The sequence below is a fragment of the Thermobia domestica genome, chromosome 5, assembly GCF_964235325.1.
Source record: "Thermobia domestica chromosome 5, izTheDome1.hap1.1, whole genome shotgun sequence".
In the NCBI taxonomy this organism is placed as follows: Eukaryota; Metazoa; Arthropoda; class Insecta; order Zygentoma; family Lepismatidae; genus Thermobia; species Thermobia domestica.
The window spans coordinates 148340339-148412427 of NC_137458.1; the positions used below are offsets into that span (position 1 = coordinate 148340339).

A 72089-nucleotide genomic window follows, 5' to 3' on the forward strand; every position below is an offset into this window, starting at 1 on the left:
GGCCTATGTTTTATTTACCTAGCAGAAGTGACGAAAATTACTTAGCTCATACATTATATCATCACTTTTCGATCTCACTGATCTTACGTTATTCGTTGATTCAAATTTTTCACTTTTGGTTTCCTGCTGTGAAACTTCACGCATTGCGTTACAAGCACCGTATAACGTGATATATCTGCCGCCAATTAAAGTAAATATGAACATTTTAGTTCATATAATAAACAATGTCCTTGTGGTTTTCAGTCATATACGTCTACACTGATCTCTACAATAAGAATGAATTAAACCACCAAGAGAACATCGCTGTGTTGTATTAGCAAATACAAACCTATGATCTTCTGACGTTTTAAATATCACACTGTAAGACTATGAAAACATCTTTTTCACCGTTCTGTTAAACGTGAGTCACTTTATCTGTTGTGAGTAAAATACTTGAGCTCCAGTACTAATTCGTACACATTTCCGTAACGGGCAAAGGGTGAAGCGTGAATACCTAACCAATACACAACCCAACAGCACAGACAGTATTTTAGTTTTCATGGTTGAATCCGAAATTTGAAAATGCAGTTGTTCAAAATAAAACAGATAAAATACTGTCATGGGATAACAATGCGGTATTATTTTTCAATACTAACTAATTTATAGTAATTGTATTAGATCACTTCATTTCAAACTATCTGAAGTTTGTATGTACTTTATACTCAATACTATATGTATTGAGCGGGAGCTCAAGTGGTTCGGAATCCACGTTAATCAGTAGGTCCACGTCTCATATAGCCTCGCTGCTGAACGGGACGTTAAACTCAAAATCAATCAATATTGCAATATTATATTCAATATTGCACAAGTGTAGTGTATAATTTTATACATTTAGGTAAACTTTATGAAATTCCTATGTTATACTTTTTTCACGAATATTCAAATGGCACTCAGGAAATTATTATTATTATTTTTTTTTTAATTAAGAGTTACTATAACATTTAGCTACGTGTTAGCCCTAAAAAGTGTAACTCATCTCGTATTTCCATCCAGCAAGATCTTGTTGCAAATCAAGTATGAAATAAAAACAGCAATTATCTGTTAAGAACCATTTACAGAATATTTTCGAAGTGTTTTGATATGTCAAACGAATCCCTATTTCCCATCACTGATACATACTACATATATTGGTTAGGCTTCTCACACTTGATCTCGGTATGCTGTGCACTTCACATATTATGAACTGGAAGACCTGGTTTTTACTTACAGAACATAAGTGACTGACGAAATTCAGCCACATCCCACTTTTCACTTTATTCCATTTACGAAATCATCGTGTCTTGGTTATGCGAAATGAAATCAAATGAAAAGTGTGACAAACTTTTCTTAGTTCTCCTTTTAAAAATATCGACCTTGCACTAGAAAAATGAAATGGACAAGTCCTCCAGAATCTGTAACACCTATCGTCGTGTTACCCAGATTGCGGTAGAGCTATTCTGTAACACCTTTCTCAAGAGACTGATGAAATTGGATTGTGTGGTGATCCCATCTGGGTAAGAACCTTGTCTAGCCATTGTAAGGGACCATGCAGGTGAATCTCTATCCAACATGGCGTACTCGTCACATCTTGTCGGTGATACTCTGCTCCCCAGCCTTTTACAAATGACATCCTGAAATAAACAAAAATATACTTCAGGTCAGATATAAAACGAATTACGAAGCACGACACTGAGAGAACAAAAAGTTATATTATGTCAGTTGGTTCAGGAATATACATTCTACAGTATCTCTGAGTACAAACTGTAGATTAATAGTTTAGGTGCGTGAAAATTCCTTCCTACATTTTACAATCAGCTTTGATAATAATAATTTATTATTATTATTTACTTATTTTCCCAGAGATTTCGGCTTGTCTGCAAATTACCTCCACGTTAGCGACACCTCTTGGTGTCAGGTAGGAGGCAACGCAGCTAGCAACGAGTATTAGCCTGATTGACTAAACTATTGGGAACATGACTGTGGCATGTTTCTTGTATTATTTAGTTTTACGACATACGATTCGGAGACGTAAAACTCAAATAAATAGATAAATAAATAAAGGAGACTAATGTAGCTGAGCGGATTAGAAAAACAAAATTATCCCCAGCCATTTAATGAGAATTCCAATTATAACAGCTTTGGCAATAAATAAATAAATATACCAATTCGATTATAGAGTAATTTTTGTACTTACTAGACGTGCTTCTGAAATTACATAATGCGCCAGTTGGCTATGAGGTAAACAAGATATTGTCTTACAATCAATCCTTTCTTATGGAAAACACGCAATTGTCTTTAATAAGCAATATGATTTACTTTGTACCTCTGTTTTGGTCTATTAATTGAATATTTCAGTCTACAGGAAAAAAGTTCCCCCCTTTCTCTTACTCATCTTCAAATGTGGTTTTGAACTTTTCTATACAACACAATTTTACACAGAGTATTCAGTAAATTTCATGCCAGTTTTAATTATCACCTATTAACTGTAATATTAACAGTCCACTCCCTATTTTATTAACATTATTTACGGAATTTCAGTTGTTCCTTATCTGGTGATTTATATATATATATTATTACTATTATTGATATATATTACTATAATTCACTTTTGTAACTGCTGAAAACACTACATCCCACTATCAGATATTATTGAGTGATTCCATTTCAAATCGTCCAGGGTGGTCCACACGACCGTCTCAGAGTTAGCTTATATTTTAAAATAAGAAACTACATACAAAATTATTAGACCCATATTTTTTCTTTTTGCTGAAAAAAATTTTTTCTTCGATATACAGCCTTCCAAAATGGCCGTCCTCCTCTCGGATTGCCCGAAAAACTGAAAAACATGTCAAATTAAAACTTTTATTGTAGAGAAACGAGTGTACTTAGTAACGTAATCGCAATAGCAGGAAGAGTATAAAGTTGTATGTTTCGTTGGAGGGCCAAAATTCGTCTATTGGTCCAACAGGAATCGCAATTCACTCGCAATGTTGCCAACTTTGATGAAATTTTTGCTAACTTCAAACATTTTTTTTTCTGTCCTCACGAGCAATATCAACCATCTGCTTCTAGCATCGAAATCTACTCCATAAGGTCTCTTGAAAATATAAAGGACTTACGTTTCTGATTACTACATCCCACGTTATACCATGATGAAAAGCTGAAAATTTCATTAAGACGCCATGTTTGGACGCCATTTTCTCAAAAACCCCACCTTTTAAAAATCTGAATTTTTTATATGTATTGGAGAAGTACCTAAGTATTTAATATCCGGTAACCGTTCATGCGGCTGCAGCCCCTAAATTTCGCAATTAATTATTGAAATTTCGATTTTTGTACTTACAATGTAAATATTTCCTATGGGCACTTTAGGTCCTATACACAAGGCGATTTGAAAGGGAGTATGAAAATTTTGAGAGATGACTCCTGACATCAAATCCAGTAGAAAAGTTCCTATAAACATTAGTAGAATTCAGCTTCGTTTTCGAGTTACAGGGTTTCCAACTCGGGAACAAAATCGGCTCGCGACAATGGAAAATAAAATATAAATTTCGTGTTAAATCAGAAACTATGTGCTAAAGTTATGATGAAGTTGAGAGAGTTGATTTGTATCAATATGATAATTTTTACGTGCGTTGCAATTCGGTTGTCAGTGTTGCCATCTTGCTAGAACTTTTATGTTTCCAAATGAAACTACGTGGTTTTTATTTGATATTTGGTATTTATTATTGATTGTAAACATCACATGAAGCACAATTTTCCCTCACATCATCACAGTTTTCGAAAACTTACATGTATTTCATTAAAAGGTTTTATCTCGTGCGTTATTGATAGTTTGTGTGATTCGGTGTCGTGAACATCGTCCTAGTGTTCTCTGATGCCGTAAGATGATTGTGCACAGAAAGAATTCTAGACAAAAAAAATTTATTATATATATATATATATATATATATATATATCTTGCGGTAAAATATATGGATTGCGTACAGCGTGTCTGCCCAAACGTACTATTAGGGGAGGATGATTATTTGTGTCCTGTACACAAGGCGATTTGAAAGGCAGTATGAAAAATTTTGAGACGTGAATCCTTCACCGTAGTCTAGGTTTCACCGATAACGGCCGTTTTAATGGAAGCACATTGATGTTTAGCATGTTAAATGTCTGGTTAATTGTTTCCAAATCTACTTTCAGGGGAACAAATTCTTTATCTTCCATGGTGCATAATTTCATCTTTACATCTTTCGTGATCACCAATATCACACACATTCACGTTATTCACAGTAAATATTCAAACCACCCTCTACACGAATAATCATCCTCTTCTAATACTATGTTTGGCAGACGCGCTGTACGCAATACATATATTTTACCGCAAGATAAAATGTTTGTCAAGAATTCTTTCTGTACACAATTATCTTATGCCTTTTAGAGTCATCAATACATTTAATACGGTCCTTACTGTGATACACTGAGAAAAAAATTGTAGGTGGCGCACTTAAAAAGATAGGTTATATGCGTAATTCCTGTAATTTTTGGACAACGTACAGCAGACGTATAACTGAAAATGCATGTTTTATAATACTTTCTGTATAAGTGTTCCATCTATACGTACTTTCTGTATGAAACAATGTAGGCGGTCAGGATCTCACATACAAATGGACGTATATAACATATAGCTGACGAAGGTAACATAAGTATATGCATGTGATATACGGAAAACTGTTAGATGTCAGACATCCTGCAACAGCATGATGTAACACCTAAGGGCAGTGCCTATGTAAATCCGGATAACGTATGTTCCGTACTGATTTCTATAGTAAGCAAGAGGATACCGTATATTTGTACAATATATCGCTGTACGGAGAACGGGTTTTTCTCTGTGTAGGACTTCCCCATTGTTATTCACACAAACACTGTAACTAGTGCACTACAATGTCATGTTATCAGTGAAAACGATTTCCATGGTTCCAGAGAACACTAGGACGATGCTCACGACACCGAATCTTGTAATAAACTGCTTCATGGTTGCAGCAGAACTTCTTGATTAAGTTCGAACTTCATGTGTGGAATTACGAGAGGTTTTGCAATAATAAAAAACATTTCTTCTTCTTCTTCTTATTATTATTATTACAACTTACACACACGTAGTTTTTATTCGACATTTTGGTTTTACTAATGATGGCAAACATCAAGTGAAATTCACTCGTAATGTTGCAAACTATCAATAACGCACGAGTTAAACCTTATAATGAAATACATGTAAGTTTTCGAAAACTGTGATGATGTGAGGGAAAATTGTGCTTCATGTGATGTTTACAATCATTAATAAATACCAAATATCAAATAAAAACCACGTAGTGTCATTTGGAAACAAAAGTTCTAGCAAGATGGCAACACTGACAACCGAATTGCAACGCACGTAAAAATTATCATATTGATACAAATCAACTTTCTCAACTTCATCATAACTTTAGCACATAGTTTCTGATTTAACACGAAATTTATATTTTATTTTCCATTGTCGCGAGCCGATTTTGTTCCCGAGTTGGAAACCCTGTAACTCGAAAACGAAGCTGAATTCTACTAATGTTTATAGGAACTTTTCTACTGGATTTGATGTCAGGAGTCATCTCTCAAAATTTTCATACTCCCTTTCAAATTGCCTTGTGTATAGGACCTAAGTGCCCATAGGAAATATTTACATTGCAAGTACAAAAATCGAAATTTCAATAATTAATTGCGAATGTTAGGGGCTGCAGCCGCATGAACGGTTAACGGATATTAAATACTTAGGTACTTCTCCAATACATATAAAAAATTCAGATTTTTAAAAGGTGGGGTTTTTGAGAAAATGGCGTCCAAACACGGCGTCTTAATGAAATTTTCAGCTTTTGATCATGGTATAACGTGGGATGTAGCAATCAGAAACGTAAGTCCTTTATATTTTTAAGAGACCTTATGGAGTAGATTTCGATGCTAGAAGCAGATGGTTGATATTGCTCGTGAGGACAGAAAAAAAAATGTTTGAAGTTAGCAAAAATTTCATCAAAGTTGGCAACATTGCGAGTGAATTGCGCGATTCCTGTTGGACCAATAGACGAATTTTGGCCCTCCAACGAAACATACAACTTTATACTCTTCCTGCTATTGCGATTACGTTACTAAGTACACTCGTTTCTCTACAACAAAACTTTTAATTTGACATGTTTTTCAGTTTTTCGAGCAATCCGAGAGGAGGGCAGCCATTTTGAAAGGCTGTATATCGAAGGAAAAATTTTTTTCAGCAAAAAGAAAAAATATGGGTCTAATAATATTGCATGTAAATCCCATATAAAAAAAAATTAATGAAATCTGAGACTATGATGGGGACCAATTGTGGTTTGCCTGGACGATTTGAAATGGAACTGGTCTATTGTGAATATATACAACTTGTGTGGATGAATACTTTAAACTACTAATTGTTTTTGTACATGTTAGATGTCCTTAAATCATCTTTAGTTTCAGATACGATTTATTTCAAAGTTACATAACATTCATCACCGAGTGGCCAGGTCCAGCTTCTTACAAGTGTTGTGAATAATCTTCTGAAAGTTTTTGATGTGATCGTATGTTGGTTCCTGAATTCCTAACGGTGAAAGCTACTGATGGCTCAAGCTGATTGTCTTTCTTCCGAACTTTTGTAATAACACCACTTAAACGATCTTTTATCTTTTTATGTTATTGTTAAGTGAACTGAATATTCACTTTGCTTTAGAATAAAGATACACTAGAAGACGACAATAAAAAAAAAAAGCTTAAATAAAACTTCACTAGTAGCATCAAATAACGACGAAGTCAAGAAATTCCATAAATAACCGTTAATAGCAATAACACGTTCTTCACACAATAGCGAGTCAATTTAAACTGGAACAAAGTTTACGGAATACTTTGTGTAAAAACCATATTTCAAGATATGAAAGAAAGGCCCCGGTGGAGGGGAAAAAAGTCCGTGAAGACAAATATTCAACTAACTGAGGTACAAGGTAATTCACATGTGTACCTGTCTTTAATGGTTATTTATTATGTTACTTTCTTTTCTTAAACTAATTTACTGCATGATAGACTTTACGAGACTTTTACATTTAACATATTGAAAAATTTAAAAAGTGTTATCTAGCTGACAAATCGCAGCGCAACATTTTGTCAAATATAAAAGTCTGAATGTTACTTATAGACGTATAGAACAAGCATGGCAACGTCATTAATCTCAGACAGCCTTACGAGACAAATCACTGAAAAGAGAAGGCTCCCTACGCTGCATACAACACACACACATACATACATCGTCGTTGGGATAACCAACAGGTATATTTCAAAAACTGATTCTGAGTTAACACCGGTACCTTATATAACTTCACATCTATCGACTGTTCCGCCTTTTCGTTAACTCGGTATCTTATTAATAAAGCCTCCGTCGCCTATGATTCTTACAGTGACTGGCAAATTTGTAAAATCATATAAGATTCCGGTGTTAACTCAAAATCGCGATTGTTAATAAACACCTACTGGTTATTCCAACGAGTATCTGAATTCTCTAAAGAAAACTAGAGCAAGCAGGAAGATCTCACCGAGGTATCAGAACATTTGATAAGGATCAGTACATATCTACGTATGTTAATGTAACACTATGTAACACTAGTTGCTGCGCCTGAGATTTCGGCCGGCAGTACACTACAAGTTAAAACTGTGCCTGATTAAAAGCTCAAACTCTTTACTTTTATTTTTCTGCACTTTTGCCCACTAACTACACAAAACTCCGTACCATAATTATGAAATTATTCAAGGACTTCGTGATAGACGCAAATGATAGCGAAAATATCGACAGGCAGGAAAGCCACAGAAGTCGAGACATCTATTAGCGTGATTGTTTTTTTATTATTAGCGCGTACTTTATACCTATTATAGCCAACGTTACAAAAACACTGATATTAATAAAAATAAACTGAGGAAGAATCTAATCAATGGTGATGAGATCCCTTAAGTCCGAAAGCAAGAAAAATGTGTAACAACAAAATAATCCTACGGAATATACTCAACTAAGTAAAAAACCAGTCACCAAGGAACAGGTCGTATGGGAGTGGATAAATACTTGGTACATCTAATCATTCTTTATCTTTCACCCCAGGTATTTATCAGGGTTGTTTTGATTAAAACAAATTTTATATAAGTTTTAAAAATTTTTTTTAAAACACGTAAGGCTTGTTTTAAACATGTTTATTTCTATTTTATTTTTGTATAAAAAAAAAAAATCTGCCACAAAAAGAAAATTACCAAAAAGTGATTCCGTTTAGAAGGCTATTTTCTTCCCGTACAGTGTTGCCACACTTCGTACAATTATCAAATTCAGCCCTTTTTGTCATTCATCGGTCCATTGGTACCACGCTGGCATTTTCAGCCCCTTTTATGAAAAAAGTTGGTACAATTCTATCCAATTCAGTACCATTTAACAGATACTTGGCACATTTTCAAAAGTGTCAGTAAGACTTTTCCTGCATCTCATAATTGATTGATTGATTTGTTCCTAGTTTTATATATTTTCTCATATATGGCCATAATATCGTTTTGGTCTATTGGTCACTGAAATAGAGGCGCATTTGATTTCCTTACAATACATATCGAAGATGATAACTGTTTTCCCTTTTAATTTGTGGCTTCTGTTATACTTCCTACGTGCGAGAAAAGCTTCATCTACTTCCACAATTGTTCGGGGTCTTCCTATTAGGATGTTTTTAAAAAGTAATTTTTAAAAAGAGCAATTTCTTGATTTGGACTCTTGGAAAAAGGGGACGGAGTGTTCTAGAACTTCACTTCTTTTAGTTTCGCATTATAGAGCCATGTATTACACTATGATAAAATAATGAATTCAGCCCTTTTTGTTTTAATTTGGTACTATTTTTCAGCCCATTCCAAAGCTAGGACTGTGACAACACTGTTCCCGTGTGAATGTTTTGATTTCTCGTGGCTACTGCAGGTCGATGTAGTGATCCACGATTTATTTCGTCTCTTTCTTTCTTGTTTTTCTTTATCGTCTATTGTATTGCTTAAATGCTTATCAGTTAATTGGCGAGAAGTTTTTGTGTTGTATTCAGAAAACAAAGGGCTCTTTACTGAACTGCGGTTCTGAAATTAAAATATCCCAGGCATTCGTTAATACATACAGTACATGTTGGTTCTCAGTCTTCGTACAACTTGGAATCGTTTAACATGAGTTTTACGGGAAGAAAAAAGGACACCATTTCGAGTAAACCGAAGAAACTAATTTTATACGTTTCGAACAAACTTGGGTTGCAGGATAAATTTGGCTCCAACTTAGTTTTTTTAAAAATATTTTTAGATATGGGTCGTTCAGGGCACAAGGATCCAAGTCCATTTCCAAAAAGGTTCAGCAAACGTAAGATCTTCGTAGCGAAATGTCCGAAATAGATGAACAAAAACCACGTGAAAAGGTGGTGTGGGCTAGTTTCATAGGACACAGCTAGACAAGGGCTTTCTAGAACGGGGGAACAGGAGGGCTAATTTCCCCCTCCCTGCTCAAATTTAAGATATTGTGTACGCTGCAACGTGAAAAAGATTAACAAGTCACGCTCCAAATGTCATTGTCAATGATGCATAATTACAAAAAATGCAGGGGTGTCAAAAAGAATACACCGACAGAAAACGTCATATATTCGCAACCACGAATCCGAAAAGAAAGGAAGAAAACTACGTGACAAGGTGCAATCTAGAGTTACATATTACCGCTAGAGAGGGGTTTCCGTTTAGAGGTCATCTGCCTTCCTACCGCCTACCCTGAATTTCAAATTTTGAGACAGTTTGTAATGCAGATTTAGAAACCTTTTGCTGAGCAAAGTCCAACAGAAAAAAAAAAAAAAAATGAAGTCCTTACACCGAATAAATACGGAGTTTGATCAGTTAAAATCCATTTCCACTGGCCGCAAGGAGCTATAGGCTTATATTGCTCTTTTTTTCTTCTTCTTCTTCTTTTTGACCCAAGGATTCCAAAGGTGGCTCTACTTTATTTCCTCCGTATTTATTCGGTGTAAGGACTTCAAACTTGTTCTGTTGGACTTTGCTTATCAAAAAGTTTCTAAATCTGCCTTACTGCTCCCAAAATCTGAAATTCAGAGTGAGAGTGGGCGCCGCTGCCCTCCTGCTTCCACTGACGCCCCGGTCTAGCGGCTGTCATATGAAACTAGCCCACGCCCTTTCACGTGGTTTTAGTTTCAGTTTTCGTACTCTTGACTGCGATGATATTACGTTTTGAAATAACATTCATTTGCTGAGCAAAACTGAACATTATTGAAAATGTACTTGGATCCATTGTGCTCTGAATGTTCCAGATATTGTTTTTCTTCAACATATTTACTGAGTTAAATAACAACCAATACACAGGCTTGCAGAAAATATTCTAAAGTTAGCACAACATGAAATGTGCTTGAAACATCACTTTTGGAAAATTTATTATTTTAAAATAATTTTATTAGCATCGGTATTTCGAAATAGCAATCAAATGTTTGCAACTAAAATTTCACCCACCTCCAGGCGATCAATTGAGTAAAAATTATGTACATGTGTGTACAATTCCAATAACAATACAATTATTTGAGCCAAATACCGTAAAAAATGTAATATTAAATCCAATGGTCATTCGAAGTCATTTTGCAAACCACTGGTGTTACACAAATTAAATTAAAAAAAAAAAAGTGCGTTATCAGTGGCACTCAAAAGTCATTTCCAAAACCGCTGGTGCTACAAAAATGAAATTTGATATATTAAGGTGCATTATCACCAGTGTACTACGAAAATACTTAATCTTTTTTTCGAAAATAATCATGAACAACAAGTAGCCAATAAAAATTCATTAAACTATATAAAAGCCATTTTTAGTAAACCGATTTTATTTCTGTTATTAATGTTGCACTAATCAGTATATACAGGATGAATCTGTAATACTGGTTGCAAGTAAAGAGTAAAAAGTCTTAACAAATAAGTTATTACACGATTTTGAAATATGTTTTAAACTGTTCAAATGTTTAAAAGATGTATTTTTTTTTCCGTTAGTGTTTTATTGCAAAGATACTAGACATATGTCTTTTAATTGTGATTATGCTAGCTTCAACTCCAGGATAAGGCAATCAGCGGCAAGGGTTTTCTTCAGTGCCAAGAAGCAAATGATGGTATGGTACCTATACATAGGACTTTGGACAATATTACGAAAGGTAAAGACTAATAATTAGTGTTCTTGCTTGGCAATCTGGAGGAACCGACTACGAATCCGTGACCAGGTATCCTGACTAAGTTTCACCACGCGAATACCGAAATCGTACCCTTAAATATAGGCTTGGGTAATTTCCTTCCACTTCCTTTCTTACTGTTATTACTGTTAGTTCCAGTTGATAATTATTCCTTTACAAATTGGCCTTGTAAACTGTACCTGAAGTTCGTTAGATTCAGACAGGTCTTCATTACCATTAGGGTCCTAATCCTAAAGTAAGTGCTTGTCATACAGCATTCGCGTAGCCATCTCTTTTGAACCATGATTTTTTCTTTCTCTCTTTTTTAAATCTGGTTTAAACCACCCAACCCTACATGCAGTTCAAGAAGCGGAGGAAGCACCCTTAGTAACTCTTTTAAGTCGGAACTACTGGCCGCATGATTGCAACTCCAATTTCCCAGTTACGAAGATAAAATATGGATCACCATTTCTAACAAAACACAATTCAGGTTCTCTATTTATTAAAATAAAAACTTATACTAACCTTATAGTACACATTTTCGTCAATTCATACACAGCTTCAAATCCGTGATTTACGCTTTGAGAGAGCAACTGCGCAAATTCTTGGTTATTGAATATTTTAAGTGAGCATCCTGGAGGAATTTTACATACTGTACTCGGATGAAAACCATGATGATGATTGCAGTTCCGTGACTGGACAAAGATGGCACTATCTGATAAACATTCAGCATATACCTCTCCTCCAACATAATAAAGATGAACGCCTGAAATCAAAAATTCAAAACAAGGTATCAAAAATCTGGTTTTGAATATTCACGTCGCAGCATCGGTTATAGAAATTCTGCATTATTTGAAAGTTTCCTTGGGAGCAATTTTCGATACTCCCGATGGTCCTGAAATCTTACCTATATATAGCAATATTCTAGCACTGCATTCTCCCTTTATATGTATATATAATTAAGGGGTTCCATATCACATAATTATCACAGCACAATGATGGGGCATCAAAAAACAATATTCACATTACTATGGAGCTGACTCATTACGAATTCCTACATACCTACATTATTTCCTTTCTTCTGACCATATGTACATGTATATGAACTGAACTATTCGATCATTATTATTGTGCTGCCAAAATATCTTGAGCCGTGGCAAAAAATGTGAACTAAAGCTCACACCCTCACACACCCACGCGTTGAGCCATTAAGGGTTCAGCTGTTGCTAAGCGAGAGAAAGCGAGTGGAATTCCTTCAGCCGATAGCAGCGCTTGCAACGGAAGACTAGGGATCTAGTCAATGTGGCATTAGATAATATACATGGTATATGTGTACCTGAACAAGTTATTTGTTTCAAGTGAATCATTTCTTCTGAAAAGACGATTACATGAGAAGTAAACTCAGGAAAAGCTTAAGAAGGCAGCAACACTGTTCGAAAGCAAAGTATTAAATATAGATCCTAAACAAGATACTGTTCCTTTCTCCTTTGACAGTAACATTACCAACCAATTAAAGAAAAATGTAATACTACAGATAAGAGAATCAAGATGCAAATATTGGTAAAGCCCCCTAAGAGCTGGGCTCTAAAAGTAATATAAGACAAATTTGGAATATCAGACAACACTGCAAACAAAACTAAAACTGTGGTTAAAGAAAAAGACATCATGTCATATCCATATCCTAACCTGGTATAAATATTCTTAACTAGTCTATGAGTATTTATAAATATATATATATTGTAATAAAATCTACTACTTTTCTCCTTTTCTTTTAATTATATCTATTATAAAATAAGGCCTGACATGTACCAAAATTGTTAAGTTCTCCTTTTCTCTTTATTTGAAATTTGTTAGGTTACCCAAGCGACCACGAATCAAGGATCTTTGCTTCTACGTTACGTTTCCTCTTTAGCTTACAATACCGAAGAAGTACCTCACTACTCCAGCCAATGCACGCAATCGGACGAGAATAGCTACATTCAAACTTTGGTGAATCCCATCTCACTCAAACGGATCACTAGGAACAGTACGCTTTATCGGCCTTCACAGAAGAGGCCCTTCTGACTCTCAGCCGAGTGCTTTTATACTCTCGGGAACCAAAAAATCACTTCGCTTGGAAGAAGAAAAAATATTGCTTGCTTTCTACAGACAAAAATAGCAGACTGGACTCACACGGCAACGCATGCCAGAGGAGATTATACAGAAATGTACAAGAAGCTGTTTTCAATACTGTAACGATTAGTTGTTACAAACAGCAGAAAAAGTAACTGATCTGTATGAGAGTGAGGAAATAAATCGAATGATGCTTGGAATAAAGATTGCATTTCTCTTAAGATGAATGGAAGACGAGACCATGTTCAGAAGAAGAAAAAACTGTACTTCGTGAAGCTTCTGCAATGTTTAAACAGATACTCACTGCTTAAAATAGGATTTTCCAAGTTCTCTGAACTCAGATCAAAGTACTGTGTTCTTACGGGCAAGTGGATACACCTATAGTGTTTGTGTATGTGTAACACACCAAAGCGCAACATTTATGGTTATTCGTTGGAAAATAAAAGAACAGATGGAAAGTGATAGATCGATTAGGTTTTACGAAGATGATACGATGTATGTAGTGTGTGCTAACCCAACTGAAGCTTACAGCTATAACTCGACAAGTTTCAAACCAAGATGCGCAGATCGCTACTGAGCACTTCGTATTCCGCCATCCTCCCCACTACTCTTCCATCCACTGGTCTGGCTTTGAAAGTTCCAGTGATACTAACTCAGCAAACTTATGTTACAACAAATAACACCTGCTAAAATGTTTAAAGTCCGAATCTTACTTTTTTTAGTAGGTAAGCAACCTCATGGTAGAGGTCTGCACGAGCTCGGGCCGGGCCCGGGCCGTAAATTTTAAAATAAAAACAATCATATTTCTCGGGACCTTTTCGGGCATAATGCAACGATATTTTCTGGAGAACTTTTAACGCTCATCTAAATTTGTAACTTAAGACGCCCACACTTAAAATCACTGTGCAATTGAGAGAAAAGCTGTGTAATAGAGAAAAAAACTAAAAGTAACAGAAATAAATATGCTTAGCTTGTCTGAGAGAAAATACTATTTCTTACACTGAATTAAAGGAACAAGAGCATTGGGAACAACGTGTCTTGGTTTTTTCTTCAAGACAATGTCAGTTTATATTATATGAGAATTTATATAATGACTTTTTAAAAAGAGAATTCATAGTTAACTAAATGTAAAGGATAACCTTTATTTCCTTGTTGTTTCTGAATCATGAAAGCTTTTAAACTGCAAAATTAAACTTCTAATTGTTGCAAATAAAAAATACAATTTTGCCTTAATTGTTAAGTTTTTGTAATTCGGGCTTATTTCGGGCTCATTTGATTATCACATGGGGTCGGGCCTAAATGCTAAAATATATTTCTAACTCGGGTCGGGCCTCATTAATTCACGGGCCGGGCCCGTGCAGACAACCTCATGAATACACTGTAAGCAGTGACGCTTTCCGACGGGGCGATCACGCCTTCTGAAAGGAAAATTTCTCTTTTTGTTATTATTTTTTCATTGGTACGAACTGACACAGCCAATATACAGTATTTACATTCAAATGTCGTAGAAAATCCTCAGACCATTCCGCTCCCTGCAGATTGCAACACTGCAAAACATCATCGTCGCGGAGAAGGGAGTGGGGAAATGTAGGAGTAGGTGCGCTACAGCTAGGCTGCAGCGTTCTGTTTACAAACTTTTTTACTTATATGGACACTGCAAAAGTTGTTCTCAGTTTGAAGAAGTCAAGGGAAGAATTGAAGAAGCTTTCGAGTTCAACTGTATTGAAAACATAACTTACAAACAATCGATACAAGTTAAATAAAGAACATCCCTCGAGACATCAGTCAAACGTACCGAAAATTTCCGAAACTTCTTAAATATCCATTTCTTGTTAGCTAACAGTTCAGTTACCTTACTCATCTAAAGTAATCTCTAAAAGAATGTGAATATCTTGTAATCTGCCACTTCGCTGAGAACCATTCACTCTCCAGGGTGTACACCAAGGATTCTTTTGGAACAACTCAAAGGCAACGAATCATCCTTTCACAATCTATTTCAATAAAAAGACTCATGCATACACCGCTTGTCATAATTTCTGATTGCCTCATACATGATACAACAGCAAGTGCACCTTTTCCAAAAAATATTTAATTGGTTTCATCAACCTCATTTTGCCACAAAACCAAGTCTGATCTATTACTATAGTGCTTGCCTCAGTGTAAAAACACGCTCAATTTTTTCAATCTTTGATAAAAGGGCATGTGATGATGTGGGTGAGACTTAAACACACTTCCAACCAGAGCCAATCTTCAAATGATCAACGATGACCAAATCATGACTTCATGATAGTTGTATGACTTGGTAAATGGACACATTTAGTCTACAAATTTCCAGTACAATACAACTGAACAGCATAAAGGGGAAGAAGCTTTGAAACTCAGGACAATGATACCAAGAATATCAGGCACTCAGACTTCAGGCTTTTGTTTCACTGAACAAGAATACGGTGTAAGTGAGGGCATTTTCATTTTCTAACAGTTTAAGACTAGAAAGCAATTTTTTTTTTTTTTTTTTTTTTTTAAGGATTATCTGAATTCACAGAAATTGTTGGGTTCTTTATCTGTACACACACAAGGGTCAGGGTGTGTTTTAGATTCGAGAAATCAAACAGTTCTTACATTCACAGGGACCTTTATCTTCCTTCCGCTACTAAGACTCGGAGGTTATTATTAATGGACAAAATAATATGAACACCTAGTTGTGAAGAGGCCTGTAGCCACACTTGTGGCAGATCTTGGCGTGTGGTTGCACTCGTCTGACACCTAGTGGCAAGAAAGTCGAAGATATCAGTCTATCATCAACTGATGTATGGGTTGCATTCTGCTATCCGTCAAATTTGGTTATGTCAGACCTTTCGGACTTCGACAAAGGCATATCATAGGAGCTCGCCTGGCTGGAGCCTGTGTAGCAAAAACAGCCATACTTGTTGGTATAGCACGGAGCATTGAGTCAACTAATACGACAGCCTGCAGACAACATAGGAAGTCATCATCGGCGAAGCAAAACAGTGGGTGAAAACCTAAGTTAACCAACCGGGATAGATGTGTGTTAATATTGGCTCGAAAGCACAAGACAACAATGTCCTAGATAACAGATGAGATTAACAGCCAGTTCTAGGACTCTGTATTAATCAAAACTATTCGAAGGGAACTGCATGCTGCGAACATTCACGGTAGGATTGCCATCCCCAAACCGTTGGTGACTCCATGTAATGAAGTAAAGCGAAGAGAGTAGTGCCAAGGGCATAAAAATTGGACACAACAACAGTGACATGGTGTTATATGGTCAAATGAATCTCCCTGCACGTTATTTCAGACCCCAGGACGTATGTGTGTTGAGAACCGCTGCAGAAGCATTTCATATTGATTACCTAGCGCCTACTGTGAAACATATTGTGGCACGGCGTTGGGTTACGAGTCGTCCTGCGTTGGAGGATCAACGCATAGCATTACTGCAGCATCCTGGGTGATTATCTCCATCCCATGGTCCAAACTGTGTTTCCTAATCAGCGTCCCCTATTCCAAGATGACAACGTCCCTATACACACTGCTGGATGCGTCAATGCATGGTTTAATGAGCACAAGGATGAGATAGGTGTTCAGTTCCCAAATCTTATTATTGAACCTTTGTTAGGTATTTTGGAGAGAAAGTGCGTGATCGGTTTTCCATGTGCAGTGACACTTTCGGAACCTGAGACTGTTTTGCACGAAGAATGGCTGCGTATTCCTGTGCAAACTGTACACGGCCTGTACTTGTCCATCCCACGTACGATACACGTTGTAATTCGGGTCAGGAGTGCTTAATCCTTTACTAATGAAAGTTTAAATTGCACAAGTGCTCATATTTTTTTTGACCAATGCCTGTATCTATGGATGGTGTTATTTCAGAAGTAAACAGCAGGGTAAATCCAACAGGAAGTGTTTCTAATATCTCAAAGCAAGAAATGGACAATGCAAACAGACAGACAGAGAGAGAGAGAGAGAGAGAGAGAGAGAGAGAGAAGAGAGAGAGAGAGAGAGAGAGTTAGTTAGTTATCTATCTATCTATCTATCTATCTATCTATCTATCTATATATATATATATATATATATATATATATATATATATATATATATATATACACAATGCAACTTTTGTAAATATCTTCGGAAGTAATACAAATTGTAGCACATGATGAATAGGTAGAACTTCGTAATTTTGTTTCACCATGATTCCACTGCAATCCAAATATGTACAAAACACAGTAATAAATATATATAAAAGATCAACTTAAAAAAATACCCTTTTGAATATATTCGTCAAATAAACTTTAGATGATTTGAGCTATTACTATCATAAAAACTTGCCAAGTGACGTATCGTATGGCTCAAGACCTTTAAAAAAAAAAAAAAAAAAATGAACACTGGATCATAGAGGGACAGAGAAAAAGAAAATTAATTACTCGAACCTAAATCTGTAGATTTTAAATTGATGATGGTCAAGTTGTGAGGCTTGTTGATTTGACATGGAATGACTACTTATTTCCGAGTATGAGTATGGAATCGCTTTGGAGTATATGCTATGAATTCGTTCTTGATTTTCGAAGTTTAGCATTCCTTTCACCACCAAGACTATATGAGGCGTCGACCTATAGCTTAACGTGGGATCCGAACCACATGAGCTCCGCCGTCAATCGAATGTGAGCCTCCCGCGCCTAAGACGCGCACGCGAACCATAAGTTCTGTATTCTTTCTTGGTAAGATTCTAGTTCAACTGATCTGCTGAAATAAGAATGGACATGAAATTAGCTATATAGATATATAATCACCTTAAGAAGTTTAAATAAAGGACGAAATTATCTCATTATGTATACATACCTTTACCTATATGCCTCCTGGTATTTTCTATTGTTGAATTACGATTAACATTTGAAAGTTGACCAAGGCAAAATCTATCCGAATTGTTGCTTGGGTTGGTAAATCCATCGACGATAATGGAGTGTGACTGACAATGAAACACTTCACCGACCCGACAATTTAATTCATAATATGCAATACTTGCCCAATAGGGTGGTTCCTGAAAATTAAAACTAGTATGAATACGGTATAAATTATGCATGCAAATTAGAGAACATTGGTATTGGTACTCTGTAAATCTACAGCACTTAATAGTACATTTAATTGCACAGTCCACAAGAAATTTTGGAAATAGACGCAGATTATTATATCCAGTTATTTAAAGACAGAAATAGACGCATTTTTAATCAAATTGTTAAATAAATAAATAAATAAATGATAATAATAAAAAAAATAGTGAAGCATTTATGCCGTTGATTGCTCTAAGATTTCCTGAACTGTACTGATCCAGTTCACTAGGTTTTCGCTTACACTGAAGACGGAATAATCACTTTACAAATGCATTTTACACTTTTGATGTAAAGAGGGTTATAAAACAAAAGAAAACTTACGGCAATTTATTTATGAAAGAATGGTATATTTAACAATTCTTGTGTATATATTGTATTAATAATATGAGTTAGTCTCAGTCTCTCTCTCTCTTTTAGGTGCTGCTGCTTCTTTTTCTTGTTTTAATTTATACAGAAAGTTCCCCACAATTAAAATCATCGAATTTCATTAACCCCCTCCCATGAATGACGCATTTAACCGTGTTATTTCGATACATTGTTGACTACACTGGGATCTGTACTTCATAACGGTATCAGTGGAGCATGATCCATGGAATGATGAAGGTAAAAGCTACAGTTTTCTGGGAGGGATTCATTTGTATCTTCCGCCGCTCATTACAGCCACTCAGCAATAATGAAACTGTGCAAAGCATGGGGTTTAATCGTTAGTACGCTAGTGTGCGTCCCATCATCCGACGATGTGCCCAACAAGCCCCTGCGGTATGTGGTTGGCCAGAAATTGTGAGAACATAACCCCAGTCCGCTCGAACCTTGTTTAGGCAGGAGACGGAAATTCGAGGATTTTATTTTCGCCCATTCTTGTGAAACCCTCGGATGCCTCACCAATGGATTACTGTGGTTTGGACTTGCAATTATTAACCTTCTATACCTCCGTGGGCAAAAAAGTAGATCGAAAGAAGGTGATTGTAGGGGAAGCTGAGATTCACTGGCCTACCATTTAGTGAACAATTGTCTATAATGAATTTCAGAAGGACATACAATTTTTAAAATATGGACGAAAACATAACTAAGGTTTAGAAGTTAAAATACAATATTGAAGATATTTCTGTTGATATGCTGGCAGGAAATTCTTTCCATTAAATAATAATAAATAGAAGAATAAAAAATGCAATCTTGCAAAAACTTGCATCGTTCAACAAACGTTGAATCATCATTCCGCAAGAAAACATTTTATCGTGTGTTTGTATACTTACATAAAACAGTAATAAACGAGTGTGAGTGTGTGTTGATGTAGTTCATATACAAATAACCAATAGTGCATACTACCCTTTTATACACATAACCCTTTTGTTTCATCAGGAAAATTTTGGCAGAAAAATAGTATATATAAATCCGCAGGGGTTGCATATCAGAAAGGGATGCAGTTACCGTATACGGAAACATGAAACCACTAAATTAAGATAATTTTCGCTTTTCCTTGGAAGGTTTCACCCCCACCCCGGACGGTTTTTAACTGTAAAGAACAACCATGGATCGTGCCTTAGAAGAGAGATCAAATTATTCAGGAAATTATTATAGGGAAATGCTTGATATAGCTGAGCAAGAATTACAAGAACTGCCGCGCAGAGGGGACAAAGTCAGAACTAACTCTCAAAAAAGAAAAATTGCTGAGAGGCTGCCAGGCGAAACACACACACAAAAAACAGTAGGAAAGACTTGGAACCCGGAAAAATATGGACAGAACACTTAGGAAGAAGGTGATCAAGAAGAGACTAAAAGTACAGAATAGGAAGATGAAATGAACAAGAAAACTTATGAAACTATTGAAAAGTACGAAAAGAAGCCTTGGAATTTGTTGAGACAGCGGTTAAGAAAAGTAAGGTTAACATAACTACAGCAAAAAGTATAAAAACTCACTTAACAGGATGGATTATTAAAAACACCATACGGAGGGAATAAACCAGCACTTATAAGTAATCAATAGGAAATTAAAGGCAGAAAATGACAAGCTAAAATAAGTAGCCAAATTACAACCAAGTGAGGCAAAAGTAAAATAAAACAACACTATATTCAGCAGTTGTTAGTACAATTCAAATGGAGCAACAAACGAACAAGAAGAGTCAAAAGATAGAGCAGACAAGAATAAAACAAAGACCGGCAATATTTATCAAAGCGAAGAATAACGAAGATGTGGCTGCTTTGAGAAACATTTTGTGAAGTCAATAAATCCAGCTAAAGATGGGATTAAGACAACTTAAGCGAAGAACGTTCTTGTTGTCGAAACGGAAACAAGATATGATTAAATCATAAAGAACATAAGATTACCAGAAAATGTCAAGAAAGAAGAACCAGAAAAGAAACTTTGTAAGAGGTACACGGAATTAAGGACTTCATTACAATCTCTAGATGCTTGACGTGCTTAGATTACAGTCGCGTCAACAAGTACTGTAAGAAGGAAAAGTTTGCAGCCAGTATACCAACAAAGAACATGAGACAGCAAATTGCAAAGACACCCATCCCCCGCACAAGAAAGAAGGAAAAAAAAATCAATGCAAAGAACGAACAAGATTGTGCAACATATAAACTGCTATACGAACGAATTACGCAAAAACAGACTTTTAAAGAAACCAAGACAAAGCTGTTTCTAACGAAATTGACGAATCTGTATTATTATTATGGAAAATTTATTACTAGAAAATAGACTGATTATAATTCAGTTGAATGCATCAGGTTCAATAACTTTAACGGATGAAATTAAGGATTTGATAAAAAAAAAAAAAAAGCGTAGAGTTAATAGTAATTCAAGATCCGTACACAAATATGGGGACAAATGAAGTCACTACAAAAGAATATATGAAGGGGAACATAAGCACACAAAATATTAGTGAAAAGCCAAAACCGGTAATAGTCAACAGCAACAAAAACCTACAGCGCAATTTGGTAATATCTGAACTATCTGTGTTGAAATAAGAACCAAATCGAAGCATAAAACTAATACACTGCTACTGTCAGTATAGTAGACATTAACGATTTCTGGAAAATATTGAAAACATCTGTCAGACATACAAAGAAGACAATATAATTATATGCATGGACTCAAATACAAAATTACGCTATGGCATAGTACAATTAATGAGAGCAGGAGAAATCTAAAAATCTTAATAATGCACAACAATTTATTAATAACAAATTAACAGGGTGTCTACCAAAATTCCAAAATGAAATTTTGTGACTTTTCGTTACCTTTTCTTTATCAAACCATAAAATTTCGTTAACATTCCCAAGAGCAAATTTGGGTGCGAATTAGGCCGAATTTTCATGCATGCGACAGAAATGTGCTTTGCTTGCGACTTGGTAGCGTCTAAAGCCGACCACATACATTTTTGGTGGTGACGTTTGACGCTTTTTAAAACAAAATTTTCCAGTGTGTACTTATATTTGTACAATTTTAAAAAAATCGTGACCCAAAAGCTAAATTTCGCGACTTTTTCTTGACTTTCATGACCACTTTTTCATGACTTTCGTGACCGATAGACGTCCTGATTAAGAAGTAAACTTCCAACTTTTAGAAACAGTCAAGGTGGTGGATCATTTATTGATCGAACTCTTTAACACCGAATAAAATGAGTAATATTAAAAAGTGGAAAGTAACGGACGCTGCTACAGCCAGCGAACGCAATGCAATAATTTTCGACATCATGTTAACTAATAACACGAAAACAGCAGAAAATCAAGGAAGTGAAAAGGAACTTTTAATTTATAATCCAGAAAAAATAAAATTGGGAACAATTCTGGCAAGTAATCAAACTTCTACAGATTGAAGAAAATAAAGACTTAAATGACATGCAGCCCCCGACAACGTGGTCCGCAAAAAGCAAAACTAAAAGCACCAAAAAGTCAACAGAAACAAGAACCACATGAGAACTAGGATCAAAAATAAATAATTTCTGGCCTAGTGAGCTTCAGGATTTAAAGCGACGTACTGGAAAAGCAAGAATGAACAAATACAGGAATTTAAAAACAAACTTATCAGAGAAAATTAAAAGAAAGAAAACACAAATCATGGATAGTCGACGTGGAAAACAACCTAAACATCTACTCATTGAGTAAACTTTATAAAATAACACAAGGCAACAAGTTGAAACTTTTTTTTTTTTTTTTTGTAATTGGAATGAAAGTATCTGTTCTTTACTAATTTGGGGTCGCTGAATTCAATGGTGTATTTAGAAATTTTCTATCACGTCACATTTCTGAGTTACAGAGTATTGCCTGTTTCCATATCCCATATAGGCTCACTATATACAGTGCATCATGTATTGGGATAGTAAAGTAGTAAATCATTCTTTTCTGCACCGAAACTGCGAAGACACACTAGAGAAATTAGTTTTACGAGGCACTTACTTGTTACTGCTGGAAATAAACCCCTGATGATCTTTTGTGTGATTTAGTGTCGGACTTCTTACACAAAAACCAACAGTAGTCACCCATAATTGAAGCATCCCATCTGCCTTGGTACCGGCGTTCCATTTGGGAAATTTCTTGGTGGAATCGCTCTCCGTGTTCATCACTCACGTCACACAAGTTTGGAGGGAAAAGTCCAAGTGAGAATCAAGGAAATGTAGCTTCAATGACATGCGACACCCTAGAACTTGATAGGTTGCTGTCAAATCATCGACCAACTGTACATAGTGAGGACTCCTGTATTTCCCTAGGAAACCGTCAGATAACGCAGCAAATGCATTCCATGCAGCGACTTCAAAATGGTTCATTTTATTTTCAAAACCTGGATCATGAAGTAATTTCCTTATCTGAGGACCGGTAAAAATCCCTGCTGCAACCTTTGCTTCACTTAAGTTGGGGAATTTTTCCTTTAAGTACTTGAAAGTTTCGCTCTCCTTGTCCAGAGCCTTCACAAATGTGCTCATTAAATATTCTATTCATAACACGCTGTCCAATACAACTACGTAAAGCGAATGAACTGCAGCAATTATACTTCCACCACGATAAAAGACAAATAACACAACAATCACGAGAAACTCCCACCGGTATATTTATCACGGGTAAAGATCTAGCCGACTGATATACGCCACATGCTTTTCTTTTTCTTTAGTTCAGCAGTGTTGCCAGCAATATAAATGTTTTTTCGGCCGCAACGTAGCACCAGAAGTGACGTCACGTGTAACTCGAAAATGGTACGTGCTGGAAAATTTTGCGTTACGAATTTGGATCCAGCGCATCAGAATTAGTAAAGAACACATATTGACACCGCAGTTACAAAATGGCTGTCACATAGTGCAGCCAGAAAACAACATTGATGAAACAATATGGTACATATACTAAAAGTTCGGAGGAAACAATTTCATAATCCAATAAAAATATTTTAGGTTTCAACTTTAGAAAGGGAAATTTTTTGCAACTTTACAAAGATCTACATGAAATTAACTGGCTAAGCCTGTGAACTTAATGTAAATAGAATGGTGCATCAATTTTACGAAATAATTTGACACTTTTCGCAGAAGTATTCCCTTGAAGAAAAGGTCCACGAAATTTTTTCCATGTTGGTTTACAAGTACTATAACAGAAAAAATAAAAAAAGAAATCGTACCGCCGTGCTTTTTGGCTGAGGGGAAAGGGGAATTGTCAATACCATTACAGTGAATTTTGTAAATTGCGGAAGGAAGTGAAACAGGAAATAGCAAGGGAGTATAAATTATTTATTTTAGAAGCGGAAATTAACATACAGGAAGATCCAAAACAATTTTGGAACTATATTAAGAGTAAAACGCGACATCTCTTGTTTCGCCTTGGTGATGTTATGTAACAACGGGATTATGTTGGAAGGGGTCACATAAGCTTAAAACGGAATCCAAACAGCTTCTCGGCTTACATCCGAGGAAAATTGCCCTCGTTTGGACTTCAAACCTGGATTACTTGGCCACAAATTTGATGAGTCTACCGACTTACTCACGAAGCATTCCTGATAAAAATACGTTGTACTGATCTTTACATATTTGTTAATATAATTGTCAAGAGTCATTTCAGAACAACAAAAAGATAAACAGTTCTACAAGTGAACCAATTATACAGAATTATATATAAATCCGGGAACTCCCGCCTTAGCTATTGGGAAAATCCTGTTATTACTTTAAATGCAAAGCAATAGCGGGAAAATCCCGTTATTGCTTGGTATGTAAAATTTTAAGGTCAACATACCATAATCAGTACAAAAAAACTGGGATATTAAATTACAAATTTAGTATATAGATATCATTCAATTAAATTAAAACTGAAAGCCCAATCTAAGCTATTGTTGGAGGTTACGTAGGCAGTCGATAAATTTTGCCAATTTATATCAATATATTTAAGCAACCTTGGCTCCTTTATAAACAGGCGTTCAGGCATGCAGATATACAAAATTTGGTTTAGTTTCGTGAGTTTAGGCTTAACATCCTTATATAATATCGAGATTATCACGACTTTCGTTTGAAGTGACATACGAACCGCTACTTGGTTTACACTTGAAATAAACATTGTGGTTCGACCGAGAATTGAACATGGTACGCCTTGATTAAAAGGTGAAAAAACAAATGAAGATGGTTTGATATGTGGAAACTAGGGATGGGCAAAACCGATTTTTATAAAAACCGGAAACCGGTTTCTAGCAAAAACGAAACCTGAAAACCGACATTTCGGTTTTCACCAAAACCGGTTTCGGTGAAAACTTGGAAAAAACATAAATCTATTTCTGTGGAAACAAGAGTCGGTTTCCGGAGAACAACAAAACCCTATTCTGGTCAGAAATAGAACAAATTTTGTAAAAAAACCGGAACCGGTTTTAAAGAAAACCGGATCCGGTGAAAAAACGAACCGGTTTTTGTGCCCACCACTAGTGGAAACCTCACCATGAAGTTCATACGCTCCTTTTTGGTTTAAACCAGTTGTTTAAAAAAAAAAAAAAAAGTGGTTTAAACTAGCCAACCCTGCCGTAATAGTTTTTGTTTTGTTTCTAGACCAAACTGCAGAGATTCTGTGGAATCGCTGAATCTCGAGAAAAACATTTAGTTCTATTTTTAGTCTTGAAATACAGCTGGAGATGCAAAACTGCTGTGAAATGAAAATTGTGTGGAACTGTAAGTAGGTACATTTTAGTAAATAAACGTCAATTAGAACTTGTGATTTTTTTATGACGCTATCTCATCATTTGTCTATGCAATCTTAAAAGTTCAATGTTTGATTTTTTTATTTGATAAAAAAACGATTCGAAGATACAAAGCGCAAAGAAATGGGCCAATGACTTTTTAACGGCAAGCTAACAACACTGATGAAGTTGAGCAAGCACAGGAGCATGCCCTAGTACTCTGTGTCTGCAACAGGAATTGTCCGAGTGGAGCTGCGTACGCGAGCAGCAGTAAGATGAAATGGCTGCTATAATACAAAATCCCGCCAGATGTAAAGTAAGATCTGTTAACATGGTTTTTGAGAACCCAAGAAATGACAGAATGCAGCTGACATCCATCAGGAATTGTGTGCCATTTCCGGATCGACAGTAATGAGTGAAGGAGTCAGGTAATGGTGCAGAAAATTTCGGGAAGGATGTTCAAATGTTCATGACGATGAGCACAGTGAATGGTATAGTGTTCAGACGGACGGTCAGGTGCAACACGTTAACAAAAAGTGTGATCCAATCAACGGTTCACAATAACTGAACTAGACAAGAGTTTCCAGAAGTGTCTGCGAAAACAATGCATCGAATTGTGACTGACAAGCTGGGTTATCACAAACTATGTGCGATGTGGGTACTAGAAATGCTGACAGACAATCATAAAGAGCAAGGTGGGTGCCAGAAATGCTGACAGACAATCACAAAGAGCAAGGTGGGTGTTAGAAATGCTGACAGACAATCACAAAGAGGAAGGTGGATGCCAAAAAAGCTGATTTTTTGGCGCGCTGGAGGGAAGATGGGGATGACCTCTTTTTCTCACATAATGACGGGAATGAAACTTGAATATCGTATACGCCTACGGAGTCATAGCAGCAGTCAAAACAATGGCAGCACTCGAGTTCTCCTAAATACCATCAGTTAACAAAATCTTGGCAACCGTGTTTTAGGCCCCAAAAGGGTGTGACTCCTGTGGAATTCTTGGAACCAAGACGAACAATTACAGATGATGTGTACTTCCACTGAATAATCTGCGACGTGCTATCCAAAATCGGCAGAGGAGAATGCTACGCTCTGGAATTATTCTGATCCATGACAACGCCCGCCCACGGCTGCTCGTACTGTTGAGCAAATTCAAAGATTTCGACGGGAACTATTCCATCATCCCCCTTACAGCCCCGACCTTGTTCCCACTGATTTATTTCGCTTCCTTCACTGGAGAAAGTGGCCTGCATCGTAGTGTTTCAACAACAGTGAAGTGCTCAAGAATCAATTCTGGATTGGCTGCACTTTCAGGCGGCAGATTTTTACGCGGTGTTATACGGAAGCTTGTGTCATGCTACCACAAATGTCTGGAGGTTCATGATACCTATCGAAAAGTAGCCGAAGTATGTACTTGTACACTGATCACTAAATTTCTTTTCCTATCATTTTCTTTAAATACTGTCCCCCCTTGTTTGATATGTGACTCATATTTCTTTCAATGAAGGATGAAGATTTGATCAAAATATCTACTTCTTCAGTCTCATGGTTAGGTGAGCCGTTGGGTTTTGATACACTTGAAAAAGCTGTTTCTTTGTGTTCCTTCATCCGTTTTAGGAGTAAATGTGTTGCTTAAATCTTTATCCTTCATTGAAAAAGATGTCTTCGTATCTCTTTATATCAGGTCAAAGAATCCAGCTTCGAACCTGGGATAAAAATTGCTTTAATAAATGACATGGTAGTATCATAAAAATTCACAAAGTGAATTTTTTAAATCAAGATGCTTTGCATCTTCATATACATTTGAGATCTAATAACAGAACATTTAAATGTTTTGTCAAGATTCGTGATTTCCCATATCGTCTTCTGCCTGCAGCTTAACACAGCAACAATAAAACAAAAACTATTATGAAATAAGAATCTTTTCCGTACTTCAATGGCTACATATACCGTATTGATGTTAAAATGCCAAAGAACGAGATTTACTGTATTATAAAGATTACGTACTGAATAATTTAATTTTTGCACAGTAATTTAAATCTAATTGTATACGTTACGATCAAAATACAGAAGCCTAAGACAGTATCTCTCATTATTAGTAGTTACAGAAGAATCGTTAAATCTTTAGTTCTTTTATAAAGAAAACTACGTAAGACTTTTCTCTAAATAAACAACTGTTTTTTCAAATGATCTTTCAATTCTAGAACCCCTACACCGAAAGTGTAAAATGTGTTTACACTAATTCGATCTTTATGTGGGTAACAACCTGGTGACCAAGGCCACAACATAAATGGTCGAAACGGTTCAGAAAATTTTACTGACGCAATTAACGAGTGTGTTCCACATATCTTTTTAATAATTTATTACATTCTAAATTTTTCTTTAATTTACATTCTTTACAGTACCTACATTCGTCTTCAGTTGGCTAATACTACAGGAAGAGTAGTTTCTGGTATAGTTCGTTATTATGAAAGTAAATCAAATTGAAAAGATAATGATAATAAGCAAAGTGTATCATACGAAACAAGAACTTTTTCTTAAAAAACTAAATTTAGATTATGAAACCAATTACGCACTAGACGAAGCAAGAAACGATTAGTATGACATTATCTCTCAATATTCGAATAACGTTTTTCTATTACTTTTCAACATAAAATATCCTGCTTCTACATACTGTTGCAATTCTTTTATTCAATTATGAAAGGCGTTTAAGGATTTCTTTCGAACTTTGCACTTGCACTTGTCTGCAATGGGAAATGGTGCTTCCGAGAGCTCTTTTGGACACAAAAGTCTGATCCGCAACGAACTGTTTAAATTTTGTAACACCTGTGAGTCATTCAAGGTGTAGTAAGAAAAGTAGATGGTTGAGACAGTACCTCATGTTCTTATTCTGTAGAAAGTACATCACAATTCTGGATTGGTAAGCAAGTGCATTGTCCCAATGGAGAACAAACTCGGCTATTCAAGGATATTTCCCCTTCAAAATAATTGGTGTATGTTGTTACATTGCAGGAAGCAAAAAATCTATTAAAAGCTGAATAACGTACTACCAAATGATTGATAATTTGATATTGGATCAAACAGTGACCTTTTGTTTGAGAACGTGCATTCGAAGAGATTTAATGAAGATTCCTGAAGGGAGAGGAGGAGCGAAGGAAAAAGTTTACGTTATTGCAATACCTTCTTCCGTGCCATTCTGACAACAGACTCGAAAAATTTCCATGCAGAAGACAGTTTTACCCAGCTGTCGAGGATCCTATGGGAACTAACATTGGACAAGTGTTAAGTGGTTTGTCACAACTTATATGGTGCTAAGAGAGAGCGGTTTGGATTCTATTCCCTATGACCAACGTCTAAATACCGAAGAGAATTCTTACGACGGTGGCACATACTGATCTTCTCGATTATCTTTCGTCCATTCTCGCGCCCCCTAGGAAATTCATGACACTATTGACGAAATGCTAAGAGGCTAATGTTTGGGAACACTTCCACTGGTTGGTAACAACTGACAAATTAATGAAATACGTACTGTTTCAATTTAAAAAGCTGTAAAGACCATATACCGTAAGACAGTCCTTAATCGTTGCTTAGGAAAATTTTTTATACAAACTCAGTGTAATATTTATGCAAAACATCACACGTCTTTCAAGAAAAGTTGGCTGAAGTGAAGACTTTCTCTAAAAATTCCATATTATCATCAATTATAACGACATCTACAGAGGACTTATGTTTCATTATTCTTCTAAGATAGCTCCACAAGAAGATCCCAGAAATGAGTAATGTACACAATTTTTAAAAGTTCTTGATAAAAACGTCAAACCACCCGGAAATTATATAAATAAATAATAACATAAACTGGATACATAATTATATATCAATTCATACTTTACAGTGCAATGCGAAATCACGTGCAGCGTTCTGTATCATCTATATATACTGCTACTGAAATATTTTATTTTATATTATAAATATTAAAATTACTTGGTTTTCGATTGTACCTGATATGAAACAGGAGCAACTTCTGGCAATATACTGTTGGAAGTATCCATCGCAGACTGATCACCAGGTGTAGCTGGCTGACCATGCTGACTATCGTCTGGTGGACTATACGCCGGAGGTGGAGTTTCTAAAGAGAAAGCGGAACATAAGGTTAATGAATAGCATCAACGCAAAAATACGTAACATTATTACACAAGTAAAGGATTGGAGACTCACAAAGGAAGTTAACTGCTATGTATAGATGTGAGTAAGGTGCGATTTGGTAGCGTCTAAAGACAGCCACAAACATTTATGACTGTGAATTTTGATGCTTTATAGAACAAAATTTTGCAGTCTTTATACTTAGATTTGTACAGATAAAAACTCGTGACCCAAAAGCTAAATTTCTTGACTTTCATGACCGTTTCCTGATTTCGTGATTTTCGTGACCAACAGACACTCTATACATGATACCTTACCTATCAAGAGTTGTAAACCTGAATCCAAGATAGCTAACTTCAAGATGAACAACATGATGGTTCTATACAGGTTCTACCTTCATTACCCTACCCAGGATATGGTGTCACACCCTTCCAAACTTACAAGGTATCTTTGCCTCACATTGTATATTGTAAATGCACGCAAAACTTTAGGTCGCTTGCGGCACCATTTAATATTATGCAATTGAACTATTTCTTCTCTTGAGTTATTTTGATTTCATATGGAACTATTTCAGAGGGTGAGACTTCAAAAAAAAATTAAAAAACGAGTCTGGAAATAAGGATCACCTTCATGCATGGTATATACAACGGCGAACCAAAGTTACACCAGCTCGCCGCGAGAGTATGCTGTGTGTCGTGACTGTGGCCAACGCGGAGCAAGCTACAGTTACTCCTGACACGTCCGAGAGGAAGGTTTGTGTGGTCTCCTGTCGTTTCTGTGTGCAGAGCAGGCTAAGTTCAATGGCGCGTCAACTGGATTAAACTACAAATTGGAGGTGAGTGCAACGATCAGCTTTCTATGGGCTAAATGGCTCAATTGGATGGCCATTCATCGTGAAATCACTGCTGTATATGGTGAGCGAGCAATATCTCGTCCAGGTATTGTAAAGTACTGTAAGCAATTTGATGTCGGCCGTACGGATCTCACGGACGAATATCACGAAGGCAGGCCCGCAACGTCAAGTACCATTGCAAATGTTGACCGTGTAGAAGGGATCAATAGAGAGAATCGGCACATAACACTGCAGGGAATTGCCAGTCTGTTGAACACTTCGTATGACAGTGTGTTCATTGTTCACGAGCACCCTGTCTTTCGTAAGATGGGTCCCACGTTTGCTCACCGACGTTTACAAGGGACGTTTTCAATCGTCACTGGCATTTTTGTAACGGAATTCTGTTAAGGGCAACGAGTTTCTGCGGCGAATCATAGCAGGGGATGAAACGTGGGTCTACCACTTCACCCCCGAACCAAAGAGAACATCGATGGAATGAGTACAAACCACATTACTACCACTAAAGGCCAAGGTCCAACCTTCAGCAGGAAAGGTCATGGTTCTTTTGACATTGTGGTGCAGGTGAAATTTATGCCGTAAGGCACGATAATCTACGAGGCTTCGTACTGTCAAACGTTGCACCGGTTGTGTAAGGTAATTAAAGAAAAGCGGCGGGAAAAAATTAGCGCTGGTGTGATTTTGTTGCACGATAATGCAACACATCATACGACCCACCAAACGTCCTAACTGCTGCAACGATTCAAGTGGGAGGAATGGCAACATCCTCCATACAGTTCGCACTCAGCGCCATGTGATCATCATGTGTTCGGTAAGCTGAAAAAGGATCTCGGTGGACAATGATTTCGAAACGATGAGGAGGTGAAAGGAGTTATCTTCAGATGGTTACATACCGCTGTAGACTATTCTATTCATCCGAAATTGAAAAGTTGGTTGATCGTGCAAGTGACACCTTTTGGGTAACTTGCTGGTTTTTATGTTTAAATAATGCTTTAAATTTAAATATTGCTTTATATCAGTATATTGGTATTGATTTATATATTTTAAGTTATTATTATTAGGTTAAGAAATCCAGATCTGGGCCTTGGGTGATTATTATTATTATTATTAATTGTATGTAAATGCAATTGTTGTATTTACTGTGTATATTTATATTATTTTTGTTTTCAGCTATTACATAAAAAATACCTCTAGTAAAAAGAATACTTAGATAGCAACTCTGTTTCAGAGAATAACAGTTTCAAAGCATTCAGAGAAAGCTTCTTTTTGGTAGAAGAACCCTCCTCCCCAACGCTCGTTTTTTCTACATAGCTTAGGAGTCGATAGCTTTCCTATATAAACAAAAAATTTTTACAGTGAAGGGGCAGTTGACTGTCAGTCTTGGGGGAAGACTTCGAAAAGTCTCCAAAATGTAGTCTATAGGACGGACTCGGCTCGGTGAGTCGAATGGGAGCTTTTTTTCTCTCCCCGTAAGAGAATATTATGACTACAAGTAAAGAAGGGAGGTCTTGCTTAGACTCGTTAGGTTCTCCGAGTCTTAAATAGGGCAGAAGGCATGAGCTATATTAGGTTCTACCTTCTAGTAGGTTTTCATTTTTAAGGAACTTCTTTCTTGGACTAAAATGAGGTCCTGTGAGAAGAAGGGATATAGAAAAATAATTCTTATACTAATTCAAGAAACAGATTTTTGCTAGGGGATTCATCATCATAGGTATTCTGCCTTTATTGGCAGGTCACTTGCCGCAGCTGAGAAGCTTTCATGCTCCACGGTCCTCCGCTAACCTTTTCGTCTTCGCGTATGATCTTTCTGTTTTAATATCATCCATTAATTGTAGTCTCTTTCGCCCCCTCCCTCTCTTTCCTACCACCATACCCTCTAGGACGTCCCTCATAATACAATCTCTTCTTAGGCAATGTCTCAACCAGTTTCTCTTCCTCTTCCTAATAATATCTAAAAGTGTTCTTTTCTCACCCACCATTTCTAACACTCTCGCATTCGTTTTCCGCTCGACCCAACTAATTCTTTCCATTCTTCTCCACACCCACATTTCGAAGGCTTCCAGTCGATTTTCGTCACCTTTACGTAATGTCCACGTTTCCGCCCCATACAGTACAACACTCCACACGAAGCATTTTATGAGTCTTTTTCTCAACTCTTTGTTCAAGGTCCCACAAAACACACTTTTCTTTCTTTTAAAGGCTTCTTTCGCCATTCCTATCCTTGCTTTTATTTCACGTTCGCATTTCATGTCATTACTAACAACACTACCCAGGTATCGAAAACTATTCACTTGTTCTATTTTCTCCCCTCCTACTTTTATATTTGACACAGACCCCTTCGTTCCAATCACCATGGCTTTTGTCTTTCTAACATTTATTTTCATCCCATATTCTTCAAAGCCCTTTCTCATTTTTTCTAACATTTTATTGATTTTCTTTTCAGATTCTGCAACAAGCGCCATATCGTCTGCAAATCTTATACATCTAATCATTCTACCTCCTACCGAAATGCCATCATCATCATGTAGGCTCTTTTTCACTATTTCTTCTAGATAGACATTAAATGGTGTTGGCGAGAGGCAGCATCCTTGTCGAACTCCCCTTCCAATTGCACTCTCTTCCGTCAGTTCTTCCCCTATCCTAACACTTACTTGTTGGTTCATGTATAAGTTTCTTATGAGTCTTCTATCTTTCCATTCCAACCCTATCTTTGTTAGAACTCCCAACAACAATTCCCAATTCACGCGGTCAAAAGCCTTTTCTAGATCAATAAATACAACATACACCTCTTTCCCTTTTTCTATAAATCTTTCACCGATCACCCTTAATAATCCAATAGCATCTCTTGTGCCCTTGCCTCTTCTGAACCCGAACTGCTCTTCCTCAACATCTTTATTTGTTCTTCCATATAACCTTCTGTTCAGTATTCGGAGCAGAATTTTAGCTGCATGAGATATGAGACTAATAGTTCTATAATCCTCACATCTCTTTGGGTTCGGTTTCTTAGCCATCGGTATCATGATCGTTTTCAGAAAGTCTCTTGGCCATTCTCCTGTTTCATATATTTCATTGCATAGTCGCCACAAATCTTTCTTTCCCTTGTCTCCTATATTTTTAATGAATTCAATTGGTATGTTATCTATTCCTGTTGCCTTTCCATTTCTAATCTCGGATATAGCCCTTTTCAAACTCATCCCGAAGAATACTAAATCCTTTATCATCCTCGCCTACTTCATTTTCCACTTCAACATTTAGGCTACGCGGTCTATCCCTACTCTCATATAAGTCTTCAACGTATTCTTTCCACCTTCCTATGACCTCATTTCTCTCGCTGACTACCTTCCCATTCTTATTTTCTACTGCCATCATAATACTCCCTTGTTTCCTCCGAAATTCCATAATTTCACCTCCTTGTACATTTCCTCATATTTCCCAACTCTTTCTAATTCTTCTATGTCCTCGCATTTTCTTTTGTAAAACTCTTCCCTCGCTTTGTCTGTTTCTCTTCGTAATTCATTATTTAACTTTCTGTACATCTTTCTGCCCGCTTCTGTATCAACCTGTTTCCACATCTTCCTCTCCCTCATTTTATGCAACATCTGCTCCGTAACCCATGGTTTCTTAGCAGTTTTGTGCTCGCGGTAACCTACTGTTTCTTCTGCAGCCTGCTGTAAGCAACGTTTAATATGTTCCCACCGTGCGTTACTACCTGCGCCTATCCTTTCCTCGTTTGAACATTTTTCTTCGAATTTTTCAGCGAAAAGATTTCTTATTTCCTTGTTTTTCAACTTTTCAGTGTTCAACACTTTGTTACCTACTTTTCTTCTGCCTACATTTTTCAGTTGAATATCTACTTCGGCCAGCACAAGATTATGATCAGAGAAAATATCAGCCCCGGGAAGGGTCTTCGCGTTCTTTAAGCTATTCCGATACCTGTCCTGAATCATAACATAGTCTATCTGATATCTTCCGCCGTCTATTGGTGATTTCCATGTATATCTTCTTCTCTTGTGCTGATTGAACCAAGTGTTCCCAATTACTAGTGAATTCTGTCTACAGAAATTCACCAGTTCCTCTCCCCTTTCATTTCTTTCGCCTAAACCATATTTGCCTACGATACTACCTTCCTGTTTTTCTCCCACAACTGCATTGAAGTCTCCCATTAGAATTATGCATGCACCCTTCTTCTCCCTATCTATAATTTCTTCTATTTTCTCATAATTTTCTATTTTCTTTTTTTTTATCTACTTCTTCATTTGCATGCGAAGTCGTCTGTGCATATGTCTGTATCACCACTAGATCCTTCGTTTTCCCTTTAAGTCTTAACATCATAACTCTATCATCAATAAATTCTACTTTCACTACCTTCTCCTTTAAGCGCTTTCCAAGAATTATTCCTACGCCATTATGACCGCCCTTTTCATTACCTGAGTAAAACATTCTATATCCTTCGCTGTTCAATACCCCATTACCTTCCCATCTAACTTCACAAACTCCTACCAAATCTAAATTATTTTGTTTCATTTCTTCTTTAAGATTTTCTAATTTTCCTCCCTGTAACATAGTACGTACGTTCCATGTCCCTATCCTAAACCTTTTGCTCTTCCTTGTCTTTTTTTCTCTGTTTGTCTTCCCCCCATTATTACTTTCTCGTCCAATAGTCCTTCCCAAGCCATCCCCCTCCCGAAGATTCGAATGGGGGGATATTTTACCTCCAGAACTACATTTTGACCTGCGAAAGACCATTGTTCATATGTTCTCTTTTTGCTGCCAGCAAACTAGGGAAAATAGAGTGGTGGTTTCCCGTTGCCTTCCACCCCGCAGTATCCCAGCCGTTAAAGTCACTCTGACCACGCCTGGGACTAATGTCCAAGTTGCCGTACCAATCACTATGATTTCCGCCAACTTGGCTACTGGAGAACTGCTGCCTTCTCCCAGAACACTCTTCGTCTGGCTACTCCATTTAGATTTAGGTGGATATGGCATTTAGTTTAACAATTCCCTGATATCAGAATTTTTGAGTGTGTTCAAAACTGAAGCTGTATACGGCTTTGGTCGGTTAAAGTAATTTATTCCTCTTGAGGACACATTAGGTTTTTATGAATACTCTGAACACAGACTCCTGGGTTCGATCCCTCGAAGTGGACTCTTGAGAGGCTACTGATAGAGTTTTTAGATTTTTTTAAATCGCATCTCCTAATTCAGGAAGTATGGTTCTTATCTAACCTTTACCTGCCAGATCTATTTAAGGACCTTTCGCTACTATAAGGCGAACTCATTCTCCTTACCTACCTATCCCTATAATAAGTATTTAGATAGATATCCTTCTAGTGTATCTCCTATTTAAGGGAGTACACGAAACAGGGTCGTAGGCCAGGGCTTTTGATGTAGTGAGTCAATGCCCTTCATAAGTTAAGGTTGACAGAGAACGCTTTTAGTGAGAGCTTATCCTTCTGTCTGCCACAGGCACATAATTAGAGAAACCTTAGCTTAATAAAGTTTACTATTAAAAAAAATTAAGGAATTAGAGAAGAGAATACCCAACAGGTATATCTTATGCACTTTTAAAGAAAGATATTTCATAGAATTATCAACTTTTTCTAAATAAACTTTTAATAGAGGTAACTCGTGTTATGACTTCATATGTAGATAAGATCCCGAGTTTATTAAGTTATTACCCTAGACTTATTTTGTTTTAAGATACGAGTCTTAATATAATTTATTATATTCTATTTTTTTAAAAAGTTTGTCGAAAATGTTGATAGAAACACGAACAGCCATAGCTCACAGTCTGACGGATTTCGGTATTACATACAAAAAGTAACTTTAATCTTATATATATATATATATATATATATATATATATATATATATATATATATATATTCGACAAACAATCGTTACGAGAAATGTTAAGTCTCCCGGTGACTTGGCCATAACTTGGAAGTGTAACTTACTTTTTTGATTTTCCTCGTATAAGCCGACTGACCCGGTGGGTACACTAGGTCGACGAAGTATCTGGTGATGCATGATCAGTGCATCGGATTAGGATTAGGAATTACATTTCTTGGATTTCAGCATCTATGAACATGTTAGCCCATCACGTATAAGGGATGGCGTACTGGGGCGATTACATTACCCGGTGGAATTGGACCGAAGAAAGCAACCTGGGACCATTATGTTGGATACCATCCCGATTTTTTCAGGTTAGCCATCTTAAGTGAAGTTTTCCTTATTCACACCAGACAAATACAAGGATTGTACCTAACATAATGGTCTCAAGTCGCTTTCTTCGTCTCCAATTCCCCGAGTAGTGTGATCACTGAGGAACGTCATCCCTCATGTGACGGGCTAACATGCCCATAGATACCAAAATCCCAAAAATTAATTCCTAATCATAATCCGATGCACTAACTATGCATCATCAGTTGACATGTTTTCCGAATGGCCGAAAAGACTTTCATGTGCTCTTGCGACATCATGATAAGTATAATATTTTAATGTACAAAGATGAGCCGACCTGCAGGAAGATAGATAAAACAAATCCCACTCTTTAGTCAAACGGCTTTCAAATACTGATGAAATTAGTTTAACAGAAAACGAAGAAATATTCAATTTACTGCCGTTACAATCAATGAAGGGCTATGACTAGTCAGATATAGCATATTCAACTAAGTGGTGCGTGGTCAGCGCATCAACTTCAGCTGCCATTATTTCTGACTTTCTGGATCTGAATTCGCTACTACTTCAACTGCCTTATGATGAAAAACTGAATCCTAAGATTATGCCTTAGAAGCAAAGAGTGACAATGATGCTAATGAACGGAATAGTGGAATGAAGAAAAGTAGGAGAGGAAACGGGAGAATCCGAGTGCAACCGATGCAATGATGGTTGTCCACCAGAAGTCAATTTGGTGCGAACAAGGATCAAACCAGCGAGCCCACGTACTACAGGTGATTGACTGAAAGAATTGGACTGGGCGCGTCGACAGCGAGGCCTTTTACACCCTTCTGTGAGTGTTCTAGCACTGACCCACCGCGGTTCTGCATGGTGATGGATGATAAACATCGGAAAATGTTAGTGATCTAATTGGGAGTAGAACCAGAGACTACACACTGCAAAGTCGTGTGCGCTAACAATTCGACTAAGCACGAGCTCAAAATTATTTTGAAAAAAAAAAAAAAGTATCCTGTTTCTTTTTTAATGCTCCTGAGAGAACACTTGAAAACGGTAAATTTTGACGCATATGCTGACGAGAAGGAGACTCTCTCCCCAAACGAACAACATAGTATATAACCGATATGCTGATATCTTACGCAGAATTAAAGGGAGCTTCTGTGAAGTTTTTATATATATATATATATATATATTTTTAAATGACTGTACAATACTTATGATAAATTATAAAAAAAGTCATTATCAAGGATCACAAATGAATTTATAGCGTCACAAAATAGAAAATACTATTGCTTAGAAATACAACCTAGCATGTAACGAAGTGGAGCTGTGTATGAAAATCTAACTAAGGCATAAACGTGTACAATTTCAAGGTGGCACTTACATTGCTTTCTACAGCGAGTCTTCAGTTATCCACAAATACGAACAAATTCAATTATGAATGATTACATTCCTCCCTGAAGGTTTAGCAACAGCGCATTGCGAGCTTATTGGCTGACGCCATACGTCAATTCGGGTAACGCGGGATATAGTAACTGATCCTTCCCTCGGTAGCTTTTGCAATCCGTGAAGCAAACTCCTTTTATAATACAAATTTCCATGTGATTTCCAATTATCAATTTGTTTCCAATTTTGCTACACGCATAACATATACAATTAGTATGTGGTATACACATTTAACTTCTGATAATTTCAGTTTGCAGTAACACTGAAAAAAACTATTTTAGACCCATGCTCTTCAAACTCTGCTTAACTCAGGGATTTTTGCCATATCAAAGAAGTGACTACAATAGAAATTAGTTCCAATGTTTTAACGTACTTACCAGGTAAACCGTTACTGCCGTACGGACTCTGAGGATTGGATGTAGCACTTCCTGGACTGGGCACATTGCTTATGGGAGAATTAGGACCAGGACTCAGATGAGGATGGGGATGAGCAGCAGAACTGAAGCCACTAGGTGAGTATGAAACATTGTGTGGCATAGCTGGTTCAGGAAGTTGTTGGAAAGGAAGCAGCGAGTGCCCAGGCGCAAATTCACTGTGTCGAGGTACAAGTACAGGTGGGAGAACTGAAAAGAAAACGAGACATCAAAATTCTGCCACCGTATCAGTATTTCCTTATTACTTAAAAAAACAGAAACGAAAGAACGTTTTACAACAGTTATTTTCTGAATATTTACAAGTATTTCATTTTGCATACTTGAGTGGGCAGTTCCTTTTGAATTTCAAGTGTAAACAGTTTTGCTTCTTTCATATCAATAAATGTAATAAGAGTAATTGCGATTACTTTCAACCATTTTAATATATTGTGACACTGACGATATTATCGATCCCATTACTTCGTAGCGTCGGTTGAGAGATTCAACTTACTTTACACTAGCTTGTTTCTGGTTGAACAAGACAGGTTTCAGGTTTCCCGTTAAAAAAATTACGAAAACTGCGAAAACCCATGGAAACAAAGTACAATTTTTACGGCCAGCGCACCTGCCTTACCAACCTCGACTCGTCTCAGCTTACCTTTTAAATAAAGTTCACTTTCTATCTTCAACTATTGAACAAATAAAAGGATAGAAAGAAGAAAAAATTAACATGAGGACCGCATATTCGTAATCTTAAGTACTCTTTCTTTCTGAATGTGCTATGTCCTTTCACACCAGCCTTGGGTGACGCGTGTTGTTCTAACCATTTTCTGCAATACTTTAATAGGTCATATGGAAGCATTGCCTTGTCTCTTGTAAAACAACTTGATACAGTATAACACCTATTGATTAGGTTATATACTAATGCTGGACACATTAGCCCTAATGCTAGTCTTATATGCAGCAAACCTACTACCTTTTGCCTACTGTTGCGACAGACTCCTGTAGAACTACTTCGTTTGTGTGTTATATACTTATCATTCTTACAGTCATTCGCTACAACTGAACTCTAAGAGCAATATGTAGCACGATCTCGTTCTATTTACCCATGGTACGTCTGGGCCTATGAGAGTTTCGCCGCTGCTGCGAATTTTGCGTGCCCTATGCGTGAAGCTTTATGTATTCTTCCACCGTCTCGACTTTTGAATAAGCTCACATGACGACGTACATTACACAGGAATATAAGGAGTGTTCTACGTGTTGGTAGAGAAGTATAACGATTTTAATGTATTCTGTACAGACACCTCCAAAGCTGAATATAGAAAGCTGTTCCGTATGTATTTGACCACACGCGATTCCTCCACCCTCACCCTAGCCCTGCAAGCAGAGTGGACTAGTCTGATAGTCTTTGGCGCATTGGATTCTGGTTCTGACGACAAAACTATTGTTTCCACATCTTCGCAACGGTCACATGATGTAACTGGTGACGATGAATGCGATGGTTCTAGACCTGAATTCAGTGAAAATGTTGCTGGTGCAATGCCTAAGGCTACAATTAGACCTCTGATGATCAAGCAACATCAGCTTTACATAATTTGAGAGGACTATTTGGTTCAAGAAGAGTTCGTGGTTTCGCTTCCCAAGTAAATATTATATCGACAATTCTAATGCGCCGTTTTTGAATTTCGAAGAAAAGTTAAGGGTTGGCACAATTATACTATTGCTAATGTGTTTCAAAAGTCAAACATTTCTCCATTTGTAAAAATTTCATTCAAGAATTCAAAGAAACATATCATTTAGGTGTCCTCAATTTCAAAAAATTACTTCGTAATTATAAATCATATGTTTGAAAAAAAAAAAAAAAAAAACCAGAAGCAGACTAGAATCTTCAGAAATATATTAGCACACCAAATTTTCAATAATTTAATAAGTAAGTAATACAAAGATGGTGAAAGTGAAGTGGTGAACAAAATTTCGAAAGTTTAACCTCCATTTTATTTTGTATAGTAGTGGTGTACGTTGCTGAAGTCTAGTTTCATTAATACTATTCAGTGTACGAATTACTGAAAAAACGATGGAAACCTTCCCTGAAGATAACACTCATAGTTTGCCGTGTATAATGCGTGCCCTAGATTTTCGATAAATTTAAAAAAAGATCGCCAGTTTTCACCTACGTGAACAAGGAAAAACGAGCTGTTCACGTACGGTAATAAAGTCCGTAACATATATAGGAAACATAAATCACTGTCTCTGTGGATATCAATACGCCGCTTTTGGTTTGATTATAGCCAATAACAATTGCTTTCGCTGTAAAATTAAGTACAACAAGTTCGATTATCATATAACAAAGAACTGAGATATTTTATGTAAAAGTCTCATTAATTTCTAGAGTAATATGTTTAACTATAAACACGCAATTATCCCTGGGGGATTGCATATGAAGTACATAGTGGAAAATATATTACATAAATTAAGATTTTCTTCTAAAGTTAATTTCATTCCCTTGTGAAAAACACCGGGTTTATACGTTGGTATTACTGTATTCCACGCATGCGTGCAATTCACGTTAACCATCATTATCAAGTGGTTTTTCTTTTGTAATTCAACAGTTCGTATTATTGATTATACGCCAACACTTGGCACAGTCCTGTAATTTCCAACAATGTTAGTTTTAAAAATTTATTTTCTATGAAATATTCCTACTAACATTCTTCATTTTTGTAATCTATTATTTATACTAGGGATGTTCAATGTTTCCCTGTTCTTAAAAAAGAAAAAAAAAAAAAAGAAAAAACTGCACAAAGCAATGACACCAGAAAGAAATATGGTTGACAAGCGCTACTCCTTGTCTATAAGGAACAACAATTGATTCGTTATCCAATGTGAAGACGCATGCACTGAAGTACAGAAAGAAAATGCTTGTCCGGAAAACGCGGCCACACGTCGTAAATCGAGAAGCATACACGCCCTGGGAAAGTTGGTGTAAAGAAGTGCCTGCTGTCATTCGGTATCAATGGGCAAACGGCTTACCTCCTAGTGCCATTCATTCGAAATTTCTTACTGTTTATGGCTATATTCATAATGGTAGTGCAAAGAGGCGTTGGTACAAGTTGTTTCATTCAAGTGTGCATTTTTGACGACGTTCAAGCCAGGCAATCTTCGAATGCCACTACTGACAAGCACATTGCCAGGGTGGATGAACTTGTTCAACAAAACCTTCAAATTAAGGTACCTGAGATTGCTGAAAGATTGAATATTTCTGTTTGAACGTCACAACATTGAAGATTTAATGCGATACCAGCAAAATAGTAACGTACTCCTCATGTGCACTGTGACAGGGGATGAGACATTTGTCCATTACACTCCCGAATACAAGAGAAAATCCATGGAATGGAAGTACAGAGTCTACTGTGAAGAATAATTTCAAAACGGATTGATTAGCTGGAAGGTGCTTCTTATCGTTTTCTGAGATCCCAAGGGCGTTCTGCTTACAGACTTTTTGCAACGAGGAAGAACGATTAATATTGACCGGTATTGTGAAACTTTGGATAAACTGAAAAATGCAAGACATAAGCTACTTGGTCTCATATCAATTGTGTTATTCTTCTTGACGGTAAAACCCGCTCCCATCAAACTGAAGAATTGAGGTGGAAACGGACGCCCCACCCTCCATACACAGCCCCGATTTAGCGCCGAGTAACTTACATCGTTTTCCGGTGATAAAGTCTGCATTGCAAGGTGAACCTTTCGACACAGATGAAGAAGTGAGGCAGAATGTGAGCAAAATGCTAAACTGCCAAAGGTTTTTTTTTTTTTTTTTTTTTCTAAAGAATTTAAACAAACTGGTGTAACGGTGGGACAAATTCCTGAACCTCAATGGAGATTATGGAGAAGTGAGGAAAGACACATTTACACATGTATATATAGTTTGTTCATATATATATATATATATATATAGCTTTGGAAAACTTACATATTGAACAATCCATGTGTAAGCTATTAGAACTTGAATTACGTTTTACCTTATTAAATCATATCTCTGTTTGCTGATACTCTAAATGATAGTGTGACCCCATATAGCGTAGTCGCTAACATTCTCGCCTTTAGTGCGAGCGGTCCGCTGTAAAAGTGTAAAAGCCATCCTGAGAGTTTTTCTCATTCACACCAGGCAAATGTCAGGATGATACCTTACATAATGGACCCCAGGTCGCTTCCTTTCTTTCCCACTCATATCTTCCACCCCAATTTCCTGGACAGTGTAATCGCCAAGGGGTGTAATCCTTCACATGTGACGGGCTAACATGGTCACAGACCGAAAGACCAGAAATCTAATTTCTAATCCTAATCAATTATAGTGTGTGATATGAAATTCACTTAAATTTCAGGGTTACTATACTTAGGTGTTTACTACCCTACCCAACCATGTCCTTGGATAACCAGTCTTTAAGTAAAATAAAGAACACTTATGACGGTTGAATTAACTACACACACGAGAATCTTTTTGTTGGCATTAATGAACACAGCGAATTTATTTGTTAAGAAACCCGTTCTTCCCTTTACTTTCGTATGTTCATTAAACCAAACATTTTGCCTCTCCTATACAACAAAGACACTATTCACCGTACAGAAAGTTCGACATTGAAGAATTGATTCCGTCCTTCAATTTTCTTCTACATATTCAGTACTGAAAGCACTCTTTTCAGTGCTGTATTTCCAATACAAACTGAATTATTGATCTACAATATAAATTAACCAGCTTTACAGAATAAATTGCAGAAACTTTTTTTTTTTAATTATCTTGCGTAGTTAAGAATTTAATTAGCCATAAATACCAAGACTACCTTCTTTCAATCTCATGTCTTATCTTTTTCCCTTTTGCCTTAAATTCAAACTTGCCACTTCCCTATATCTAATCCCAAGCATCGACGTTAAAATTTATTTTCTTTATATACAACAATAAAATTATTCAAAAGCTGTTCCAAAACAACTTTCACCATTTTCAAACAACGCCAAGAGGTAACCCGACAACGATATAATTCAACCCATTAGCTAACGATACAGCGGGCTGCGGGGCAGTTTAGTTTAGTAAAGAATCCTTGGTGCTACAGAAATTTAATTATACATATTAATTTTATAAGTTACTTCAACTAATCGCTATTTATCAGTATCATTACACTTCTGCGCCTTCTCGAAGGAACAACCTGAATTGTTGATATATAGATAGAACCCACGTTGAGCCTACTCTCGCATTTTTTAGTTAGTCAAAATCTCATGGATGCACATTATCACTGCCATTGTGTTAGAGAGCAGAATCTTGCGTAAATGTAGCAGTTTTGTGTTTCATATACGGTATCTCCAAGTTCTAAGAACTACATAAAAACGGATCCATACAGACCAAGAATTCATTCCAAATTTCTATGCACAGATTGGCCACGTTTAACTCAATGTTTATTCCGTAAATATTTTTTTTAAGACAATTTGTTGCAGAGTGGAAATTGATCACTGGTTTTATGAAACCCCATTATTTTCTTCACCTACAGGAAGGTTAACCATTTCAATGTTAATCGATACTAACATATATAAGAAGTTTGGCTGAAACGTGGTAAGTAATTTACGGTTTCTTTTGGAATCATGTTATTTTCTTTACTACCAGGAATATTTAAGAACAAAAACTACAAATCATCTTTGATAACAATATAGTACCCGTTTCCAATAAGGAAACATTGTTAACAAAAAATTCCCGAGAATTTTGTTGCACAATTCTTGTAGGACAGCTGCCACAGGAAGGAGGAATCTAATAACGGATCCAGTTTAGCAATTTTAAGAAATTACTTAACAAAATGGAAGAGCATACTGAAACTATGAAAGTAAATCACTTATAAGAGATAAGGTAAATACGTTATACTAAGTAATCATAGTTGACACTCGGCCATCGTATGGGATTAGCGCGGTTGACTCGCGATTCTTGAAAACGTTTAATGTGAACGAAATATTGTCCCCTCACTTGGAAATTCTTCTTTATAGGCATCCTTCAATCTCCTGAACAGTTGACAAAGCGGATAAACTGTGACGAACACAAAATTGAATTGCCTAACGTTGCTCATTTTTTTTATGTAGACGAGTAAACAAAACATTCAATTCGTAATGTAACCATAACAACACGTCGAGCTGGGTACCTACATAGCTGTGGGGTAACCGTGTGGCGTTGTTTGAAAGTAAGCGTCACAAATAGTTGCTTGGGACTGCCTTTGTGTAACATACATTGAATAGAAAAATAAATTACTTACCTGGACTTTCCACGCGTTTATAGTGATACGGATTAATACAGACTTCCTTCTGTTTCGCCGAAAACGGATACTGACAGCATTCGAGAGGTTTCAGTTCATGATGGGATTGCAGATCTGGCCATCGCCAAACGCGACAATATATTACGTGTGGTAAGCCCTTTCTATGTGACACCTGAAGAAATTCAAAATATACAGTTAAAATCTTCTATGTATAATACATTATCTACAAAATACTTTAGTTTCAACTACTACAATAAATTGTCAGCAGTACACATAACGAGAACCAATACACAAAATGGATGTATTACTATAGCTCTATTCTATAACCACCACCCAGATGTAGTCTGTTATAGTGTAATCTGTAATGACTAATTTTTCAGATTAGTAAGAGAAAAAGGAAGTCACTATTCTAACCGAAGTTGTCTCTACTATATTAAATAATCACATAATATTCAGAAAGTGTTTTCCCACTATTTCTTTCTACACACACTATATAGTGCCAGGAATAAGTCAAATACTTGTTATAGAGCAAACGAGCAAGCCGCATAGTAATGCTGAACAATATATACCTCCTCTCAACTACAACATTTAAAGATACATAAAGATGGCTCACATATCGGTTTGCTGCGAATGAAATATCCATCTCAACACAGGGACGGACTGAAGTGATGTCTAACGCTACAAACTCAGTACACATCGAGGAAACATGTTGGGGTACTCAGACAGACAGGGGGCAGAGAGTTGCTAAACAGGGTTGTATGAAAGTGCATCACGGAGAACACACAATTGCGAATAATTTTTCTTTAATTCAAAATGAGCGTTCCTGCACAGCAAGCCGCAAAAAACATTAATAGTGCACTCAGAGTAGAAATGGCGATTGCACACATCATTCACCGCTGATTTATAAAACTTCCTTTCGGTAATACCACTGCAAAATAAACCGCGCAGCATACACCAAAAACAAACCCTCGAAAGTGTTCGTTCCACTAAAGACTAGTTAGACATACATCACACGATTATCGTTTGGTTGTTCAGTGCGAACGGTAAGGTCAATATTTGAAACAAATTCCTAATCCAAAGAGGAAAGGTGGTGGTTTTGTTGAAATAATTAGCATTTTAATGGAGACTATTTAACAGGAAGTGATTGCTAAATATTACAAATACAGTTATATCTTCGTCTGTCCCAAGTCAGTACACACAATAGTCTTCTCTTCAACTTGTAATTAATTTAAATTTTTCGTTCAAAATTAACAAACTGCCAATGCAATCAAGATGTAATTTTTGAAGAACACACTACTGGTTTTGCCAGCTCTTGCGATCTTGAGTGACGAGCCCTCAACCGAAATTATAAGTAGCGCCTGTACCCTTCAGTAACCCAAATGAACTAACTTTTTAGCAATTAATGTTCGGGGTGAACCTACTGAAAGGACATGCCTAGGTTTCTGAGCTTTTTATTAGTATATTATTGGTACAATCAAGCTATATAACACTGCTTTTTAACCTAGCTTTCGCTGAACGAATCGGACAGATCCTCAAATTTCTGAAGAGAGACGTTCTATAAGCAGGTCGGTCACAGTTTGTGAGTGTCTAGATGTTAAGAACAGGAAGGTTACCGATTAAAGCTGATTGCGATTGGTATTGATATTCTTCATAACTTTGACTGTAAATGATGAGAACCGATATTGGTTATTCAAACTGGACAATGTATCCCCTTATTATGGCACTGCGGTGAGGTATATTGGATCATAAAATGCCGAACAGGTCTTGTTGGAAAGGAGATGAAAGGCAAAATGACCAACCGGCTTCCCCGAAGCCATACCTTTCAACTATTGGGAGTAGGATTACTTGAAGGGAAGATTTAAGACCGGAAAACGCAGGACATTGCCACGCTAAGAAAAGAAATCGAAAAAAAATGCGCCATTTCCGTGGAAATAAATCAGGAAGCAATAACTTTTGGAAGCATTGTCGATTATGTTTGGATGCAGTTTGAGACAAAGTGACTGGTTGGTATTGTGCATTATTCATCAATATAAAAGAAAATGAAATCTTTAAGCTTTACGTCCTATGGTTATGTCGGGTAGGCTAAAGGGAATTGTGATGTCATCAAATAATACAGATCAAAATTAAAGAAGTGCTAGCAAACCGTACCTTCCAGTATGGCCGGAAGAACGAACAAGAATTTATACAAATCAACATCACATAGTTACCTGCAGTCTGCCATCTAAGCTCCTTGGAATGGTAACACATTTACTTGGTTGTCCAGGACAACTTAACGCTTTTTCCAATTCTTCTATTGCACCTTTCTTTTTCTTTAATTTTTTCACAAGAGAGTCCACAGCTTTCTCCGCCCACTTTTCCTCTTCATCTCCTTGCTTCCAGCCTAACAGTTTTTTCACAGCAGGACTTGTAAATGAGAACAAACTGTTCAGAGACGACATAGGCCCCGAACCAGATGATTCAGCTTCCTCGGGATCCATAATGGATAATGGCATTAAAAACTGAGATTAACTGTATTCTAGTGACTGACGAACGCTGCAGTAGCCTGTAATTGAAAAATAAATTACGGTGTAATGATTACAGAAATAATAAATTTTAAGAACCTGCTGGCGTTTTCGGTCGTTTCAGCTTTTATCAAGTGAAGTGGAAGACAAGTACAAGATTACAGTCAATTGCAGGATGAAAGCATACTAATTATTAATTTTTTCTTTGTATCCTTTCAGTTAATGAAAACACTCATAACACAAAATATTAAGCTACCTCATCTTGTTTTAATAAAATCTGTTTATGTGAGATATATTTTGTTCCACTTGGTTGGACTTCGCATTCATATATACTTCGACCCCTAGAAAGGATAAAGTAGACAATTTTGTAGACTAACAAAGGGGTGGGTAATTCCATATAATATAGAATAGGAATAAAATTCCTATTATACTCAGGATTCAAGAGTCAGCAGTCCTGACTGAAGATTTCTTTAATTCCTCTCAAAATATGCCAAGCAAATTTAGTACGACAAGTCACGAGTCAGAGATGAAAGAAAGCGGCACTTTTGGCAGAAACACTGTCAAGCATACATATTATTAATTACACAAGTCTGAAAAAAATGATCCCTAACATCATTCCTGCTCATTCTTATGTGAAATGACTTTCTGAAGCCGAATATGAGCTCCGTTCCCCCCCCCCCCCATCACCCACAGTTATCGGGTGAGCCTCTCTCCCCCGTTACCTTGTTTTATTACTTTTCGAAAATTCGGAGGGATGAAAAGGATTAATATTTTAGTCTGTACATTTTATCTGAGAGTATACAGAGGTGAAAGTTCTAAATTAACTATAGGAAGGAGGTAAATCTGAGGATATATTCCTTAAATTGATAGATTTTTTCGGTTTTATTTCTAATTAAATAGTCTCCATTTGCCTAGATCACATGACATCTTCTATTCTATCATCAATGCATTTGAATTAGGACAGAAGAATAAGCCTTCATCTTCCGCAAAAAGTAATTTCAGGGTTGACTGCCTGGTCCTGTAAGATATTTTTACATCATTGTCTAAGAGATTCCACTGCTGAAGTCGAGATTTGCTCTTATGTAAATACAAGACCCTTATGAGATCATTCAATTCTGACTGAGTACAGAGGTCAAATTGTCGATGAGCTAAATCAGCTGAACCCTCTTCACCATTGGTGGGCCTATCATCATTTTATGGTGCACACTGTGACTCGAAGTTTTTCAAATCCATTTCTAGCTGTAGAGTACCGGTTTTCGGGGGCACTCGGATTCGTAAAGATTCGTTGTAAGGAACTGGTCCTAGAGGTGAAGGGATATTAGGACACTGAATTATGTGCTTATTTTTGCTAGAGAACCCGATGGTGAAAGTCATACAGATGAAACAAACAATCTGTGAGATAACAGGAAGGTTCGTGCCAAACCATGGGAACATCCAATGGCATTGATTTATGGGTCATTTGATCAAGCTACTGTACTGTAACCAGCAATGCAGCAAACTCTTGAAGCCCAATCCTTATCCTGATCGTCAACTTGGCAATCAAAGAAACATTTATAAGCAGTTTTAAGAAACGAAGAAAGGAGTTGAGTTTAAGGTCCCAACTCAACTCAAAAAAGTTTTATTTGCACCTTTAAAGCCAATTTCCCGCAAACATATCAAACTATCGGGATGATTTTTACACTTGTGCGGCATAATTAAACAGTAAATCAATGCTTGATATTAATCACAACTTACATTCTTGTACAATAATTCACTTGGACAAAGCCGGAGTAAATTAGTATCTACTGTTTTACACAATTTCAACCACCTGGAAAAACAGAATCTCCGGCTAGCATACCAGCAAGTTGACTCTACAATCGCTAAACACGTACTGAGGAAAGGTGAGGATTGCAGTGCATTACTAATGCAAATTTAAGCTTGTCAAAGCATGAAACAGTGTGCAAGCGCGAGGTATAAGGCGCGGCACGGTGTACAGTGAATCTTCCAAAACTGTTGCTACATATTTTGCTATTATTGATATATATTTTTATTATTTGAGAATGTTTCGGAGAGGATGCGCTGGTTGGAGATGGAATGTCAAAAATGTGTAAAATTGAAGAAAGAAAGAAAAAAAAAAAAGGAAAATCAATCATTTTTACTGATGTTTTTACAATTTAAGGGGGTAAATTCCCTCTAGATTTACCTTCTTGCTACAACTGTTCATGGTTCAGAACATTTCACCTCTCTAGCCCCTCAGAAGAAATAACAGGCTAAAATAATAATCCTTTTCATCCCTCCGAATTTTTGAAAAGTAACAATAGGTGGGGGTCTCCCCGAAAACTGCGGGTGATGCTGGAAAATGGAGATCATATTCGGATTCAGAAAGTAATTTCACATAAGAATCAGCAGGAATGGTGTCAGGGCCGATTTTCATGCAGACCAGTGTAATCCCTTAGAACTTAGGCTATATGCTTGCTTCGAAGTGATTTTTGCTTGTCTTACGTCCCTTTATGTTTTGTTTGTCTTGTATATTATAACTAGTGATGTCAACCGGCTCGGCTCGGTTCGGCCCAACTGAGCCGTGAACCTAGCCGTTGACAACGCTAGTTCCAGGAAACTACGGTCTCAACCTTCAAACTCCGATTGCTAATTAGTTGTTTTGCAAAGAAATAAATTTGTGATTAAAGCTACTAACTACTTACTACAAAATGTTAAAACAAAAGCCCAAATTTCGAAGTTGGATTACTGAAGACAAACAAAATGTTTTATATTTGAGTTTGTAGTAACTGATTTGTTTATCAATCTCTTAAATCAGTAGGCAACTAGTTTGATCTTTGTTGTAAATATGATTCAAAAAACTAATGACATAATAGTACAAATTTGTAAAAGTTTGAGCACGCCTACAACTATTATTGTTAAGGTAGTGTAACAGTATCTATGCAGTTTTTAAAAAATGGCATCCTCTGTGTTTATCTAAGACTTGTTTTATTACTTCCATCTATTTATTAATACTGAAAAAATATTTCTAAGCGAACTTGTAATTTTTCTTTGTTGTTAATCAGACGATGAGGTACCTTACAAGGATAAAAATTGTCACAGGGTTCGAATCTCCGATAGTACCTCATTTGTATTGTCAAACAGGATTGAGAAATATTACACTATTCTACACATTGCACGGAAACTGCGTACGCATTACGTATAGGCCATAATATTTTTCTAGGTAGATTATACTCGGGTAGGCTACCTGCAGCCAGATCCGCCTTAGAGGGCAGAAAACTTAACGAAAGGGGTTGTTTTGAGGGAAATTTTTCGATTTTACCCCAAATTCCTCTTCTGTTGTACATCACGCACATATGTGGATGATGCCATTTGAAAGCTTGTTTCATTCTGAAAAGAATAACGTAAGAACTATGATACCCGGATAAATAGCACTGAAGCAGCAGCTACTCAACTGAGTCAAAATACGACCATCACCTAGTTTCTCCCCCAACCTTGCACATTAACATCTTCAGTTACTTGCCTCACAAAATATAGCTGAGCGAGCGAAAAGAGGGGATAGGAAACCGGCAGACTTGTTGTTTTCTATCTTTATCACAACTTAGACAAAAACAAGGTACTCGGTTCTGGAGAAATGAAACGATTGGGGAGATTGAATGCAATTCGAAATAATGTTGAAAAGTCATAATTCACTAACTGTCCTCTCATTGTCTCCTAAATGATTTGCGGTGGGCGACACGAAAACAATTCACTTAGCATACATAACATTCAAGGGCGTAACCAGTAGTAATTGTTGAAAAATTACAACTCTTTTAAGACTTGTGTAAGTATGGCGTCCGGATGTATGGAATAAAAACTATAGTATGAATAATACAAACCAACCTGTGCTAGGTTGCCACTAAAAAGCACGAATGCTATCTAACCGAGCCAGGGCAGGGTGGTGCTGGGGATCCGAGCGAAGGCGAGGGGGTGTGCCCGAAAGGAGCAAGCGCGTGGGGACGGTGGTATACGCGCAAGCGAGGGTGCTGAAAGTAAGTAGATTAGCAATGATACGAGTTTCAATGGATTTTGTTGTGGCTTCATACTAGTAGCGCTCCACCTGTAACCATAAAACATAGCTTCTATACATTGAAATACACAACCGGTAGAAAGTAGTATCTAATACGGTCACATTTTATATCCATTCATTCATTTCATTGATCGTAAAACACTTGTAACGATTTTACACTAGTAACCCTAAACTTACAAACCTAAAATACTGGTGTATTACTTTGTATATAATTCTATCTATCGCTTGCAGAAATTTGTTCTTTAAAAATACATCTTTTCATGCAAATTATTGAAATTTACCTGTAAATCTTCCAAAATGTGGTGCGCCAAAAGTAAATCAGCACTATATATATATATATATATATATATATATATATATATATATATAATGGATAAAACCGTCATATACTTATTTACTTTGAAATACTGTCTGGAAACCATGAACCAGAAAATCGTTTCACTGACCCTCATCAACTTTCTCATAAATAAAACTGCCCATTGTAACTTATCCTAACAACACATTTAAACAAACTTAACATACACTCTTAAGTTAAAACTCTGATGTAATACTACTTCTGAAAGAATTCCGGAGGGAACATTCTGTCTTCGTGCCTTGCTGACATCTAACACACCACGTTACAACAAAGCAAATGCTGTCAAACTAACACACACATATTACAACAAAAAAACACTACAAAAACCAGGATTGCCCGGTTTAAGCCAGCTGGCTTTTTTAAAAAATGGTTTAAATCAAAAATCGAAAAACGTTCGTAAAAGTGTAAGTGTTCGTTAAACCTTGATGTACACACACACTTGTGGGTTATCACGCTTCACTCCCGTATATTATTCGTATTACATTCAGACCTAAATTTTCTATTCATTACTCAAAGAGATTATACTACAAAAGCAACTTTTTTTAAATATATTTTTTACAAGTTTATGAATGTTTAAGTTTTTTTTTTTTTTAATAGTTTGTTATTATTGCTATGCAATTGCAATCAAAGAAGAACTAAATATTGTTTCGTTTTAATAATGTTTACTATTGATAAAATACACCGAAATGCCGTACTTTTGGGGGGGCTCATACAAACCCTCGAGAGGCATTTATTGAAATCAGAAGTATCTTTGGTATCTATTTATGTATAAATGAGTCAGAGCCAAAATGGACTTAAATAATTCTATCTTTATTCACTTTCCTTACTGAAACGCAAATTAAGTCGTCGTAATTCTTTAACTTGGATTAATAGAAGTCGTAGTGACCTAACTTGCACTAAATTAGTTCTTAGGTACCCTGCAGCATTTTGAAATTGTTCATATGTAATTCTGTATAATGGGTTCACTTGTGCAACTGTCTCTCTTTTTGTCCTTCTAAAATGCCTCTTGACAATTATATTAACAAGTATGTAAAGATCAGTACAACGTATTGTGAATGAGTCGACAGACGTATCGCACTTGTGGCCAATTAGTTCCGGTTTCAAGTTCAAATGGAGGACAATTTCTCTCGGATGTAAGCCGAGAAGCGGTTTGGATTCCGTTTTAAACTTATGTTACCCGTTCCAGTATAACCCGGTTGTTGCATAGTAATACCAAGGCGAAACAAACTTTTATATCTGTCCATACGTGATATAAATATACAAAACAAATTATTTAAACAAACAAACAAACAAAAAAAAAAAAAGGTTTAAACTAAAAAAAAAAGGGTTTTAAAAAAACGAGCTCTTCGTTTTCAATAAAAACCATGGTTTTTGCCAACCCTGTAACAAACTATAATATTCTACACGTTACCGCAAATTCTACCTACCAGCAATAATCTTGGTAATGAACTGAACCAAACCGCACGTGCGAACTGGTTATTTAATTACATTTACTTAGATTTCATATATCGTACGCATATGCCCTTTAGGCTAAGGGCGATGATGAATGATGATAATGAAAATGGAGTCACACTGAAACGCTGGTATTTATTTCCCCGAGTTTTCATAAGTTAGTTAGTAGTCCCTGATCCCCAACACCGCGAAAACTATCAATTGTGTTTAAGTTAAAAATAAATAAATAAATAAAAACTAAAAAAATAAAATAAATAAATAAATAAAAAAATGCAATGAATATTGAATAAGTAGTTATATATATAAAGCACTACAAAATATAAATGAAATCTTACGATGAATGAAAGAAACATTACACAATTACGTAGTTATTTTAGATATAAATGAAACCACATACAAACAAATAACTGCTAACAACGGTCGGTGATTGATCAAAAGTATTTCATACAGCACTGTAGTAGGTTACCATCTAGTAGTCATACCAAATGTCCACCATTAACTGAATTTAGTCAATTATAGAAAATGAAGAGGAGTTCCCGTACCTGTTAACCTTATCCATACGCAACTTTACGAACTAATCAATGAATTTAGACTCCTCCATCATCTACGGTGAGAAGGTCAAAGTCACAAGTAAAAATCCGATTACCTGGAAATTATAATACAACCAAGTGTCAGTGTGTCAGTTACGGTCCTAATAGTTCACAGTCAGGCTAACAGTCGCTAGCAATGCTGCCTTCTACCTGACGCCAGGCAATTTGTTAGACGAGCCGAAGGCTTGTGAAAAACTAGTCTGCACTAAATGCCAGAAAGTGACTTTTTACATAATATGAAATAGTACTAATAAAAACAGATAGAAACGTGCTTTCATATAAAGATGTTGCAAAATTGCGAAGAATCAATTACTGAACGCCCTCATTCAAAATCCATGCTACCCAGCAAAATCGGTATAAAAAGAACATTAAAAAGCAACATCAAGTATCAGTACTATCTAAAACCCGAAATTGCAAACCACGCACAACCTACACAAGGATTTTCTGATAACGCCAGATACCAAAAGGTTCTCCCCGCTCATACGAATTATACATAAATTCTTGTTTGTATATTGAAGTTTGTCGCCTCTTTTCAGCACCGACGCTATGACTTTCAACTAACACCATCAGATAGAAATGTTGTATGTATACTCCTACGTATATCAATTTCATAATCGATCATTTATTCTTGGATTCCAATGCACGTATACATACAAAAATACAAATCCAAACAATCCGAACACACATGTATTACATTCTTCTCTTCTTATTATAAGGTAGAGCTCTCTTGAGGAAATATGTGGCGAGGAGCAGAATTAAGATTAGATAATCAATATTAGGTACGTTTATTTTAGATTTGATTTGATTAGGTTCTGTTCGGTTTACCATGATACAAGCAGTCGTGGCGCAGCTCAACAGAATTTAATTTCTTACGGCAATAAGAGAGCAGTTCCTGATGACCGAAGTTAATGTCTCACGAACGTCCCTAAACAGGAATGCACAATAAGAAGCTTGGGTTTTATTCCGCAGACGTGAGTCAGAATTACGAAAAAATTGTAAAAAAATTCACAAAAGATCAATCAGTAGTGGAATGCTTTCGGATATTAGTTTCGGCTCATTTTTCTTCACTGTGGAGAGTTTAAATTTAAAAATAGTAGTTAATCATGTCAATTGAAAGGAAAAGAAGTAAGAAGTATTAAAATCTTGTGATGGGAACAAAAGCACATCTTGTAGCATACTGGTACAAGGCATCAAGGGCAAGTAGCACAACGAAAAAAAAGATATGATTTCTTATTCGCAATGCCACATCTATACAACCCATGGCGATACTCTACCTAGAAGGGAGTTTACATAAGTTGTCACTTCATACAGTGCCTAATTTTAAAAAAATAAATTCAAAATTAGTTTCCCAATGTCCTCATTTACGCGCATACCCACCGTCGCTGACGCGTCTACTCCCTACGGACGCACCCCAGTGCCAACTCGCTTAGATGCAATTTCTGCTTTATACTGGCACTAGTAACAGGTTGCTTGATACTTTTGCACTGTAAATTTCATGGCATATATCCGGACGCTATATTTATACCCATGGCTAAAACCTCCTATAGTGAATCTGCATCAAGGGGACCCAGGGCACAATATAACGTAATTACGTTTAAGAATACCACAGGGTGAAAAATGAAATTTTCAAGCAACTCGTTACGTGAAACGGGTTCACTCGAGCAGACGACCCTACCAAAAACAAAATTTATAGGTAAAATATGATGTCAAACACCTTTCGTAAAAGAAGTAGAGTGTGAATATAGGTAATTTCTGTCATTAAATATCATATTGAAATATATTTTGAATGGGAGTGAACGTATTCTGTGTAACTATTTACTGAAGCGGAAGGCGGAAAAATACAAGAATGCGAAAAAGGTGGAAATCAACGGTGGGAATGTTTTCTTCGTGTTAGCAATGGACATTTGCAATGGCTATAATGCAAACATACGAATTCATTACAAAGAATTGTGTGATAAAGAGCGTCATATTGTAAAGTTTTTGCAGTGTTATGGTATTTTGAAACGTAAAATCAACTATGCGAAGTGTGGAAAAGTTCAAAATAGACTAATTTCCCCTTGCAGCAGGCCATTTGTACGCGCGAAACCAGTGAAGCCATTTTGAAAGTGAAAGTTATTGCGGATATTTTATGTATTTTCCCATTATCCTTGTTTATACGAATGCCCCCGTCGCTGACGCGCCTGCTCCATACGGACGCACCCCTAGTTCTGCTCGCCTCCCCTGCTGCGCTCCTGCCCTGACTCGGTTAAATAGCATTCGTGCTTTTAGTGGCCACCTAGCACAAGTGGGGTCGTGGTTAATGCATGCTCTGCAAGAAGAAATTGGAAAATGCAACAGTGTGAAAATTTGTTACAGCCGTCTGCTCGAGTAATGCCCGTGAAACATCTTGACTCACCTGCAGTATATATATATATATATATATAAAAAAATATATATTTTACACTGAGTACTGGATTTATACTAATACCGCTAAATAAACCGAAACAAACTCTCCTCCAAGATCAAATCATCCCTGCATATAATGCCAAACTTTTAAACACCATCGTACGTAACAATCTTGTGCATCATAACAAATACTCCCGCTTATAAACAACGTGATGATTCACAATTAACTTCCATTTCTTTGTCAATCTTAATTCGTTCTGTTGAACACTTACAACAGTTCTATACGTTTCCACCATTTAAGTTCCCGAAAACTCTCCAAATATAAAATTACGTCTGTTACTTCCTTCACTCCAAACCGAACTTTACAGCACAGTATGATCGCTAAAAATGCAATTCTTTACAGAGTACATTGTACTGTAAATCTAATATATTACAACCACCTAAACATGACATATACAAATAATTTATATATCCAGTTGGTTCTTGTAAATTAAACCATGATGATCGAAAAGTGTTACTTGAAAACATCATAGAAACAAAAGCTACACATGAACCAAACTCTACTTAAAAGTCTTGCACACATAATTAATTACTTGTCTACAATTGATACTAAGTTTGAACTTCATCACTTTCATTCAAAACCATGCTTTTCGCACCCACTCATGTATAGAGAATTCATTGTTTAATCTAATCAGGCAGAGTCCACACTTCACACTATCTATACCTTTTTGGCGACATAATGTCTACCGACTTTATGTTATAATATAAAAATTCAAAAACAAACAAAACACACATGCACTTACCACATGTACCTTTATTATTTCGTTCCACTACTTCACTATATCAAGAATTAATTTAAAATCAGTTCTTTAAGTGCAAAATATAAACACCTATCAACCCTCACACCAGAAACGCCTATTTCACCGATGCCACAATTTGATCCTGGCGACTGCAAGACGGCAAATCAGAAATATCACTCCGCTAAACTTAACAGGAAAGAACCACAACAAAATTGATCTTTTAATAAAATAAAATGATTTCCTAACAGAACTATTAAATAACTTATAGTAATAACTCCACATACGTACCGTTTCTAAAGTTTTATTATTAATCGGAAGGCAACCTTGAAAGATTCTTTCCACAATCCCACCTATTTCCTGCAGCGGAATCACTTTCCAAGGTGATGTACCTGACGTCACTAGAACACAAAAATGAATCTGTATATCTGCCATATTACTTTTAATCTCCAAGCTACTACATTAGCGCCACTAGCGGTTATACCTGCTTCTCGTAAAAACATAAAATGAAATTTATACTTATATATATAATCCTAATAATTATTATTTCTTCCAAAAAATATTGACCTAGATTAGTGATTATTATTTTATATGTGAAAATCAATGAGAATCTTTGATTCAAAATATTCAAGAAAGGTTTATGCAGATGAATGAAATAATAGATAAGGCTACTGGTTTTAGAATTCAATTACTTTCAATTTCTCACTTAAATCAACAAAAACAATTTACTAACAATATTATTGTTAGTTCTCCTTTATTTTCAAAGAAATTTCAGCACCTATATTTCTTCCGAGTTTAGAACAGTTTGAAATTACAGATGGCAGCACATGCACCAATGAGTCTATTAAGAATATGAAATGTCTATGGCGGTTGGGGCGACTTAATGTCGATGACAAGAGCTCTTGTTAAGTTGTCTTAAACGTTTGTAACAAATTACGAAGGATATCGCTTGCCGTTTACGGTTTGAATAAGTTCTAATGAGTATTATCAATCATATACTATCGCGTACTAAAATGATACTTTATTGTTGATGTAATAAATGCCGCTTTCATTGATCTACAGCGTCTCCAATAAGTGAAAATCTCTATGCGCAAATCGCGAAATTTTAAAAATGACTTATCAATAACTTAAGTAACTTTTTCTTTTCCCAGAGAGTTTTCTATTGTTAGCCGCGTATTCACATAAAATTAATCACTGACTGAGCTGTAACTCGTGTTATATACATTACTTTAGAGTCAGTCACGTAACTAATGGCTCGTAGGGTACACAGCAGAAAACATAGTGGAGAGACAAATTCTGCATTTTATTTATTATTTATTTTAATTATGATTGAAAACAATATTTACTATATATGTTTCAGTCAAAATTTTTTAAAGTGTTGATTTCTGAATACAGTTTTGGGTAGTTCCTGTCTCTGTATGTCCATGATAGTAATGAAATAAAATAAAATGAAATTTTTGAGTTTTACGTCCCACGTTTATGCCGGTTAGGCTAAAGGAGACGGTGATTATGAGAAATGAATGAAATGGTGGAATGGAGAAAGTGGAATGAAACGGGAGAACCCCGAGAAAACCCACGAGCACGGTGTTTGTGCACCACAAAGTCCACACGGCGCGAGCTGGGATCGAACCAGGGACCCCAAGCACCAGAGATGAGCGCTCTACCACTGAGCCGCCACGCCTCCGATGATAGTAATGGTTTGGCATCCCCTACAAAGCAGTGCTTCTCAGCTAGTGTACCGCGGAACTTCCAAGGCAATCTGACAGGCTTTCTTCCAGAAAATTTCGTCCGGGGGCATAATCAAAATATGAGGGACTGCAGTGGAACACTTTACTAAAGGACGTGACCTGCACAGGAGTGATATCACTCCGGGGTTAAGCCTCCGGAAGTATACTTGGAGGTAACACTGAACGTGACAACGAAGAAATAAAAAAAATACAAGTAATATAGCTTAATTCAATACAAATTTTTAAAAATGTAACAAAAATATTGCAAAGCCTAAACATTTATTTTCCTGAGACATTCAAGAATGGACATTAGTTATTAATGAGAATCTATCATAGTGTTGTCAAAAAAAAAAAAAAAAAAAAAAAAAACACATATGTTAAGTGAACTGTGGTTTAGTGACGATGCCGGTTTTAATTTCTTGGGTGCAGGCGGAGGAACAGAGACATTTCTTTATGGGCAGCTAACTTCTCTATATCGAAAAGGACAATTTATATTACATGACTTATAGTACAACGAAATGTGGGCATTTCGTTTCATTGTATCATTTTCTTGTAATAAGCTTATAATTTTTCTTGGGCGATATTTGATTTGTATATGCACTAGCCTGCTACTCCGATAGAAGAAGAAGATAAAAAAATTTTTGTAATATAGATAATGGAATAATTTTGGTATCCATGACGACGACTTACTTCTTGATTCTTCTGATAAAGACGTTAAGTTATACTGCTTTAAGTTGTTCCACGTTAAACATTTGAAATGTTTGGAATAAACGACATATTTAATGAAAAACTAAGTGAATTATTTGATTTATTCTTAATGGCTCAATAACATTTTACGGATCAGGGAGAAAATGTTGTTATAATAGAAGGTAGGCGCAGCCACCGGGGCTCGTCCTCTTGTCTCTCTGGCATCGTTACTGCCGTGGAGATCACAGTGGCTCAGTGGTTTCACATCTGGTGCTATGGATCCCTTGTTATATTACAGACCAAGTGAGTTTTTGGTGACAGCATCGTCCTCATATTTTCGCGGTTATTCCGTTTTCTCCTACTTTTTCATCCCACCAATTCTTTCAAATCGTTCACTTTCATTAATAGCCCATCTCATTTAGCCTAAAGGGTGTAATCATGGGAAATTACACTAGAAATGTCATTTCATCTTTCGTCACTGCCGTAGAGATATTCAACAAAGAAGACTATGCCACGATAAAAAAAAAAAAAAAAAGTCAAATATAGCTGCTATAGAGTTTACATGCTAGGATTAGCATATCTTACATTTCTCTGTAAGTTTTACGTTTTTTCGGCACGTTTTGCATTATACGTTTTTATTTTCTTGTAATATAATTTCTTCCGGATTTAATAAATCTAAGAAATTGCTATCCTGGGACATTATTCCGTAAAGGTCTTCCTAAAATTTATGGATCTTAACTCATCACAAATAAACAAGAAGCAATTATGTCTGCTGACTACTATCGCACGCTAGAACTCAAATTTTGCATTGCGATCAGAGATAAAAGTGGATTTGATAAAGTAGGGGGATCGCATGACGTCCTGTGCCTCTCTTTGCCCATTGTATTTTTTCAGAAAGTGGGAGGACGCCACAGATATTTTCTGGAACTTTGAAAAACAGTGAAGTTAAACTTCGAGAACGATGTTCAAAATCTTTAAGGGAAGCATAGAAAAGTAGATTCTAAAATGATATTTTATCCTCTGAATCACAATTCAGAAAGAATTTTTGTGAGAGACACCGATGTATTCCTGCCGTTGATACACCATTATGACAGAATTTCTTGTAAAGAATTATACGTGATGGCGGGATTTCAAAGACAAGAAGGTTTATTCCGGTTCACCACCTTTGCCACCAGTTTTCTGAGAATGAGAAGAGAGGTAACGGTTTATCACGCTCCATTTTGATGTGACATAACGTCATATCCAGTTGTAACCTCAAAAATCCAGAACTGTCTACTTCCTCATGTCAGAAAACTGTGACCTTTTATTTTCCTTAGGACAGATTCCTTTATCAGCCAGCGCTATTGAATCTGCAGAACTGTTTTTCACAAAGCTCCTCAAGGTTAATGCGAAGATCTGTGATGAAGCTAGCCTCCTACTTTTAGGAAAATGCAGCCTGGAGAGGTTACCTCCAACTAGTGATGCTCTGAAACAACATATAAAGAGATTCCATTAACAAACAGCAATTTGGGAAATGCTGATAAGTGTGAGATTGATTTACCAAGGCCAGAAGACTCCGGATGGTACTTGGAGGACCAAATTCTGACGCCAGTTTTGAAAACACTCGAAGATATTCCCAAAGCTTCTTTAGAGATTACCATGTATAGCTGACAGAAACTTGGGTGTGTAAGTTTGAAATGCAAATGTAAGAATCGCGGTTTCTTGTGCACTCCAATGTGCAGTTTTGTGGAGGTCCGAGCGAGTACAAAAATTCAATCAGTTAATGAACTGAGTGATGAAAAAGACTGAATGGTGCATTAAAAATATCACAAATGTGTTTATCTTTTTTGAAATATAAAGGTAACTAAGAAATTTCTGTCGTTTTTTGTGGAGGTCTGTGTTCAATAGGCCCTCACACAGTGAGTTGAATGCGAATGGAAATAAGGCGAAGGCCAGTTGGTGGCGTGGGCATATCCAACATACCATCTGGTTGTGACATTTCAGTTACACCATGAACAAGAGCGTGTATGCTGTACGAGTTCAAACTGGGATCAAACGCCGCTGCAGCGGGGCGGAAGATATGCCAGGCCTTTGGTGTTGGTGTCGTGTTCACGCAAATACTACAGTGGTTGTTTAACAAGTTTAAGGACGGTGACGAAACATTCGAAGACGCACTACTTGCCGGAAGACCAACACATGTACAAAAATGAAGATCTTCAGGCAGCGATTGGGGCGAACAGTGGCCAGACATTCGAGAACCTGAGACTACAATCCAGGGTGAGTCGAAAAACCATTCGGCAACACCTCCATCAACTTGGGAAGCACTACAAGTTGGGTCGATGGGTCCCACATAATTTGACTCCGGGCCACAAGGCAACGCTTGCAGACACCTGTGTTTCCTTGCTGTCTCGTCTGAGGAATGAGCCATTTCTGGACAGGTTGTTTACATGTGATGAGAAGTGGGACCTGTATGAAGCTCCACGGCGCCGTCATCATTGGTAAGTATCCCATGAACCGGTTCCAAGACAGCCGAAACCAGCACTGCACCAGAAGAAGGCCCTCCTGTGTGTTTGGTGGACTGCTCGCGACATCGTACATCGGGGACTGCTACCTGCTGGTCAGAGCATTAATGCGACTGTGTACTGTCAGCAGTTGAGCCGTGTTCAAGAAAAACTCAAAACTCTGGAGCCAGCACTTCTGAATTGCAAAGGGGCCCTCTTATTACAGGACAACACTAAGCCCTACGTGGCTAAAATTACCCGGGACCCATGCTACGCCTTGGATGGGAAACACTTGCATCCGCCATACTGCTGGGACATTGCACCGTCCGATTATCAGCTGTTCCATTCCTTGGACAATCACCTTAGAGGACGCCAGTTCAAATCCGTAGTAGAGGTGCAAAATGCTCTTGATACATTCTTCGCTTCACGCCTCACCAAGTTCTACCGCGATAGAATCCATGGCCTTCCAGAACGTTGGCAGGAGGTCGTAGATGTTGATGCTGATTATTTTTGATCTTCCAGGTAGCCTTCGTCTTAGGAGACATATCGACGTTCAAAACGGGTGGGTGAAAAAGCGACAGAACTTTCTTGGTTACCTTTATATAAGAGTGGCATAACATTATTGATAACTATTTCTAGAAATCAAATAATTTGTTCTCATGTGTACTGTAGAGATTACTTAAGTATATAGTTTCCTTCTATTACGTTTATTTTATAGATTTATTGTATTATAGCAACTGTACACAATCTTAATAATAGGCAAGTGCTTCTTCTGTAAATAAGATTTAACAGTTTAAAAACTAATCATTTTTAAAATGTGTTAGACATATCTTACTTTTTGCTTTTTTCTTACCGTATATATAACGTGGATGGCAAATTGTTCCCTGCTCTATTTCGCTCAGTATCATTTTAGTACTACATCGAAGTACTTGTAGCAAAAACAACCCTTGTCGAAACAATTTTTTTTTTTTTTTTTTTTTTAAGACAAATGAGTGGAAAACTGCATGTATGTGTATGTTTTAGAAGGTATCAGAGACACGTACGTATAAAGAAAGAGTTTTGCAGTTTCTCATACTGTGTACTAGAGAAACCTCTCTTTTCATTCTTCAGAGAAATTTTGTGTTTTGATCAGGGTTATTTTCCTAAAAGCCTGATATTAAAAATGGATATTTTTAATTAGATTGTAAACAGACTTAATCATCAGTATTATATACTTGAAGGCAGACAAGATTATATATATATATATATATATATATATATATTACAGTGGTGCCCACCCCCCTCATGTCCATGACGCACCCCCCTCAATTGTCTATCCGTAGGTGTTCTTCCATGAAAAAAACAAACATTTTCGATTATTTTTACACCCCCTCAAACATATTTATAAGATTTTTAACCCCCTTAAATTAGCCCCCCCCCTTTGTGGGTATCCCTGTATATTAATAATCATCAGCTGCTAATATCTACGATTTGTGGGAAGTAACTCTTGGACCGCTCTGTGATCAGTTTCGCACACGACAGAATAGTCTCTTATAACTCAGGCACTATTAGTACTACACTAACATAAGTGTACATTTTTTTGTAAGAGCATAAAATGACGAAAAACTTTTAGAGGAAACATTTTTCCGAATTCCATCTTGTAAAGAATCTGTGGCTAAAAAACTGACGTCATGCGCAATCAAAACTGAGTAAAAATGAAAATAACATGAAAACCATTATATTGAGCTCAAAAATGCACTGGAATTAAATTATGGAAGATAATTAGACAAACACAATGAAAAAAGTTTGGATGCTCTAGCTCCAAGAGTTACGGAGTTATAGTGAATAATAGAAACGGCTAAAATTTCGGCTTTCTCCCCTCCCCCTTCCCTCCCGTGAGGTGTTTTTCCTGGCACCCGGCATTTTTGTGATCAGTGATAGGTATATATTCAAAACATATCGGATGCCAAATTTAATTACATCGGATGTTACATGATTTGCCCTTAGAACTCAATTTTTTAGACCCGATGTCTAGACTAATACAAATGGACTTATATAACATATAGCTGACGAAGGTAACATACATCCGTGTAACGTGGGTTCCTGTCACCACGGCATGGCGCGTCCTCAGGTTGCGGGTCGAGGAGAAGGCCTCTAGATATAGAGGTTAGCTGCGAATATACTGAATAAGCAGTCGCGGACAGACGACTAGGAGTGGTCCTCCAGCTTGGGGGTTTGGGTAAGGCTAACACCCTCATCCTGTAAAAAAAGGTACTTGTTCAGAAACATTCACAAAAGCCTCGGACAAGGACTGATAACTTGGCACGACATCAGCAAAAGAAAATGGACATGAGATTTGGAACATGGAATATTAGAAGTCTTTATAGGGCAGGCGCGTTAAAATCTGTAACGAGTGAGTTAGAGAAATACAGGATGGACTTAGTAGGAGTTCAGGAAGTTAGGTGGGAAGGAAATGGATCTGAGAATTCCGGAAATTTTACGTTCTTTTACGGGGAAGGAAATAAAAATCACCAGTTAGGAACAGGGTTTTTCGTTCACAAACGAATATTACCAGCAATTAAACGGGTTGAATTTGTTACTGACAGACTTTCTTTTATTACTCTTAAGGGACGGTGGTGTGATATTATTGCTTTAAATGTACATGCTCCAACTGAAGATAAGGGTGACGATATAAAAGATAGTTTTTACGAAGAAGTGGAACGGATATTTGACCAACTCCCGCGATACCATATGAAGATTCTATTAGGGGATTTCAATGCGAAGGTAGGACAAGAGGATATTTTCAAACCGATTATAGGGAACGAAAGTTTGCATAAGGAAAGTAATGACAACGGTTTTAGACTCGTGAACTTTGCAACATCCAAAAACCTAATCGTGAAGAGTACAAAATTCCCACATCGCGACGTTCATAAATACACTTGGACATCACCAGACGGAAAAACACATAATCAAATTGATTACGTTTTAGTAGATAGAAGAAGACAATCTAGCATAATTGACGTCCTGTCGTTTAGAGGGGCTGATTGTGACACTGATCACTACCTGGTAGTAGCGATAATACGGGAGAGATTATCGTTGAATAAAGGTAATATTCAATGTCCGAAAACGGAGAGATTTAATTTAAAGAAATTAGAAGAGAGCCAGGTAAGAGAGGAATACCAGATTGAAGTTTCGAATAGATTCGCGGTTTTAGAAGACTCGGAGTGCACTAGTGTTGAGGATACTTGGATTGAAATTAGAGATAGCATTAAAAGTTCAGCAATAAAAAAATTGGGACACGCGGAAATACGTAGGAACAAACCATGGTTCGACCAAGAATGCATTAAACTAGCAGAGAAGAGAAAACAGGCAAAATTACGGTGGCTACAAAATCCGAATGAAACAACTACACAAAATTTCGCAGATATCAGGCGGGAAACTTCCAAAACTTTTAGAACAAAGAAACGGGATTTTTTGAAAGCTAAAATTAAGGAACTTGAAGATAATAGTAAAAATAAAAATATTCGGGACATGTATAAGGGGATCAGCGAATTTAAGAAAGGCTATCAACCTCGTGCTTATATATTTAAGAAATCTGACGGAACAGTTCTCACCGATACGGATAGCCTCTTAAATAGATGGAAAGATTTCTTTGACGATTTGCTGAACACGCAGCCAAAAACTAATGTGCGTGGAGAAAAGGGGATACACACCGCAGAACCGTATATTCCAGAACCCAATCGAATAGAAGTGGAAGCCGCTATAAAGAAATTGAAGAAACACAAATCTCCGGGGGTAGATGAAATTCCGGCTGAGTTAATTTTAGCTGGAGGTGAAAAATTGTGGAACAAGATACACAAACTCATTCTCCTTATCTGGAACAAGGAAGAATTGCCACAAGAGCGGAAAGAATCAATCATTGTTCCAATTCACAAGAAAGGCGACAAAACTGACTGTAATAATTATCGAGGCATTTCTCTTCTGTCAACATCCTATAAAATCCTTTCAAATATTCTGTTAGCAAGATTGACCCCATACGCAGATGAAATTAGTGGAGATTATCAGTGCGGATTTAGACGAAATCGATCAACTATCGACCAAATATTTACCATTCGCCAAATACTCGAAAAGAAGTGGGAATACAATACCCCAGTACATCAACTATTTATTGATTTTAGAAAGGCTTACGACTCGGTTAGGAGAGAAACATTATACAACGTTCTTACAGAACTTGGAATACCGAGAAAGCTAATTAGATTAATTAAGATATGTTTAAGTGAATCCCAAAGTAAAGTCCGGGTAGGAAAATTTTTGTCCACGAGCTTCCACGTCGAAAATGGCCTGAAACAAGGAGATGCGTTGTCGCCATTATTATTTAACTTTGTGCTGGAATACGCCATAAGGAAAATCAAAGATAGCAACCAGGGCCTAGAGTTGAACGGCATTCACCAGGTTATGGCATATGCTGATGATGTAAATTTAATAGGGGATGATAGGAGAACAGTAGAAATAAATGCAGAGATCTTATTAAACGCTTGCAGGGACATGGGTTTAGAAGTAAATGCAGAGGAAACTAAATATATGGAAGTGCGTCGGGACCGTAATACGGCAAATTGTGGAGGCGTTAAAATATTAAATAATGCTTTTGATAAAGTGGATACTTTCAAATATTTAGGATCAATATTAACAGACGAAAATCATATTCACGAAGAAATTAAATGTCGACTAAAAGCAGGGAATTCGTGTTACTATTCGGTTCAAAATATCTTGTCGTCGCGAATTCTGTCGAGGAATTTGAAGCTTAAAATATATAAAACGATAATCATGCCTGTTGTTCTGTATGGTTGTGAAACATGGTCGCTTACTCTGAGGGAAGAACATAGACTGAAAGTATTTGAGAACAGGATCCTGAGAAGAATATTCCGATCCAAGAGGAACGAGAATGGGGAATGGCGGAAACTTCATAACGAGGAACTACATAGTTTATACGGTTTACCCAACATTGTTAGGGTCGTGAAGTCTAGGAGGCTTAGGTGGGCAGGTCATGTACCGGTAGCTAGAATGGAAGAAAGTAGAAACGCTTTCAAAGTCTTGACTGGTAGACCCATAGGAAAACGACCATTAGGAAGACCTAGGCGCAGATGGGAGGACAATATTAAGATGGATCTCGCAGAGATAGGAATACAAAATAGAAACTGGATGCAATTAGCTAAGGATAGAAGTCAGTGGAGAGCTTTTGTGAACGCGGCAGTGAACCTCTGGGTTCCATAGGCCATAGAGTTAGTTAGTTAGCTAGTTAGGTAACATACATATATGAATGTAATATAAGGAAGACTTGGATATTAGACATCCTGGAACGGCATGGTGTAACATCTAAGGGCAGTGCCTATGTAGCATACGGATAACGTATGCTCCGTACGGATTTCTGTAGTAAGCAAGATCCCGTATGTTTGTACAGCGGTGGACACTTCTAAATGGTACAGCCATATGGAGATTTACGGCTAAGGTGTACCATTTAGAAGTGTCCACCGCTGTACAATATACCGCTGTCCGGAGAACGGATTTTTCTGTGTACGCGCACGCGAGCATTAAAGTATATGTATATTCTCTACTGTATTTATGTATTGGTCTTTTGCCCCCTCCCTGGAAAAAATCACGTGCATGTTCTAAACCAGAGGTAAAATTGGATCTGAAAAGGTAGGGGAACGCATGACATCTCACCATCCTCCATTGCCTATCCTTGCCGTTTGTATTTTTTTTTTTTTTTTAGTAAGTGGAGGGACGCAATAGATATTTTTCGAAAATGGGGCACGACTCGCGTTCCCCCTCCTTTTACCCCTGATTCAAACCAAATGTGGTAAAAATCCATCTTTCGCTTACCTTCCGATTTTTTGGAATTGGGGGAAAGACATCCGCCCGCGTCCCTCCTCACTTTTATTCCTGTTCTAAACAAAAATAAATAGCGAAACTTTAAAAATAGATTATAATTATTTTATAGAACTTATCTTCGGATATGCTCTTATCTGCCACTTTTTGCTTTAGTAATTTTCTCTCATTGAATCGTGTTACATTTAGTTAATAGGGACCACACAATATTTATTAGTTGTGGCCCCACGTACCGTAGTCGCTAACGCTCTCGCCTTCGGTGCGAGCGGTTCCGGGTTCGATTCCCAGTGGGAGCACTTGGTCGAAAAAGTGTAAAAAGCTTTTTCAGGCCAGCCATCCTGAATGGGGTTTTCCTGGATTTTCCTCATTCACACCAGGCAAATGCCGGGATGGTACCTAACTTATACAGTAGGTCCCAGGCCTCTTCCTTCCTTCCCCAATTCTTTCTTCCTTCCCGTTCCCCGGATAGTATGCTCACCGATGGACGTCATCCCTCAAACATGACTGTCTCAATGGCCTTAGATGCCGAAAGCCCAGAAATCTAAAATCCTAAACCTAATATTTATTAATCCTGGGCTTCCAAATACATAAATCCCGGCCTGAGTAAAACGCATGCTTTTAGAATAGACTTTCAAACATATTGTTACATGTAAGACATTATAGACGACAATTACCATGTGACTGTTGCATCTGGAAACTAAAATGGCTTTATTCTTTATTCAAAACGTCTTGTTGCATTATTTATCTGTTTATATGCACAGGAAATGAACTCTTGACGAAAGCTTATGCACACGAAACATGACTTCAGCATTCTATCTTCTCTTCGTCATATTTGGATTACGTCATTTTAAAGATAAATAAGTTCTGTTCATTGAAGGCTCTCTTTCAGTTTGAAGTTTTCTTCAATGGTGTTTGCTGACATACCTTCGTTTGTCGAAGGCAAACAAGATTGAGTCGGTTCTTTAGAGCCATATAGATACCAGCAATTCCAAAAGGTATTTCCAGTTCCGGTATTTCTTGTTTGCTTTTATAAATTCAACCTGTTATTCAGCTACGTGAAGATAACGAAAGATGTAAAATAATAAGTGCAATCAGATGGACTTATTGTTTTCAAAAAAGAAACACGTATGGTTTTGTTTCAACTGTAAGCAAATTCAGCAGATCAAGCATGTCCACTGGCGCAAATCCCGGAAGGAGTGAGGGGGACATGTCCCCTCCAATCTTCGAACTGGGGGGACTATCCCCCCAATAATCCGATTTGAAATGTGTTTTTTTTTGGGGGGGAATGTGATGATTTGTGTCCGATTGCCACAAAAGAAAGTGAGATGAAATTGATACCCTCCCCCCAGAATAAGCCTCAAATCTACCCGCCTCCCAATGTTGAAGACAACTCTGTTCCCTGACCTTTCACAGGATTGTTTTTCAACTTCACAAATATTTTGAGCATCGGTTAACTTAAAAATAAAAGGTCTTACTTGCCCCCCCCCCCCAATGTTGAAGACAGATTTGCTCCACTGAGCATGTCTAAATATCAAATACGGACATTTTAGCTTTCTTTCCGACGTTATCTAACATTCAGAATTAAAAGATAAAGATCTTGTTGATACTACTTTCGTCATAGGTTTCGAATTTTTTCCCTTCATTTATTTATTTATTTATTACGTTAATAAATAAATAAGTAGTTTAATGTTCACTGTTGTACTCCAGAGATAAGGGAAACACTGATGATGATAATGAACGAAATCGTCGAGTGAAGAAAGTGGGGGAATACAGGACAAAACCGAGAAACCCCACTCACGTGATGTTTGTCCACCACAAAGCAAAGTTATCACGAGCTATCAGGCCAGGATCCGCACACACCAGTGCTGAGTGCTCTATCATTGAGTCATCGTGGCCTAAAATTTTCTTTAATTGATCAGGGACTCTGCAAGTTATCCTCTTTTCGAATTTAAAAAAAAAAAAGTTCCAAGATGACTTGCGTAAAAATAAATAAATAAGTAAAAACATTCGATGTTGATATAATGTAGTGTCTACAATATTCGAGGTTTTCCCATAATACACATTGCTCAGAGTAAAAATCAGTCAAGAGTGAGGAGTGAAATTAATTCTTCCTATTAAAAAATATGCTCCATGACAATTTTCGTTATATATATATATATATATATATACAATTTCGGTCTAAAGCACAGAGACGTTTCTTGAACGTGCAAGGGACATGAATCTTTGTCAGTGCACGTCCTGTGAACATCCCGTGGAAATCCATATATCCGCTTATGCCGTGAAAATGGGACACGCAGGGGGGAGGATAATCACAGGATGACTTTTTGGACATCCAAATATTGTCCCATTTGGACAGCAGCTACATCGCATTGAAATCGAAAGGAAATCAAGTAGATATTTTCATAATCCTTAAAGATCCTATACTGCAAACCGGAATGTCCCGGGACAGGTATGGGACCTGCGGGACATCCAACGGTCATGTGCTTTGTGGGTGGTGTATTACTTTTTCTACGAGTTTGTAGTTATTCCCACTGCTTGCAGTTGAAATTGGAATTAGTTATAAGAGGGTGAATTTAGCGCATCTCCTACATTTGAAAAAAAAAAAAAAAAAAAAAACGTTCCGCGGAAACTTTCTAAAAATTATGCGATTTTTATTAATTGAAGTATGTATTTTGTTTGAGATTAGAGATTTCATTTGGGGTCCCAATTACTGAAAGGCAAAGTCGTGAATTCGTCTTATCCTATAAAAGCATGACGACCTAGCAATAACTTTCACGATTTTCACGAAACATTGTGTTTATGCTTTCTTTCAAGCTTTTAAACGGAGCCTATATTGTTGTTGATTAGCATCACTCAAGGATAAAAGGAAAATCACTTCCAAGTTTAAGAACACGATTTAAAGAAAGAAAGGAAATTAAAAAAATCATGAAACAGGACAAGTTTTCCTTGGAAGCTTAAAATTTAATATTGTTGGTTGGGGAGAGTGATGAAGGGTTAACAGATAAAATCTCTTAAAAGAAGAAAACATTTTTACTTGCTTCTGCAATACCAGCCTGCTACAATATTTTACCCCAATATATAATCCTATATAAAACAGAAAATTTGTTTGTTCATTATACAAATCCACATCGTTGGCTTGCCATACTTCTTGGTAACTATAGACTATTCAGTTTTATTTGTGTGTGTGTGTGTGTGTGTGTGTGTTTGTGTGTGTGTGTGTGTGTGTGTGTGTGTGTGTGTGTGTGTGTGTGTGTGTGTGTGTGTGTGTGTGTGTGTGTGTGTGGTGTTTGTGTGTGTGCATATCCAAAGAGCGTGGAAGGGTTTCAAAATTGTAGAATATCTTTGAAATCCTCGAAATGAAAATGAAATGAACTCTTTCAGTTTAACGTCCCTCGATTATGCTCTTGGAGGCTAAGGGAGACGATGATTGAGGCAAGTGAATGATGATGGAAGAATTAATGGAATGAGAAAATGGGAGGAAACGAGAGTACCCCGAGAAAACCCACGGACACGATGTTGTCCACCACTTGAAACCCTCGAGTCAGACAACTCAAACGACCGTACTGGTTCCAGATTGTAATATTTTTCATCATACTACCTTTGCCTATTCTATATACTATAATTAGATACTAATCATTTAAGAATAAACTTTGGGCTGATGAAGCCAAAGTATTTGGTTGGCGATATTGTTACAATATATTAGTTTTATAATAATAATAATAATAATAAAACGGTTTGCTTTGCTTGGCGATTAGTTTATTATCCAGATTGTGTACAGTACAACGAGAACTTCCATTCTGTTTACAAAAAGAACATTAAATACTAGCACAGTATAGACTGGTACTCTTGTCTATGTAGGCTATAAACAAAATAAATTTTATATTATTTTATAACTAATTCACTGAATAGACAATACTTAATTCCACTTAACACCAACAAGCCTCACTTTAAAAACATTTGTGGCAGGAACTCATATAGCTCGGATCATACGTTAAGTTGCTGGTCCACGCCTCAAATAGCCTCGCTGCTGAAAGGGATTCTAAACTGAAATCAACTCAACTCAACTCAATCCATCTTACAATAAAGTTGAAAAACATGCAGTCCGATCATTCGAATAAAATATAATATACCTATCTTCCTCCCCCTCCTCTCTCCCAAAGGGAAAAAATCCAATTAAAAAGAACTTGCACGGAGAAGAACTTTCCAGTTTATAGCACATAGA

General features: G+C 36.8%; 1 protein-coding gene across 3 annotated transcripts; it reads right to left on the minus strand.

The window, feature by feature from the left end:
* Positions 1-860: 860 nt before the first annotated feature.
* On the minus strand, positions 861-57533 carry Mad (mothers against decapentaplegic homolog 1). 3 transcript variants are annotated; one of them, XM_081759162.1, is made up of 8 exons: positions 57400-57533; positions 47191-47525; positions 44984-45155; positions 38661-38906; positions 29669-29796; positions 18261-18459; positions 11817-12057; positions 861-1649 (listed from the first exon to the last, which is right to left on the minus strand). In XM_081759162.1, exons 2-8 carry the CDS (start codon positions 47473-47475, stop codon positions 1490-1492), a joined length of 1431 nt encoding a protein of 476 aa, XP_081615288.1. In that variant the 5' UTR covers positions 47476-47525; positions 57400-57533; the 3' UTR covers positions 861-1489. The 3 variants fall into 3 exon arrangements, with proteins under 3 accessions (XP_081615288.1, XP_081615290.1, XP_081615287.1); XM_081759164.1 differs by lacking the exon at positions 57400-57533 and adding an exon at positions 57124-57277; XM_081759161.1 differs by lacking the exon at positions 57400-57533 and adding an exon at positions 57115-57272.
* Between the last annotated feature and the right edge of the window lie 14556 nt (positions 57534-72089).

What these genes read in the sequence shown, in the direction of transcription:
- Mad (XM_081759162.1), bottom strand. Translation starts at nt 47,475, where the DNA reads ATGCCATTATCCATTATGGATCCCGAGGAAGCTGAATCATCTGGTTCG. An exon ending in TTGCTCCTGTTTCATATCAG is followed by an intron (nt 18,460 to 29,668) that starts GTACAATCGAAA and finishes TTTAATTTTCAG; the next exon opens with GAACCACCCTATTGGGCAAG. An exon ending in CAGGAGGCATATAGGTAAAG is followed by an intron (nt 12,058 to 18,260) that starts GTATGTATACAT and finishes TTTTGATTTCAG; the next exon opens with GCGTTCATCTTTATTATGTT.